Here is a 56,315-nt window from a genome sequence, read left to right as displayed (position 1 = left end):
CTGCATTTCAAGGCAGACTCTTAACCATTGGACCTCCAGGGAAGCCTGTCTTTTCTTTTTGCTGATTCAATTCTATTAAATAATATAGAGTACCCACTCTGTGCTTAGCATTACCTGAAAGTCAAAGATATGGTTGATTCTGAGATCTCTGGCTTGTGTCCTCTTAGAACCTCCACTGCCCCTTCAGGAAGTAGCAGAACCTATGGCTTTCTTTCAATTTGGCTGTGCTGGGTCTTAGCTACAGTCTGCAGGATCTTTAGTTGTGGCATGAGAACTGAGTTGCAGGATCTAGTTCCCTACCAGTGATCGAACTTGGGCTCCTTGCATTGGGAACTCAAACTCTTGGCCACTGGACCTCTAGGAAGTTCCTCGTACGGTTATTTAGAAACCAGTCTGCGTACAGCCTATCTTCTTACGGGCCTGGCTCACAAGCATACCTATCTACTGTTTAAGTCTGTTTCTCTGGAGAAACGAAGCCCAAAGCCTGACTTCCCCTGCTCTATTCCCCAGGTCCTAGGGTGGGAGCAAATCCACAGGGCCTGGCACACAGCAGCCTCCAGGGCAAATGTTCCTAGTGGTGGTGGTGGTGGTTTAGGGGCTCAGTCGTGTCCGACTCTTTTTGAATTCATGGACTGTAGCCCACGAGGCTCTCCTCTGTCCATGAGATTTTCCAGCTAAGAATACTGGAGAGGGTTGGCATTTCCTTCTCCAGGGATCTTGCTGCCCCAGGGATTGAACCCAGGTCCCCTGCATTGTAGGCAGATTCTTTACCACTGAGCCACCAGGGAAACCCACAATGTTCCCATATGGGATACAAACATCATTTACGTGAGGAAAGTCAACCAAATCCAGCTGGGACCTCAGGTGCCAGAACTGCTGTGGAGATTCTCCTCCATGTCCCCATGCTGCTGGGCAGTGCCCCTCAGAGGCAGGCAGGGCTGCTCATGCCGTCTGCTCCAGCCAGTGGGTAACAAAGGTGGCCAGGTGGGGCTATCGGTGACCCCAGACGCCTGCCTTCTTATTGTGTCATCCTTGTTCCCCTGCTGATGGCAAATGAACGGCCAGATAAGAGGGGGCCACCCTCTACCAGGCTCCCTGACCCCGGCTGGCTGCGCCCGCTCACACAAACGATGCTCATTTGGAACCATTACGTGCCATGGCACTTTGTTATGCAGCAAAAACTAACTGGATCTTGACTTAAGCAGCCAATCATAAGAAACATGGGCACCATCCGAAGAATTCGAAATGGACTGGATCCTGGATGACACTGTTGTTGTGCTTTAGTCGCTCAGTCGCGTCCGCCTCTTTTGTGACCTCATGGACTGTGGCCCACCAGGCTCCTCTGTCCACGGGACTTTCCAAGCAACAATACAGGAGTGGGTTGCCATTTCCTTCTCCAGGGGATCTTCCCGACCCAGGGGTGGATGACACTGGGACTGTTAACTCTGAGGTGTAACTATGGCATGGTGTCCTTATTAGGTTGCATGCTGATCTATGGGAGCAATGTCATACTTGAGGTTTGCTGTAAAATACCGTCAAAATTGCTGAGAGGCAGGAAGGGGGCTCCGACACTGGCATTTCCTCCACTCCTGTGGGTTCTGGATCCTCCAGACGTGGATGCTCCCATCACGCCCTCCACTCAGGGCTGGAAGACGGGAGCTCGGCCCCCAGCAGGATCCATGAAGGAGAGCTGGGAGCAGCTGAAGGCCCCACTGTAGACCAGACCATTGAGAGGATGGAGGAGCCTCTGGAGGGCATGCAGGGAAGTTCAGAGGCACAGGTGGAAACCAGAGCTCCAGGAGGCAAGAATCGTCTTGTGGATCCAAGTCCGCTCTTACTGGCACGCACCACACATCCGACGTGTTTCCACAGAATCTATGTGAATACAGGTACGCTTCACTTTACACAAGATTTCCAAGGTTAACTGGCTTGAAAACGGGATTTCTAAGAGGCGCCTCCTACTGCCGCACACTGTGAGTGGGCAAAGTGGAGGTCCCCAGGCACCAGTGCCCACCTGCGGGCCAGGACTCCAGAACATCTTTTTGCTTAGCTGGGAAGCTCTCCCCCAATTGTGACAGGAGACCCTTCAGCTCTGACAGAATTCGAGAGCCACAGCTTCTGTCTTACCATCCGAGACCCCTTATGAAAACAGGCACGACTTGCAGGTTTCCTCACTGCCCCCTTCCTCTCTCAGGGCTCCGCCCAGGCCGTGAACTTCAAGTCCATGGTCTCGTTCCCCAAAATCATGGTTGACCGAGGTCATGCCATAGGTGTGAAGGCACACAGGTAGCTTGGCACACCTGCAAAATGTAGCCTTTCCCAGCACCCATGCTCCTAGGGTCGGGGCGGGCCTCTCCGTTGCCCAAGGTCCACACGAAATTTCCTGTGTGCCATGATGTGAGGACACATCAGGGCTTTACTAGATTTGTCAGATAAAGGTGAATGTGTGCACAGTATGTGCCTTAAGACAGATATAGAACTTGATACATCACACGATTCTGGGGAATGACTGAGGGAATATAAACTTTTGCCTGTGTCAGGTGGCATACAGGATCTTAGTTCCCTGACCACGGATTGAACCCATGCTCCTTGCAGAAGAACTGCCGAGTCCTAACCACCGGACAGGAAATTCCTGAGAATATAAATTTTAAGTCTTGAACTGTCAACCTGAGACAGGCTAATGTCTGGATCAAAGCCCACTCCAGCTCCAACCAGCCAGGATTTGCTCAGGGAAATTTTTAAAACTCCCATGCCCACTACTGCCCTAACCAATGGAACCAGGAGCACTGGGGGAGGGGCCCAGAGGACCTGAGAAACAGAGAACAGACCATGAGGTGGAGGGAAGCATGTTCCAGCATGGTGGGAGCCCGCCCTGTACCCCAGCCTTGATGGTTGGGCGAGCTGAAGAGAGCAGACATGCTCCCCTGCAAAGTCAAGGAAAACAGGACCATCAGGCTACTGGCCTGCTTGCTTTCAGCCTTTCTGAAGAATGACTTACCTCCTTGAAGGTGACTGCCATGGGCTCCCCTCTTTCCACTGTCTGGCCGCCCGAGACTTCAGGTCATGATGGAACCCCAACTCAAGCTGCTGGGCGACTGAGTGGTGATGGGCTGGACAGAGGTCCTCGGGAGCAGGGGGGATACTCCAGGGAGACTCTAATTTGTTATGGCACAAGGCTGCTTCTAGATATCTTGAGCTGCTCTGAATAAATCACTCCTCACTGAGAAAATTTATGCCCCTTCAGCACAGAAGAGGCCTGGAGGCTGGGAGACTCAGACAGTTCACGATCTATCCTATGGACAGCGTCTCCAGTGTGGGGACCGGGGCTCCTATGGCCACAGTGTGGAGCACACCACACAGCTACCAAAATCCCGAAGACAGCCTTTTCTAGATTCAGTTAAGATCTGCAAGTAACATGGAACTGGAACACTGACGTTTACAGACAGCAGTAACAATGAACCACGGGGTAAGGCACTGGGAAAGTATTAACCATTATTTACAAACGAATGAGTGCCAGGAAAATAAACGAAAGAAACAGCTTTTTGCCCTTAGGATGAAGAAGAATAAAATAACCACCAAGAGGCATGGAGTTTTGAAAAGTATATAACAGATTTCTTCTTTTATTTACAATCAAGTTCTGTTGGGCAACATAATTAAATAAATAAAAGATGTGCCCTGGCCTGTGAACTTCAACTCCTCTCAACGCGAGTCCTCTGGACAGCAAATGAGGGAGGCGAGGGCAGGGGAAATGGGGTGCATGAATCACCCGCCCTCGCCCTGCCCTAGCACTCGCCCCCAACAACTGCCTGGAGAACAAGTATGGAAGGAAAAAAAATAAAGTGCAAATGAGTAAGTGACAAAAAATAATGGTGTTTCAGCCGCTCAAGAAACTAAATTTTTACAAACAACTAAGATGGTAAAGATACATGTTTTTTTTGTTTTTTTTTTAAACTGCACAGGCCAGTTTTTCCCTGGCCTTGTCACACGTCCTGAAATCTAAAGATGGCATTCCCACGCTTCCTGGAATGGGCTTCCTGCACTAAAGCACCGAGGGGGTATTGCACATAGGCCTGGCAAAGGGGCATGACCCGGAACTGCTGGCTCGGGGATAATACACCCGAGGCCTCTGATCCCACCTGCCAGCCACCCTCACCCCAGCGTGGCAGGAAGAAGGTGGTGGGCCGGCGGCCGGCAAGTTCCAGGTGATTCGGGAAATCAGTCTTTGCTGACTGACAGCACACCCACTCTTCTGGAAAAAGTGTTTTGCGCTTCCTCTGCTACCGCTGCCCCCAGTTTTTTTTTTTTTTTAATGAAACAGATTTATTTCTTAGTCAAGAAATAAATATGTAGAACTGTTGGCGGCAGGGCTGGGGAGAGGCAGTTTTGAAGGACAGTTGCTTTCCAAGAACACTTCGGGAGAGCTAGGGAATTCCAACAGCGATCAGATGAGACCAGAGTAAGAGCCTCTAATACAGACACAGAGCAGCAGGGAGGACCCCAGGCCCACGTCTCCTCAGAGACCAGGGCAGCCCCCACGGGCTACCTGAGGGTGGGGGGGAGCGGGGGGTTCCTGTTCAGGTTTCTGTTGATCTGATGATTAAAGCAGGCTCCCTGGGAAAACGACCCAAGGTTACAGGACATGCATCAGGCCAGGACGGACCCTGGAGGACGGGAGAACGCACGGGGGAGAACCAAGGCCCCGGCGCGGGGGCGCCTTTGGCACTGCCGCCCAGGAGGAGCGCGGGCGCCCGCGCCCCGCACTGAGGTATGCGAGCCGGGCGCCAGTAGTGTTGTTTCCCCCTCGAATCAGGGCAGGACCCTGAGCCCCTGGCTGAGGGACCGCAGTGTCAGCGTCTGCAGTGTTAGCTCTCTCAGGCTGGGAGGGGCCTCAGCCGCGACCCTCAGGAACCCTGACTGCAGGCAGGCCTCAGGGCCCCGGCTCAAGCTCTTCTCGGGAGGTCAAAGCCACACACAACACGCCACCTGCCAGGACAGAGCTGTGGGGCCCGCCTGCTCCTCCAGCTCCAGATCACTCTCTCCCGACGAGGGGCTGTCAATACTCCGACCACAGCACGGCCTTACTTCCTTTGTCCACAGTGACCACGTGGGAGCCGGCGGGGGACCAGGCCACCGCGTTGATGGACGAGCTTCGAAGGGAGAGGTGGGGACACGGGTGAGACCTCAGTGAGCCGAGCGCCAGGCTCCCTCCAAGGCTCTCTCACCAGCAGGGAGTCAGTCAGGCCTGTCCCAGCACCCGGTTTAACGCCAGTGTGGCCCCCCACGCACAGGCAGGCGCTCACAGAGCAGAAGAACTAGGAGGAAGCCCACCATGATTGTAGGAGGCAGTTTAGGAAGAAAGGGAGCCAGGCCTCATCACGTTTGCCCTCAGGGAGTAGCTCTGAGTGAATTAAGAGCGACACCGCAGCCTCTGAGGAGCACCTCAGGGTGCCTGGCATGGGGCGGGCAGTGAGCGGTGGCCCCGAGCCTGCCTTCTCAGCAGCAGCTGAGCTTGTGGGGACAGGACGAAGCTGAGAGAGAAAGGCGCCTGGGGGAAAGTATGCAAAAACCAGTGGTCACAAGCAGTCAACTTCCTGAGGAAAGGGACTAGAAGGGAGACAGGGCCGCAGAGAGGGAGGAGAGCAGTGAAGGGGCGGGAGGAAGCAGGGGCGCACACACGATCCAAGAGGCAGAACGCGGCCTCCAAGCCTTTTTCCAGTGGCCGCCCTAACTGGAACGTCCTGGAACATAAATGAGCAGGACCCAGCAGTCTGCGGTCCGGTGAGAACGGCCCCAGCTTCTCTGCACTGACCTCACCCACAGCAGAGCACCCGAGCGGACATGGCCCTCGTGGGGTCGACCCGGGCCCATGCCTGGGAGAGCACCGGCCCCTGGGATGGAGCCACAGGCCTGCTCAGTGCCTCAGAGGGGCTGCTGTCTCACCTGTGATGCTTTGAGAGGACCTTCTCCACTTTCCCAGACAGCACGTTCCAGATGTACAGCGAGCCCTCGGCCGCGCCCGCTGCTACGTAACTGCCGTCAGGGCTGGAGGACACACAAGAGAAAACGGCATCCGTCACCCACTCTCAAGTCAGCGTCCTCAACGCGGACCTCTCCCCAGGAAGTCAAGGTTTGCTCTTCGCTTACGAGTCAAACTCATGACCACGTCTGAGTACCCAGGAACCCCGAGATGCTATTCACAGCCATTTTGGCTGAAACTGCTAGACCGTTATCTGGCCTCACCAGCTACTGAGAAATGGTGCCACCGCAGTACTTCTGGGGGGCACAAGTCCCCAGTCATCTCGAGCACACAGGAGGTCAAAGGCAACCCCAAGTGGTGAAGGGTTTCCCTCAGCTGGTGGACTGCCTGGTCACACGGTTCAGTGAAAGCAGAAAAGGAACGACGTGTGGACTGTGGAGGACCTTCTCCACAGTACCGGCCCTGACCCTGGCAGTGTGTCTGTGAGAACGGCCACACTCAGACGGGAGAACAGAAAAGGGAGGGAGCCATTCCGCTGTGCTCCAGGAGACTCCCCACCCTTCCCGAAAAGCTCTCAGAGCCCTACGGTAACGATTAGACAGAGGTGAACAAACCAGTCCATTACCGCAGCTTCCAGGACGGCACACATTCTCAGTCACAGAAGGGACGCTTTAGAAAGAGGGAGTGACAGCAACGTCCAGGACTGACCTTGCAGGTTTGCTCCCGGACACTTGCTCGCGTGGACACACTGTACAGATTCAGCTCATTTCCCAGTGGGAGGAGGCCCCTGCTCTAACCTGAGATGAGCGGTGCTGGGGTGGGCAGGCTGGGGCAGGAGGCGCGCCTCCCCACTAACCTGAACACAGCTCTCGTCCAGTCGGAGCCGCACTTGAAGCCTGGCGCGCTGAAACAGACGACGACACTGTTGCCCCGGAGTCCACGCCACTCAGGGCGTGAGCACAGGCAGGCCTCTGGAAACCCAACCAGAGTGTCTTCAGTTACCTGAACGTCTGTCTGACAGCATTTATTCGTAGGTCTATAATTTTCAGCAGGTCATCTCGAGAGCAGCTGAGGAGTTCAGTTCTTTCTGGATTTAAGTCCAGGGCAGTGATCTTTCCCAAGAGCTCCATCTCTCGGACAATACTCTCTGATCTACAAAAAAGATGGAAGATCTGAGAAAATGTAACAGAAAGGTCAGAACTTCCCCATTCCAAGCAGAGTGGCATGCCATAGAGCAGGAAGGGTAGTCAATTCAACGAGAATGCACTACTCTTCAAGGACAGCGGAAGCACTCCAAACCTCACACAAACAACCTCAGCCTCGGCTTTTATTATTTTGCCATCAACAGATTCTATTAAGTAGTTGTGAGTATCAGAACTCTGAAACTGGTAAGAATTAATTTCCTTGCTCATTTCTGAAATACAGTAATTGCCAATCAGAGCTTCTGATCAGTATGAACTAAGCAGGGCTACTGTTTAATTTGTATTACTTCAATTTTATCATTTCAGCTTATCCAAAGAGATGTAAATCTGCTTTAGTGGGTCTGGGCTGCCTTCAATGGACAAGTGTGGACTCTCCCGGGAATCCTGCCGTACAAAGTTCAACTCCCAGGCCTTCCAACCCATCCTGGCAACTCTAGACACGGAGCCTGGACACCTGGCCACCTCTTCTTCTTCCTTTTCTTCTCCCAGTTCTCCTCTGGGCCGCGGTCCATGCCAGGTCTGTGAACAGCAATCCTGGACTGGGCCCGGCTGGTGATACAGCCAAAGGAGCTACAAACCCTTCTGTGGTCATTCTGTTGTAAACTTTCAATGAAAAGATTTCCTATCCCAAACCATAACGAAGTTAAGAGAGTTTACTTTATTGCTGCTGCTCCACCTCCTAGGACTCGGGGCCTTCATCTGTTAAATTAGGGAATGGACCAGGAGCCTTTTAACATCCAGTTTAGCTCTATAATTCCATACTTCAGTTCAACTGTCAGCCAACCAGTACACCTGAAACTAATCACCAGTTACCCACTTCTAACCAACCCAGTCTCATCCTGACTAGACACCTCCCCTTTTACTCCCCACACCTGGCCCATCACCGAGACCTCAGCTTTCTTTCCATTTCCAGCCACTCAGCCCTCCTGACAGCTCCCTGGGTGCTGCCCTTCTGTCGTTTCACACACCAGCTCTGATAAATCCACTCTCATGTCTTCAAAGTCCTCCTGTGAGGATGTCTCAATTTCTCTCCCATCCAACTTCTCAAAAATTCCGTTTTCCCAAATACTCTATTAGAAGCTGCCAATTAATGTCCTTTTCTGAATATGTTCACTGCATCCTCTCCCTAAATCTGTCATTTATTCTCCACATCTAGCCTGTAAGGAGCTCCTTCCGAACTCTCCCAGGAACCGACTCCAGCTCCACATCGCCCTCTACTGCCCTGAGTTCAGCTCCTCAAGACTTCAGTGACGTCCCTGCTCCTCAGACACCCTCTAAAACTGCCAATGTAATCTACCAGACTCTCGCAAAGGAATCTCTGGCTAAACACCCGACAGCTTATAAGATCAAGTCATTCATCAATGGTGTCCAAAGCCTGCGGCAATCCGATCCTACCCACCCTGTCAGTCTCGTCTGCCCTCGCCTGACTTGCTGCCAGCTGCCCTCTGGGGCTCTTCTCTAGACTCATCTTGAGAGACAGTCTTTAACGTCCTTGGACAGCGGTGCCCAGCCCCGCTTCAGCACACCCTGCAGACTTGTATGTCAGTCTCCCCAGTTACACTTGAATCTACCTGACAACCTAGTTGTTTACCTGTTTACCTAGCAGCCAGCAAAGTGACTAGTGAGGACACGACGGTAACGTTCTACTTCAGGGTAAAGACTATCCAACAGGGAAGATAATGTCAACTGCAGCCCGTCTCTGCCATTTCCAGGGCAGAAGCACAACCCACACAAGAGACACCATCACAGTTCTGCCCTCTCATCTGCCTCCCCACCAGGCTCGTGGGTGTTTTACCGGATGTCCCAGAAACGAATTTTCTTGTCAAAATGCCCGCTCATCACACACTGCTCTGTGCAGACAATGTCATTGCAGCTGGATCCCGCAAATACCGTCTTTATGCCTGAAAGAAAACCGAACACGAGCAATCAAGCAGAGACCCCTCCATGGCTGCGCACAGAGCACCGCTGCCCTCTCACCCTTACTTAAGTCATCGGAACCGTTTATTTAAACGAAGCTTCAAACTTGAAAAACAGTCCCTACATCATCACCACCCGACATGAGACCAGACTCGAAATTCAAAGTGTATCACACTAGATAGATGCAGGCTTTAATGCAGAAACAAACGGCTCCGCGGTTAGTATCAAATCATTCACAGACACAGAGACTGAATTTCCTCACAGACTTTGCTGCGTAGATCCCAGAGTTTGAGGGTCCGGTCGTGACTTCCAGAAACGATGCGCGCGTTGTCCAGCAGGAACTTGGCAGACAGCACTTTGCCACTGTGTCCTGTGAGCGTGTGCTAGGAGACAGAACACAGCCAGGGTGAGCCTCTGGGCGCAGCACTGGGAGTCAGGGGCCAACTGCCCGGGAGCCAGTGCCTCCAAACACCCTGAGGTTCAGTCAGGAGAACTGAGACAAAAGGACAAGCGGCTCAGGGAAACACCCAGAAAGCCTGTTTCTGGGTACTTCCCACGGATGAGGTATCAAGAAGAAGAGGATAAATCTCCCATCATAAATAAAAGTTTAAAAAAAAAAAAAGGTAATAGAAAAATAAAAAATCCAACACCACTAGAACAAATTTCACATGACCACATCCTCAGAATAAGGGAAGAGCAGGCAGAGCACCCAAACAGACATTTTTCCAAAAAAACACACACAGATGGCCAACAGATACATGAGAAATGTAAGCTGGTGTAGCCACTAAGAAACTGTACGAAAAAGCCCTCCAAAAATTAAAAAAAATGGAAACCCCATATGACCCACCAATTCTATTTCTGGGTACTTTTTTCAAAGAAAACAAAACCACTAATTTGAAAAGATACATGCACCCCTATTTTCACTGCAGCATTAATCACAACAGTTAAGATATGGAAGCAAGTTAAGTGCTCAATGGCAGACAAATGAATAAAGACACGGTAAATATATACAATGGAGTAACGAGTCATAAAAAAAGAATGAAATTTTGCCATCTGTGACAACATGGAGGAACCTAGATGGCATTATGCTAAGTGAAATGAGTCAGACAGAGATGAATACCTTACAATTTTACTTACATGTGGGATCTAAAAACCAAATTTAACACCATACCAAAGAGAAACAGACTCAGATATAGAGAACATACTGATGGTTGTGGGGGGAGTGGGGGGTATGAGAAAAAAAGATCAGCGAGATTAAGAAGTACAAACTCCCAGTTACAAAAGGATCCACAGGGATGGGATGTGCAGCCTGGGAGTACAGTTAATAATACCGCAATGACTCCGCTGACAGGTGACAGCTGGATGTACGGTGATGACCGTTTGCAATGTATAGGGATAATGAACTGCCATTTTGTGCATCTGGGACTAAGTGTGGTAGGTCAATTTGGAAAAAAAGGACGCATAAAAAAAGTATAATGAAGTACTCAGTAAAGGCTCTATTAAAGACAGCATACAGAATGCAAATAAAAACAGGATACCTGCTTTTAGTCTTATCAGCCAACAAAATGGAAAAGAACAATGCATACACAAATGATATCTATTTAATATTACTAGATTTATGCTGCCTCTTTCATCTTGTGTGTTACAGAAAAATAACGTTTGTCTTCTCCTAAGCATTAAAAAAAAATACATGTAGAAACTTCCTGAATCTGCATCCTCTATCAAGGCTAATTACACAACTTAAAAAAGGGGGGAGGGAATAAGCACCTTCTTGAAATAAGCTCTATTACAGATACCTGTCTGTACTATTCTCGCCATTTTCTGGAGGTCTGAATTATAAAAAGTCAGTTTCCTATTTAAAGTCAGACCAGGAAGGATCACTGGAGGCATAATTTATAAAAGGAAACATAGGACTCTTTAAATAAACAATTTAGACTTCCAGGAGTTTTTCAATCAGAGGTCTCAGCTTGAAACGTCAGACCACAGCCAGAGAGTCCAGTATTCCCAACAATCACATCTTTCTGTGACCAGCTGTGGGGTGCCAGCCATGGCACCTCCCCTGAGTGGCCAAGGAACGCAGCACTGAGTCGTAACTGAGGGTCGCTGCCCTCTACCCATCACTGCACTACTGGAGCCCAAGGGGAGAGCTGGCTGGGGGTGGCAGGGATGCCAGGAAAAGATTTGGGGAGTCAGCCCCTTTCCTATTTCTCAGCATGGATCAACATATTTACGTGTGGAAACCTCGGAGGCTCAGAAGGCATTCAGGTATTCACCAGTGTTTTTTTATAATTTTTTTTTTTTAAGGGGCTTTTTTTTTGATGAAGGATTTTAGTTCCCCAACCAGGAACTGAACCTGGGCCCTCAGCAGTGACTGGTTCGCCAGGGAATACCATCCTCACCACCCCAAAAAGCAGCTTCTGAAAGACCCTAATATACTTACTATAACTGCTACCTTCCTGGGTTTCACTCCAAATCCCTGAGCTAAGATCTCAAAGTTGAGAGTTAACATTTTAGAAACCAACCTTCCCTCTCTGCCCAGTAGAACAACTGCACACTATCACAGGAACAGAAAACACAGGGTGGCATGTGCTTCCCCTTTTAGAAAGGGAAGTCTGCCCAGACTCCACGACTCCTTCCTCTCACATTTAAACCTCTCTGAAGCTGGAATAGCATCCTACAGTCGCGGCCAGCCAGGTGGCAGCCATGCTGAGGCTGTGTGACAACTCCCTACTGATCCTTCTGAAAAGATCAAGAAAGCTCTAGCAACAAAGCTTATGTTAAATACAGTACATTTAACCTGCTCTACTGAGCAATGCTCAGTAGATGTCATCTAATCTGCACAAACCCTGGGGAGAGACCAAAAACTCGTGCAGGTACTTCTCACGCTATGTAAGCTGTTAGTAAAAAACTATTTCACCAAAAATTTAAAATCACTTTTCACACACACAGGGAGGAAAAGACACTGCTCGTTAAGTGGGCAATGCCAATGCATTCATTGTGCTGACCCTGCTGTCGCTTCAGTCGTGTTCGACTGTGCGACCCCATAGACGGCAGCCCACCAGGCTCCCCCATCCCTGGGATTCTCCAGGCAAGAACACGGAGTGGGTTGCCATTTCCTTCTCCAATGCATGAAAGTGAAAAGTGAAAGTGAAGTCGCTCAGTCGTGTCCGACCCTCAGTGATCCCAGGGACTGCAGCCTACCAGGCTCCTCCATCCATGGGATTTTCCAGGCAAGAGTACTGGAGTGGGGTGCCATTGCCTTCTCTGTGTGCTGACCCTAACTGCATGTTAATATGGAAATATCCCTACATATTTATCCACTACATTTTTGTTTGTTTCTGTACATTTTTTTTCCTCCATTGGAGTATAACTGCTTTACAATGTTGTTTTAGTTTTGTAACCCACTGCATTCAAAATCGCATAGCCTGGGAATCCACTTTTAACTTCACAGCACAAGCAATTTTCCATGTGACAGCTGAAAATACATGGTTTGCGGGTCCCGCTGTTTGGCCAGAATACCCTGGGTCTCTAAGTCTATAAAAGACTAATCTCTTCCTCGTGCTGCTTAGAAGGGTGACCCGTGCACACGGCACACAGTTGACCCTCTAGAGTTTTTGTAATGTAATTAATATAGGCAAACAGTCTGTAATAGGTAAACGGTCCTCAAGTAAAGAGATTATAATCTAATTGAAACTTCCTTGGCCAGCAGACACTTAGATCCCTTTAAAAGTTTCACAATCAGAAATGATACTGCAATGAACATCTGTGAATATAAGGCTTCCTTGTGACTTATTTCCTAGCTTTTCACATGTGTTACTTCTAAAAACTCTGGATTTCTGTTTATCTTGTTCTTGCCCAGTCAGATAAAACCTCAATGAAGCTAGCTAGTTCCATCTCCATGCTCTCAATGGTATGGAATGTAGCTCCTGCAAGGAGATCCAACCAGTCCATTCTAAAGGAAATCAGTCCTGAAATTCATTGGAAGGACTGATGTTGAAGCTGAAACTCCAATACTTTGGCCACCTGATGCAAAGAGCTGACTCAATTTGAAAAGACCTTGATGCTGGGAAAGATTGAAGCGGGAGGAGAAGGGGACGACAAGGATGAGAAGGTTGGATGTCATCACCGACTCAATGGACATGAGTCTGAGTAAACTCCAGGAGTTGGTGATGAACAGGGACGCCTGGCGTGCTGAAGTCCATGGGGTCACAAAGAGTCGGACACAACTAAGCGATGGAACTGCATGGAAGTGATTCACTTAAAAATTGATTTTTAAGTTAATTTAAGTGGATCAGATTTATTTCCAATTCTTTTACCCATTCAGTATTTTTGATACTTATTAGTATCTAACATTTAATTTCTGGAACTTCCCTGGTAGCACAGTGGATAAGAATCCACCTGCCAATGCAGGGGACGTAGGTTCAAGCCTTGGTCTGGGAAAGATTCCACATGCTGCAGAGCAACTAAGCCTGTGCGCCCCAACTACTGAGCCCCCACACCCTAGAGCCTGTGCTCCACAACAAGAGAATCCACCACAAAGAGAAGCCCACACACAAGGAAGCGTCTTTGCTCGCTGCAACTGGAGAAAGCTCGAGCAAAGATCCAGAACAGCCAAAAAAAAAAAAAAGTTTAACATTTAACTTCTAACACTACTTCAAGGTTTTATCTTCCTCTTTCAGAGCCAACACGGGCTCTGAAGTCAGAGCAGCCCAAGTCTCCCAGCAGAGCGCTCTCTGCCCTCGGGCTCTGCACGGGCCTGCCCCATGCTGCAGGGCCGCCCACCACGCAGGCAGTAACCGTCAACGGCAACCAAGATAGGTGACCTCAGAGAAACGCATACCTTGATGAGGAGGTTTCTGAAATAAAAACCATCATCTGAGAGTCAGTCCACACTGAGGCCCTTTACCCACATCAGCGTTAGAGAAGTCGACAGGGCAGCTTCTTCAACCCGGTTCCTCAGTTTTACACTAATCTTTTGAGTTTTTTTTTCTGGCTTTCCTGGGGGTTCAGATGGTAAAGCGTTTGCCTGCAATGCAGGAGACCCAGGTTCGATCCCTGGGTTGGGAAGATCCCCTGGAGTAGGAAATGGCAACCCTGTCCAGTATTCTTGCCTGGAGAATCCCCGTGGACGGAGGAGCCTGGTGGGCTACAGTCCATGGGGTCACAGAGTCGGACACAACTGAGCAACTTCACTTTAAGATTTTTTCGGCAGTTGCAAACACCCTGCCTTGAAAGGCGTCCTCTGCAAGGGACCCCTTCAGTGCCAGGCTGTTTCTAGGCCGCCTTTCCTGACGGGATTTAAAGCCAGCACTCGCCCAGCCTCCCTGGCCTTCTGGTCTCGCGCAACACCACCCCTCAGCATACGAGCTGAGGAGACACCAACCAGGGCTTGGATCTCATGTTTCAGAACACGGATGCCCATTCAAGCCCCCTAACATCCTCTGCAAACTAAAGAAGCCAGAGCCTCCTGGACAGGGAGCCTACTTACTTCCTGGGCCCTGGTAAGGGTTTCATGTGGTTTCTGCGGGCATAGGAACCTGCTAAAAAGGCCTCCTGACCTCCATCATACATTTACCAAGTGAGCGGGCACGGCTGTGAGCCCTCCCTGGCACCAGCCCCCAGCTCATCAGCACCCAGCTTGGGGCTCCAGCAGCTCCTCCAGCGAGACTTGCCCACCTCTGCAAACCAGCTCACTCTACCTCCAGGTCTCCTAATTTCAGACCCAAAAACTTACACCTACCTGTTCAGAACTCTTCTACCAGCTACAAATACCATCCTGCACCCAACTCTTTGCTTCACTCATCAAAGGGCCTAAACTGTAAGCAAGGCTGTGTGTCCCTTTGCACTCTTTAGACAGTTTTGCTGTATCTCAGTTGAAAATGATTCAGGCCAACGAAACACAGGAAATAGCACAGGCCTCATTCCCAAGTCTCATCTTTTCATCTGTTCACTGCGTGACCCCAGGCAATTCTGTGGGCTTAGCTGACCCTTGGTTTTCCCATCTACCTACCTCCCCTGGATTCCTGAGAATTAAAAGCAGTAACATACATAACATAATACAGCTAGTGGATGCAATCAAATTCCAGCAGAATTATTCAAATCCCTAAAGGATGATGCCATCAAGGTTTTGCACTCATTATGTTAGCAAATCTCGAAGACCCAGCAGTGGCCACAGGACTAGAGAAGGTCAATCCTCAACCCAATTCCCAAGAAGGGTAGTACCAAAGAATGTGCTAACCATTGGACAACCGCACTCACCTCCCATGCTATTAAGGTCATGCTAGTAAGTAAAATCTTGCATGCTAGGCTTCAGCCAGACGTCCAAGCTGGGTTCAGAAAAGGAACAGGAACTAGAGGTGAAATTGTCAACATTCACTGGGTTATACAGAAAGTAAGGAAATTTCAGAAAAGTATCTATCTGTTTCATTGACTACGCGAAAGCCTTTGACTGTGAAGATCATGACAAACTATAGAAAGCTCTCAGAGAGAAGGGAATACCAGACCATCTTACCTGTCTCCTGAGAAACCCGTAAGTAGGTCAAGAAGCAACTGTTAGAACCATGTATGGAACAACTGATCAGTTCAAGATCGAGAAAGGAGCACGATAGGGCTGTCTTGCTGTCACCCTGTTTGTTTAACCTATACGCTGAGCACATCATGAGAAATGCCAGGCTGGGTGAGTTACAAGCCGGAATCAAGACAGGCGGGAAAAACATCAACCTCAGATATGCAGATGATAGCACTCTAATGGCAGAAAGCAAAGAGGAACTAAAGAGCCTCTTGATCAGGGTGAAGGAGCTGGTTTAAGACTAAATATTAACAAAAATTAAGATCATCGCATCCAGTCCCATTACTGCATGACAAATAGAAGGGGAAAAGGTAGTGACAGATTTCCTCTTCTTAGGCTCCAAAACCACTGAGGACTGTGACTGCAGCCATGAAATTAGAAGACTGCCTCTTGGCAGGAAAGCGATGACAAACCTAGACAGTGTGCTGAAAGGCAGAGACGCTGCTCCGTCGATAAAGGTCTGTATCGTCAAGGCTACGGTCTTCCCAGTGGTCACGTACGGTTGTGAGAGCTGGACTGTAAAGAAGGCAGAGCACCAGAGAATTGATGCCTTCCAACTGTGGCGCTGGAGGAGACTCCTGCGAGTCCCTTGGACAGCAAGATCAAACCAGTCAATCTTACGGGAGATCAACCCTGAATATTCACTGGAAGGACTGATGCTGAAGCTGAAGCTCCGGTATTTTGGTCATCTGATGCATACAGGTGACTCACTGGAAAAGTCCCTGATGCTGGGAAAGACTGAGGGCAGAAGAAGGGGGCATCAGAGGATGAGATGGCTGGAGGGCATCACTGATCAAATGAACACGAACTTGGGCAAACTCTGGGAGGTGGTGACGGACAGGGAGGCCTGGCGTGCTGCAGCCCATGGGGTTGCAAAGAGTCGGACACGACTGGGCGACAGAACAATAGCAACAATGCACATAACACTTTTCACTACTGGGTCTAACACACAGAAGGTACCCAGGTAAATGCCCTCTCCTTTAGACAAATTAATGCCTGCAGAAGTAACCAACCCCACCATAAATTTCCACCAAGTAACTGGTGGTTACCTAGAGAAGGCATGCCCCAGGACTGACCGTGACACTACCAGAACAGGCTAGACCAGCTTTCCCGACTGAGGATGCAGGACCATCCGGCCTCAACTGGAAACGCATCCGAGCCTTTGAACAGACATGCACTGGGACCTCAGAGGCGCCTAGCCCCACCCACAGGCTTCCAGCAGCACCCCCTGACGCCCAGCCCTGCCCACAGGCGTCCAGCAGCAACCCCCGCCCCAACCCCCGGAGTCCAGCTCCACCCACAGGCGTCCAGCAATCCCCCGGCTGGTGTCCAGCCCCGCCCACAGGCGTCCGGCAGTACCCCCGCTGGCGCCCAGCCCTGCCCACAGGCGTCCAGCAGTCCACCCACCCCCGTTCCTCCAGGAACAGGGACAGGCCCTTTAGCTGCCATTAGACAGCCATCTCTGTCATCCTCACACCTCATGCTTTGCACACGGATCGTCTCTCAACTAAGAATCAGGAATTACAGCCCTATATGTGTGAGCTAGCACCTGTGCTATGCCATGCTTTAGTTGCTCGGTCACGTCCGACTCTTTACGACCCCGTGGACTATAGCCCACCAAGCTCTGCCCACGGGGATTCTCCAGGCAGGAATACCAGAGTGGGTTGCCGTGCCCTCCTCCAGGGGATCTTCCTAGCTAGCACCTAACACTGGCTCTTTTCCATACAGTTCCTTGAAGGAAATGGAAACACCGGGGTGACTGAGCAGTGGATTTCTAGCCATTCTTCTGGCTCCGTCCCTGCACCAGCCTCAGGCCATTGGAAACACCCCACAGACCACTGTTTCACAGCTCCCCACCTCCCTGTAGGCTATCTCTAGAAAGTTCATCTTCACATCATATGCTTTGCTTTTCATGTGAGTTGATGCACAGGTCTGTGTCAAGTTTTTTTGGAGGGATAAAATGCTTATCAGTGTCAAGCAAATCCTCCACCTCATCTTTCAGTAGCCTTTATTTAATAAGCTCACGCGAAGGTTGCTTCAAGCTTAAGGAGAAAAACCTGTCTTTAAATTAATGTATGTCTTCTAACTAGAACAACGGAGAAGGCAATGGCACCCCACTCCAGTACTCTTGCCTGGAAAATCCCATGGACGGAGGAGCCTGGTAGGCTGCAGTCCATGGGGTCGCTAGGAGTCAGACATGACTGAGCGACTTCACTTTCACTTTTCACTTTCATGCATTGGAGAAGGAAATGGCAACCCACTCCAGTGTTCTTGCCTGGAGAATCCCAGGGACAGGGGAGCCTGGTGGGCTGCCGTCTCTGGGGTCGCACAGAGTCGGACAGGACCGAAGCGACTTAGCAGCAACTAGAACAAAAGGGATATAACCATTAAATTTCTGTCTTTGTCTTAGAATCCAAGAGACTTCTTGGCGAGTGTGGGTTCAGACTGCAGATTTCTTCAACATCTGAACCCACAGTTCTTGATTTCCTGTACATCTGTCCTCCTGGCTTCATGTGAGGTGTTTTATCTCTATCATAACTGCACCCACAAAAACTTTTCCATAGCCTACTTTCCAGCTCTACTTTGTGAGGTGATTAAGTCTTGGGGTCCTTAAGAAACACAGCTTACATGCTGGTGCTAAAATAGCTGAAGTTAAGCTAAAACTGACACCTACCTAAAAACCTTAGTTCTTATGAACAGGAGTATCCAAAGTCTTTCATGGAAATGTGATGGCTTCCTATCACGAATATTTCAGAGCTGAATATTGGACAAAGAACGTGAAGTGGAAACATCAATTTCCCTAACGAGGAAAGGGCAAGGGGAATCAAGTCTGATGGTCAAGACAACACACAATTCTCCTAACGCATCACCCTGCCACTTCCTACATTTTGTGACTGATACGCACCCACAGGAAGCCTGGAGGCTGTAGTTTCTTTCTTAACTGGGTCTTACCCGTAACCGGTAGTCATCCACGGTCCAGATGCGGCTTGCAAAATCATTTGAAGCTGCTAAGAGGTAAGATCCCTACAGGAAAGAAGGGGAGAAGGAAAAACAGAGAACTTTAGTTCACATGATACAAATTTCCTCATACCAAACTCAAGAATGTTTAGATGACTAAAACTACATACCTGATCCGAATACCGTTATAACCAGAATTCTGTTAACTAATCAATCCCCGTTAACTTCAGGCCTCTTTCCTGAGCCTGCTCAACCTCGCCTGACAGCTGTAGACACTACACCTCCAGCTCAAAATGGAACTCATCCCCCTGTGCTCACTTCCACCCCACTTCGGTAAGATCAAGTACTCATTCTCTACACCCGCCCAAGTCCACAAGCCCAGAGGCGCCGACTCCCCAGCCTCACCGCCCCACTGTCCCCCAGCTGTAGACCCTCTCCTTTCCACCTGCACCGACTCGGCCCAAACCAGAGCCTTATCGAGTCTGGAGAGATGCTGACCAACCAGGTTACCAAGACCTGTCTCCCCTACCCATCTTCAACCTACTCATGATCAGCACTGAATTTTTAACCTATTGGCATCCTTCTCTAACATTACGATAGAAAACAGCAGAGAAACCAGGTAGGTTATTTTTAAATTTCAAGAACCAGATGTCAAAAATGGTTTCTAAGCACCTCTCAACTCACCATTTCCATGGGTATTAGGTACTTACAGCACTATCAAATTCAATGCTTGTAATCCCTGCATTACTGCCGGACAGGGAGCCCTTGAACTCACATTTGTCTGCATAAAAACAAAGATGCCAACGTACCAATTAAAACGAGGCACTTGAAACACAAGGAAAGCTAATTACATGGTCAAAAGCAACTTCCCCGCATCTTTACAGAATCCAGTAGCAGGACAAACAGCACAATGAAACCGGAATGTTCGGCTGACCAGTCCCCAAAGCAACGAACGCACAAGAGGGTGCGGAGCCCAGCATTTTCCGGTTGGCTCTTACACTGCTCTTTTTAAGAAATTTAGTGTCATCAATTCCCTTTATAAAAGTGCAGGGATTTAAAAACAGGTCAACTGACGTAGAGTTTATTTAGCTATTTAATTTACATAAACACACCTCTGTCAATTTAACTATCACTTTCATGGAAGCTGACCATTAAAATTTCAGAACCCAAGTACGAAAAACAGTTTTACTTGTAGTTATATAAACTGGCTAGTCATTAGATTTCCAGTAAAACTAGTTTGGAGTTTCTGGAATGTATCTGTCCACTCTACCTATGTGAAGCTAAGGTTCCGGTGAGCCAATCGCCTGCCAGTGCTCTCCTGAAGCCCACCTCACCCCCAGGCCCAGCCACTCATCTCTGGACTCGGCTTTCAGACTCTGGCCACCCTGAGGGCAACTTTACAGATCAAAGGGTAAATCTCAATGATGCTGTGATTAAATTCCTTCTTTAAAGGGTATCTTAAGGATAACCTAGATAGAGAAGCTAGGGAAATAGTTAGGGAACCATTCAAATCAAATTCATAAGACAGGAGCACAGAATAGTATACATTTCAATGGACAGCCTTTTCTTTCAGGACTTCTGAATGCTAATAAAAATGACATAAATGTGGATTTGGAGCTGTCAAATACATTTATGGCCAGCACTATTAAGCTGGTGAGTAAATCCCTGAATTAATTTGCAAAATATAGCACATTTAATGCCTTTTCCTGGATCCTAGCTTTCATTAGATTTTCACGAGTCTAAAAGAGGTCAACACCTACTAATTAAAGACTTTATTTAGATTAGATCTTTACAGACAAAAATACTCCTGCAAATTCTAAAAAATATTTCTGTGGCTCATGCCTAAAACATTGCTCTGTCTGGCAGGTGACAAAGAGCCAAAACCTCAGGAATGATCACTAAGTGCCAGTCTACACAAGAGACGGGAGTCGAAAGACCAAAGGTCGTCTTATTTCATGAAAGGCCTTTTGGACTCGGTCTCTTCCAAGATTCAGTAAATATTAGCAAAGAGGGAGAAAATTATACACCAAGTAAGCCATCTGTGGAAGAAAGGTCCTATAATTAGTTAGAACATGACTGATATTTGTTCCTGAAAACTATAAAAAAAAATGCTGCCAGATGCTCTATGTTATTTCTGTAGATTTAGTAGAAACTCTCATTTTACTAACACAGTTTATGCTCCGGCACAAATTATGTCAGTATTAATTCTGATTAGTGTTCACTTCCTCTTTGACAGCAAAAAGGTAGTACTTCTACTAGTGCCTGGTATCTCTAATTTTCTTATAGGTATTTTTACTGACCAAGGAGTAAAATAAAAGTATTTCTAGAGCTCTTTGTATTTATTTGCAAGGTATAATTGAAATAGACTATCTGTGGAGATACTTTTTTTTAATCACTAAATCTCTGTTCTTATCATTTAATTGTTAAGTTTCAGCAATTCACCCAAGCTCAGGTCCTAGTTCACCACTCTGTCCACGTAAATCACCCACACAAATCAAGAAGTGTCTGAGTTTCCATCTCTCAAACAGGGGTGATGCCCAGCTGCCTAACACCACAGGGCTATGGCGCGGCTCAGAGGAAACGAAGCAGACACAGGCGGGACAGTGCTGCCTCTGCTGGACCGCGAGCACATGTGTGCCCCACTACGGAAGCCTGGCAACATGCTCCCTACAGAGCCCTGCAGCCTGTTCTCTGACCGTGTCTTGTTAAAAGTACATGTATATTGAACTGAGTATCAAAATGTGGAGAGTGGGCTATGCCTCAGTTCAGACATCTGCGAGAGGGTTCACTAACTCCCCTCTCCTGTTTCAATGCCATCCCATTTGAGTACTATGAGGTCATTCCTAAAATAAAACGTAATCAAAGACATTCAGTTTTGATCTTAGAAGAATGAGTCTCCCAGGTAGGAAGGTGTCCAATATGCTACTGCAGAAGAGTAGAGGGCAATTACCGATAGCTCCAAAAAGAATGAAGTGGCTGGGCCAAAGTGGAAATGACACTCAGTTCTGGATGGGTCTGGTGGTGAAAGTAAAGTCCGACGTTCTAAAGAACATTATTGCATAGGAACCTGGAATGTCACATCAATGAATCAAGGTGAATTGGAAGTGGTCAAGCAGGGGATGGCAGAGTGAACATCAACATTCTTATGAATCAGTGAACTAAAATGGATGGGAATGGGTGAATTTAATTCAGATGACCATTATATCTACTACTGTGGGCAAGAATCTGTTAGAAGAAATGCAATAGCCCGATAGTCAACAAGAGTCCGAAATGCAGTACTTAGGTGCAATCTCAAAAACGACAGAATGAACTCAGTTCATTTCCAAGGCAAACCATTCAGTATCACAGTAATCCAAGTCTATCTCCCAACTGTAATGCCAAAGAACCTGAAGTTGAACGGTTCAACAAAGACCTCCAAGACCTTCTAGAACTAACACCAAAAAGAGATGTTCTTTTCATCATAGGGGACTAGGATGCAAAGAAGGAAGTCAAGAGGATACCTGGAGTAACAGGCAAGATGACACTGGAGTATAAAATGAAGCAGGACAAAAGCTAACAGAGCTTTGCCAAGAGAACACACTGGTCATAGCAAACACCCTCTTCCAACAACACAAGAGAAGACTCTACACGTGGACATCACCAGATGGTCAATACTGAAATCAGAATGATTATATTCTTTGCAGCCAAAGATAGAGAATCTCTATACAGTCAGCAAAAACAAGACCGGGAGCTGACTGTGGCTCAGATCATGAACTCCTCATTGCAAAACTCAGGCTTATACTGAAGAAAGTAGGGAAAACCACTAGGTTGTTCAGATATGACCTAAATCAAATTCCTTATGAATTTACAGTGGAGGTGATGAACAGATTCAAAGGATTAGATCTGCTAGACAGAGTGCCTGAAGAACTATGGACGGAGGTTTGTAACACTCTGCAGGAGGCAGTGACCAAAATCATCTCAAAAAGAAATGCAAGAAGGCACAGTGATTGTCTGAGGAGGCCTTACAAATAGCTGAGAAAAGAGAAGCAAAAGGCAAGGGAGAAAAGCAAAGATATATCCAAATGAATCCAAAGTTCCAGAGAATAGCAAGGAGACATAAGGCCTTCTTAAGTAAACATTGCAAAGAAATAAAGGAAAACCACAGAATGAGAAAAAGAGATCTTTTCAAGAAAACTAGAGACATAAAGAGAACATTTTGTGCGAGGATGGGCACAATAAAGGACAGAAACAGTAACGACCTAACAGAAGCAGAAGAGATTAAGAAGAGGTGGCAAGAATACAAAAAAGGTCTTAATGACCAAACCCATGATGGTGCGGTCACTTACCTAGAGCCAGACAGCCTGGACTGTGAAGTCAAGTGGGCCTTAGGAAGCATCACTACAAACAAAGCTAGCGGAGGTGATGGAATTCCAACTGAGCTATTTCAAATCCTAAAAGATGATGCTACTAAAGTGCTGCACTCAATGTGTCAGGAAATGTGGAAAATTCAGCAGTGGCCGCAGGATTGGAAAAGGTCAGTTTTCATTCCAATCCCAAAGGACAATGCCAAAGACTGTTCAAACTACCAGACATTTGCATTCATCTCACATGTTAACAAGGTAATGCTCAAAATCCTTCAAACTAGGTTTTAGCCGTATGTGAACCGAGAATTTCCAGATGTACAAGCTGGATTTAGAAAAGGCAGAGGAACCAGAGATCAAATTGACAACATTCACTGGATCCTAGAGAAAGCAAAGGAATTCCAGAAAACATCTACTTCTGCTTCATTGACTATGTGAAAGCCTTTGTGTGGATCACAAAAAACTGGAAAATTCTAAAGAGAGGGGAATACCAGACCACTAAAGACCTCTAAAGAGATGGGAATACTTATGTGCCTCCTGAGAAATCTTTATGCAGGCCAAGAAGCAATAGTTAGAACCAGACATGGAACAACTGACTGGTTCAAAACTGGGAAAGGAGTAATACAAGGCTGTATATTGTCACTTTGCTTATTTAACTTCTATGCAGAGTAAGTACATCATGCAAAATGCTGGGCTGGATGAATCACAAGCTGAAATCAAGATTGCCAGGACAAATATAAACAACCGCAGATATGCAGATGATACCACTCTAATGGCAGAAGGTGAAGAGGAACAAGAGCCTCTTGATGAGGGTGAAAGAAGAGAGTGAAAACCTGGCTTAAAAATCAACATTCAGAAAACTAAGATCATGGCATCCAGTCCCATCACTTCATGGCAAACAGAAGGGGGGAAAAGTGGAAACAGTGACAGATTTTATTTTCTTGGGTTCCAAAATCACTGTGGATGGCGACTGCAGTCATGAAATTAAAAGACACTTGCTACTTGGAAGGAAAACTATGACAAACCTAGACAGCACATTAAAAAGCAGAGACATCACTTTGCTGACAAAGGTCTGTCTGCTCTAAACTATGGTTTTTCCAGTAGTCATGTATGGATGTGAGAGCTGGATGAGAAAGAAGGCTGAATACTGAAGAATTGATGCTTTTGAATTATGGTGCTGGAAAAGACTCCTGAGAGTCCCTGGGACAGCAAGGAGACCAAACCAGTCCATCCTAAAGGAAATTTACCCTGAATATTCACTGGGAGGACTGATGCTGAAGCTTTAATACTTTGGCCACTTGATGCAAAGAGCCTGCTCATTTGGAAAAGTCCCTGATGAAGGCTGGAGAAGGAAATGGCAATCCACTCCAGTTTTCGTGCCTGGAGAATCCCATTGACAGAGGAGCCTGGCAGACTACAGTCCATGGGGTCGCACGAGCTGGACATGACTTAGCGACTAAACCACCACCAATGATGGAGGCAAAAGGAGAAAGGGCGGCAGAGGATGAGATGGTTGGATGGCATCACCAACTCCAGCAAACGTGAATTTGAGCAAAATCTGGGAGACAGTGAAGGACAGAGGGGCCTGGTGTGCTGCAATCCATGGGGTCGCAATGAGTCGGACATGACTTAGCCACTGAACAACAACAACAGCAAGATGATACACCCTTCTTTTAAATTAATTAATGGTTGTGCTGGGTCTCCGTTGCAGTGCTCAGGCTTTCTCTAGTTGTCGAGCGCGGGCTCGAGGGTGAGCAGGCTTCAGTGGCTGCAGCGCACAGGCTTTGCTGCTCCTCGGCCTGTGGGATCTTCCTGGACCAAGGATCGAACCTATGTCCCCTGCACTGGCCAGATCTTTAACCACTGGACAACCAGGGAAGTCCCATACTCGTCTCTTTAGTCTCAAGCTTAGATACAATGTCATTTTTTTTCCTAGGTGATGGCCATTGGCATTATTAAATACACAACTTGATATGTAATTTTATTACTAATTTTTATGTGCAACTTTACTAGTCCATGACTAAGACTTTTTTATTTCAAATCTAAAACCTGCCCTTCTTAGAAGATGCTCTCATTGGTATACACTTGAGAAAACACAAACGCTAAAGTATCTGGAATTTAGAGCATTCTCTGGTCACTACTTGGAAACCCAGAACAAACACAGACTTGACTGTGTCAGCTGTAAAGGGTAACTGAGAGCAACAATGCTTTGGTCAGATGATTCCTGACACAAAATACTGCACGTTTCAAGAAGATGAACAGTTCAGACTGCCAACCAGACAACCCCAACATGCTTCTTTCTGTTTCTCACTCTGGCGGGACCTCACCTCCAAACACTTCCCAGAGCTTCACCCTCCGATCCATGCCTCCTGTGGCCAGGAGCCGGGAACCTGGGCTGAACTGCACAGCGTTGACCTCCCCATCATGCGCGTCCTGCAAAACAACAAACGCCCAGTTTCAAACTGGGTTAACTGTCACTCCCAAGAACGGGGCTAATACAGATGGGGACGCTTAACCACACGTTAAACACTGCTCATTAAAGTCACACTCTTGGGTTCCTAGCCCAGAGTCTCCAAAGATTCTATTATCATTAAACTCTTACAGTTCTTTTTCCATTTATTTAAATACTGTGCAAACTTCTTAAAAAGCATTCAAATCCTATAGAGACTAACTGCCTAAAGTTTGTCTTTGAGTTAATTTTATTTCTTCTAAGAATAAAGTAATGTTAATCTATACTATGATCTTCACAGCTTAAAAGTAAGTCTGTGATTAACTGCCTCTCTTCTGGTCCAGACTGCATTAATAACACACATGAAAATGTGTATCAAATTAGTGAAAACAATGCTTTTCTTTTTAAAAAAGCCTTTCCTTTTGGTTGTCCCAGTGAGAGCACGCCCTAACAGGGAGCGTCCTGACAAGAGCAGGCGCCGGTCCTGCCACAGGCAGCGTCAGAGGGGCTCCGGAGCTCACGCTGGGGACAACAGGGCACCAATGAGCACAGTCGGCAGCAGGGGCCTCTGCCAAGTTTCGTAACTTCCTGAAGCCTTAGTTTGCTCATCTATACAATAAAGACTTCTGCAGCTCCTGTAAGCTCAGACCGCATCTGACCACGACCAGGCCTTCAATAAAAGTAACAGGTGTTATTTTGGGAGAACTTAATAATTTTCATAGAGAAATGTCTTGAGACTGGCATCCACACTGGACACGTCTAGAAAGATGGCATCTGTGTTCAAGCTAAGAAGGGAAACCAGACAGGAAGCTCCCCAGCCTAGAACGGGGTGAGAGAATGGTGGACACCACTATCATCTCCTCTCTGAAAAGACTATGGATTTCAAAGTATCCACGAGTAAAACCACGATGAGATTGGCTGTAAATTGCTCCAGCCAAAGTCTGTGTATGTGTGTGGTCATAAGATTGGCTAATGTGACTAACTGAAGCTGTCCAACAGCAGTTTTTAACCCCTATCTCTGCTTATATTTGAAAATTTTCATAATAACAAGGCCGGGGGAGGGGAAGGCTTCAACACATAGATTATAAATATTAAATCACGAAACAGGTCAATCACTTGCCTAAAAAGGTCACTTTAGGAACACAAAATCTCATCTTCGCCTTTGCTTGGGACTGAAAAAGGTACCTCAACTGCTGAGAGAGTGACTCGTAAAGCTGACTGGAATATAAACAGCACTTATGATTGCTCTGCATTCTCACCATCCTCTCGAGTCCCAGTGCTGAAAAGCCATCTGACAGGCAGTCCAACTTTCCACCTCCACATGACTCCGTTCTCTTTCCAGTGCTCCCTTTCACTGGGAGGTCTCAGATTGAAAACTTGAGATCATGCACCATCACACCCGCGGCTGCCGCTCATCAAGCCCGTGTAGCTGGTTTTGTTGGATACTGGTGTTGTGCACTGCCGACTCTTCAGAAACACACAGTGACAGAATCCCGTGTTGTCAGCTGCGCCATTACCCCATACACATGGCTTAAATGTGATGGGAGGGAAAAATGGGCTGCTGGGAGCTGAGGGCAGGGCAGGGACTGTGATCTCACGTGCAATCAGACCTTTTACCAATCATCACTGACCTCCGAGGGGCCTGGCCCCTTAAGAGAAGCACAGGAGCACTGGGAAGGGGCTGTAATAGTTCCCCATCTACCTCCTCCTCCACAGCAGGACTCTCTTTACAATGACCAAGGTGGCCACTCAGTCAGCCAGTTCACTGGACAGAAGTAACTATTAAAAGTTCCCCTTTGTGCCTGAAACTGAAAGCCCCCGCCATGTAAACTCCATCCCATTTTAACAGCAAGTCTTTCTCTCCCCAAAAGCTGGCTCTCCCTGTGCAATCCAAGCATTAGCCCAACTAACTGGGCTCTGCTGTCCCCACTGACCCCCCGACCCCCTCTGCTAGCCCTGAGTCAGGGACTGTTTCCCTGGGTAGGTCTCATGCCTGCTCAATCACACCAGCCGGGACCTGGATCAGCCTTGAGTTCTAGGACCCAGCTTCCGACACCAGCGTCTGCTGTGGCATCACAGCAGCTTCGCCCAGGCCTGTGTCCTGCTTCCAACCAGGTGCTCCTGAGGGTCAGAAGTCATATGGACGTGCGCATAAGTAAGCCAAGAGCTGCCCAACCGACCTTCCAGAACAGATCGCTGACTAAAAACTCTGCACTGGAGCCAACCGGTGACAAGAAATGACAGTTATTCTCTCAAGTTTCACTATCCCAAGTTAGTGCTCCCCTGTCCCATCCCTCCCATCCTTTCTCTCAGCCAGTCCCATATATCACAGAGAGTGGCTGGAAATCAATTCTGGTCTCTGAAGATGAGAAAAATTACTGCATTTTACTTATTTTAACAAAGCAATCTTGCTTTGCTTATCAAAATATTATCAATCGCTTCTATCAGAGAGCCAACGGGTGTAAAAGTTCCATGTAAATGAAATAGGAACAGAAAGCTTAGCTGCAGCAGGAGAAAGGATCCTTCAATGGTCAGGCTGTTTCCGCGAGAATCTGGATGAGGCTTGGGGATAATAAACCACACTTACAAAGACAGACACTGCAGTCGTCGGCACTCGCACTTCTTTACCAGCACCGGGATGAGGATCCACGTTATCCTGGGGAACTGGAAAGGAAGAGACAGAGCGCCTCCTAAGAAGTAACATAAAGGACAATATTAGGACTGTGTGGGCTCACTGTCCGCCCACCTCTCAGCAGGGACTCAAAGACGCCTTTTATCAGTAGCTTCTTTTCCCTTCAAGACCCTCCAAACCACAGAACGAGCCCCCCGAGTCGGAAGCCCCCTGACACCGTGACAACTGGAAAGACAGCACTTACCTTCGCTCTCCTCCTCGCTAACTCACGGACTCCAAAACACAACACTGAAAAGCAAGCCTGAACAACCGCTGCCCCCATCAAATAAACCGCTAGACACATCCTCAGCTTAAAGTGACCACGAGCTCCGAGGGGGCTCGTGGGTATTTTCACAAAACTATTTCAACATGATTCCTATGCCTGGTTACCATCATCCTCGGGGTACGCTTGTGGTCAGGGTGGAGCTGAACACATGCCAAAAGGAAGAGCGGCCAGAGCTTGAGTTAACTGTACAAAGAGCTCAACCTATCTGCCCCGCTCAGAGGGCGGACGGGGTGCCTAGGCGCATGCAAAGCATCCTGGTTATTGGCACACGGACGCGTGATGGCTGGGCAGTGAAGCGGTGATGAACGTGGTTATCAGCAACCCACACTCGCATGCTGGGCTAGGACAGGATAATGTTTTCACCTGGCAGCATCAGAAGAGTGATGTCCCAAAAGGGGAGACTCGGACAGACTAAAGGGTAAGGCCAGAGGTCAGCACGCAGCGGGATTAAGAGAGAGGAAGTTGAGGGAAAAAAGGAAGAAGCTAAATGAAAAGCTGAAATTAAGGCATCTGCATATACTCTGCACTGAGATTCTGGTGCACGTTTAAAAAACACTAACAAATCATATACATGTACTTAGGTATATTTATACACACATATATATACACACAAGGAAAGGTGAAGGTTTTCTAACCTACCCAAAGATATTAGTGATAGAATCCAGAAGGCCTCCAGCAGGCTGCGAGAGTCGCTTACTAAAGAGGAGGGGAGGATAGGTTTAAACCTTAGAAACATTCTGCCCAAACAATCAATCAAAAACAGTCCACGAAAGTTCGTTCCTGGGGGTATGTTTCCCACCGAGTGCCCGAACTCCAGCAGAGAAAACCCTCCAGGGACTGAACCACCAGAAAACAGAGGGAAGATAAAAGGGAACACTCAGCCTTGAAATCTCAAAAAGAGTAAGATTCCCTAGCCTTAAATTAACTTCCCCAGAAATGATGCTTTGGACAATAAACTAACTGACCTAACAACTTCTAGTATGGTTAAGGACAAACCCCATCCTTTTGGTCCTGCTTTGGCAAATTAAAAAAAAAATCCTGGAGCCCTGATAAGAATTAAACAGTGTGCTCTAAACAATCACCCAGCCTAACAAGGTCCCTCTTTCAGGAAGTCGCTACCACTTCTTTCTGCTTCTCTTCACGGCTGGAGGCACCACTGAGGGATGGCTCCCTCCTAGTTAAGGAGGGGCAACTGGAGAAAGATGGGGACGCTCTGGAGCCCATACCCTCCATGGTCGAGTGAGAGGGGCTGCACGCTCAGCCAGGGGCCCCGCACTGCTCTCTGGTCCTGCCCACGGCGGCTGCCAGGGTGCCCCCCATTCCTGGCACAACCTGTCTACTTACGTGGCCGCTCTGCTGATGGCTCGCACGGGAGAGGTCTCCTCAGGGTGCTCAGAGGTTTCATCCACGAGGACTTCAATATCATCATCCCTGGAAAGAAGGGCGAGAGGCCGAGTCTTTGCTTCTGCTGAACAGAAGCTCTGTGATGGGCCTGCTCTGCTAAGGCCAACAGGCAACACCACTTCCTAATCACACACGGCCCAGGAGTCTTGGCTGGGACAGAGCCGGTTTCAGCTTCTCTGAAGAAAAAGAACTTCCATCAGAGCAACATGAAAAGAAACAATCTAAGTCGGATCCAGAACTCCAGCTGAAAATAACCTGAGAAGGGAGCTTTGGATCTCTTCAGGTCTAAAGACAGCTCCCCCCCCAAAAAAAAAAGACAGCTCCCATTTGAAAAGCACTGAAATAATGGCTTATTAAGTCCCTAACCACATAACCAGGAGCAAGGAAGATTTTCCTTTTCAGAAGTCTCCTGCACGCCAACCACCGGACTGTGGCACTCAGCAAGAAACAGTTCCCAGGAGGCGGGCTCAGCAACACATGGAGGACAGCGAGGGGCAGCTGCGGTGCGCAGGAGAACGCCAGGATGAGGGGAGCGTCCAGGGCAGTAAGCACATGGACTGCTGAAGGGCAGGGAGACCAACAGGCGCGTAAACAACCCGGCGCTAAGTACCACTTAAGAACGGAAGACAGGAAAGCGGAGTCTAAATGCAGTTCATCTTTGACTCTGGCTGTTTGATGCTTATGTTTAAGTACTTGGTGTTTCTGACATTTGGTGAGTTCATCACATTACATGCAAAATAAGTCACAAAAATGTGCTCCTGGGGTCTCCCCTGGTGGGCCAGTGGCTAAAACTCTGTGCTCCCAACATAGGGGGCCTGGGTTCAATCCCTGGTCAGGGAACTTGATCTCACGTGCCGCAATTAAGAGTTTACATGCCTCAACTAAAGATCCCATAGGCCACAACAAAGGACAAAGATCTTGCATGCCGCAACCTGACATGGCCAAATAAATACTAAAAAAAAAAGAATGTGATCCTCTGCTGTTTATCCCACCAGATGCAAAGCCCCTCTGGAATTCCCCTTCCTCCCCATTTTCCTGGTTGGAGAAAAGGCAAGTAATTAGTTTGGTCTTAACGACCTCCTACCAAGTTGCAATCTTCATGGAGAAGTAAACTGATAAAAACTAATAACCCGAGACTTTATTACCAAATGTTTGGATTCACAGGAACTTGGAAGAGATTCTCCCATGATTAATTATCTGGATTATGTAAATATAATCTATACTTCAGTACCTGTTACCAAGCAAGTCAAACCAAGTTCAAGTAAATTTATTTTCCTTGGCTACTGATTCCAGGATCCCGTGTAACTGACCCCCATCTTGGCCAGGGCTGAGAGGAGAACAAAGGCGGGCCTGAAGACAGAGAACAGGCTGGGCTTTCTTCTCCTCTCACTGGTGGTTTGGGAGAGTCATCTGTGTTCACACAAGGGTAACAACAGAACAGCAGAGACAGCAAGAGTGATAAACATGAGCTGAGCCCAAGTAAATGGTTTAAGACAGAACTGAATAGTTGCAGGTACTTGAAACTGCGCAAAGACCGAGAACCATGAGAAAACACCAGCATCTGGTAACTTATCAACACCCTTCAAAGATGGAAGAAGCCCTACAATTAGGGAAGCATGGGAGAGTAAGAGCAGGACTTTACAGACACCCTGAGGTCTCCAGCCTGCCCCACCACTTGCTCTGTGTCTAGGGCAGGACATGTGACCTTTCTACACCTATTCACCTGTTCACACTGGCCAATAGCAGGCAAGACAAACAATGCTTTCATCAGCTGTTACTTTAAAGGAGAACCAAATCTCACTTCTAGATCAACTATTTATCTACTTTGCAGCTCTGGGCAAAAATACCTGACATTCACTTTCCCCATGTGGGAAAGCAGAAGATAGACACACACGCTACATCTAAAAGCAAAGGCTTGGTGTGAGATCTGCTGTAAGTCAAGACCTTTGGCCGATGACCCCTAGATGAAATGAAACCACTCCCCTCCCTTTATAAGGAAGCAACCAACATTTTAAAAGGATCATAACCATAATACTGTATTTCACAATCTATTTCAATGGCGGGAGAGGTGGGTGGGTGGGGGTGGTGGGCAGGGTGGGAAACAAATCCTGAACCAGAGCAAAAGGAATTTAGTCACCAAAATACCCACCACTCTCAAAACAAAGCCTAACATCTCAGGGAAGACCCTCCACCTGACTCCAGATTAGGAAAAACTCTATCTTGATTCAATTCCTTGTGTTCCAGGAGATCCCAGTTTTTACTCAGGCTTCAAAGGTTGCCCAAACTGCACATGAAGTCACAAACCAAGCAGAGAGCAGGAGACACAACCGGAGCCCAGCATCACACTGCAACGGCTCCAACTAGAGGTAGAAAGTGGGTCAGGATGTCAACAGGAAGACATTGAGGCTGTCGCTGGTTAAGGGTGAAGGAAGTCAGAACTCACCCTTCCTGGAAGCCAACAACTTCCTGGAAAGTAATGAGTGTTTTTTATTTTCTCTAAGTCTTTTACTTTTCTTTCTACAATCTATAAAATGGTTTCACAGAAACAAAACATTATAAAGCTACTTCAGAAGAGCAAACCAAATGACTAAGAGCACAGTTTTAATATGCACTTCTCTACTCACTGCTCAACTGGCAGAGGCTCCTTCGCTGCTTCTGCGAGCTCCTTCTGCAGCCGGGCTTGCCGCCTCCTATAAAAAAAAAAAAAAAAAAAAAAAGCCCACTATTTATGTCTACTTAAAGCAAACAAGGGGTTTGGCTCTCAAAAGACTCCTAGCTCTAATAATATATTTTAAGTGCATATTTTAAATACACTGAATATTCAAGTAACTACTACCCTGGGCAAACATACCCAGAGGCCCAAACCCACACTTGTAGCATCAGAAAGGACCCCATTATAATGGATTTCAAAGCCCTAGGAGGGATTATGTTATTAGAGAAAACAATGAACCAGCAGAGAAGCCTGTCCATCGGGACCCAGGGCCTCTCAGGACAGAAGCGTGCACCAGGTTCATCCAGGGTTAGTCATGACGGAGACTTAGTTTTCTGCAGTAAACAGTCTCACACTAACATATCAAGAGCATGGATAAATAAAAATGTAGGTATTCCTGGCATGGTTTTATTATTTTACAGGTTTTAACTCATTTAACACTTATAACAAGCTTTGAAGGTGAATACTACGATTCTCATTTTACAGACGCGGAAGCTGAGGTAGAGTGAGATTCTTCAGCTGTCAAAAATGTATGCAGCTTCAATTTACTAGGGCTGACACCCAAGTCTGGGCTGTGGCAGAAGTTTCACAGGGTCCGCAGTTGCTTCACTCTCTCCTGCCTCTCAGAACCATTTTTGGCCTTCCTTCCCAAGTCCTAAATTCAGGAGCTTCTTAGCCTATAAGTCTTGGTCTCCCTCGCTTTTCCACGGCGATTTCACTTCTATCTGTGGTTTTGCCTTTAAGGTGGGGGACCCCCCCCCCCAACCTACAACTCCAGCCCTGCTCCTGAGCTCAGGCCAAGAATTCTGCTGGAAATTTTTTTTCTAAAATGCTTCTACCATAGTGGGAACTTTCAAATAGGGCAAGGTCCTGCACGTGACACAGCAGAATTTGGGACAGAACAAAGTTGTAGCTTAACAAAATGCTTTACACTCTCAATCCCATGCCTGACCTGAAAGATGAAAAGTCAGTTTACAGGGTAAGTGACAAAAAACACAAAAATTAACAGATTTTTCGTAGGTGGAATTAAGAGGTGACCTCTAAACCATCTCTGAGGGAAAAGCAGAGCCTTGGCATGGGGTGTGTAACGCTCCCATAGAGGACAGGCAGCCACCCGGCAGGGGCGGGTACGGCACACAGCTCGAGGCACAGGGAGAAGACAACGGCCGCAGCCCGCTTTCATCAGAAAGGCCGACAGGAAACCTTCTCTGAGAGCTGACGGCTTCCCCAGGAGCGCCCCACACAGCGGCCACTGTGCCTGCAGGGACACCCAGACGAGCAGCTATTTCAAAAGAGCGCTCCACTGCAACCCAGGTAAACAGAAGCTGCTAGAAGGGGAAGGATACCTAATCTGGGAAACTGGTAGGAAGAGGGGTAGGGGAGAGGCTTCCGAGAAGGAGGAACTAGCTGTGTCAGGTGGTGAAAAGAACGCCCAGGCCCCACAGGCACAGCCAGAGGGTGATTCGCACAAGGGCACATTCCCAGGAGAACATTTCCTGGGACGCACCTGGGGCCGGTGTGCCACCCGCCTCACGCCCCGCTGTCACCAGAAAGCCCCGGCTGTTCTTGTCTGCGCGACGTTCCAGCACGCTCCCTCCGCGTAGCCGCAGGCCAGCTTCTCCGTCAGGCAGGTTCTCACCTGCAGCCTATCAATGTCCAGGGAAACCCCCACGTCCTCACCGCTCCCCAGCTGCCTAAGAGCTCCACATATAAGCCACACGGGGAAGCCCAAGAACACTGGAGTGGGTAGCCGTTCCCTTCTCCAGCAGATCTTCCCGACCCAGGAATCACACCGGGTTCTCCTGCATTGCAGGGGGATTCTTTCCCAGCTGAGCTACCAGGGAAGCCCTTATAAGCTACACAATTTAACTTAAACGTGAGACAGAAAGAATATGAAAAGGATAGCTCACTTTTTCTTAATGTTACCTTAAGTATGTCTGTTTTTAAATGACTTCATAAAATCCCACTGTACAAAAATATCAGTTTCTTTTCCTCCCAAGGTAGACAGCGCTTCTGACTTTTCACTTCTGTGAATAACAGATGATCACGGAATCGTATTTGTGAGCCACTTGGGATGAATGACTCACTTAGGATGAATTCCAGCAAGAGGAACACCTTGCAGGCACCCACCGTCTCCAGAGCCCTCCAGAGGGTTAGAAAAACAGCCCGCCCCCCATCAGAAACGTCCCACCTACCTTCCTCCCAACAACCCTTTTAACCAAATTCACGGAGCCCGTCCACTTCTTTTACGATCTATGCTTTACATCCATCTGTCTGAATGCTGACCTGTTTCTTAACAGGCTATACTAAGGACATGCATTTTACAGCTGCACACCCTCATTGGTTGTTTTACAGTGTCCTTCAATGTTAAGAAACCTATGGTTTTCATACGGTTCATTTTTTATTACCATTACCTTTCATGTTTATAAAGCCTTCCAATACTCCTATTTAGGAACTTTTCACAAAACAACAGAGTAACATTTCTTCCTTCTACCTTTTGCTTTCTGTTTTCACACAGATTTCAAAATCTTTCTGCACACAGTATTTGGTAGGACTAAGGCTCATCGTTATTAAGGTTCTTTCCTATTCCGTGTATTCGTTCTTTTAGATTTTACCTACGATAATCTTTTCAAATTCTGAACTACTGACGTGGGGATTTAAAATCAAATGTTCTAAATCTTTTAGACTCTTATTACTAGTGACGTTTGCCCACAGTCATTCCGTACACTGGCAAGATCAGAATTTTTGGTTGGATCAATTTTATAAAATGAGGGGGAGGATTTTAATCTTTTTCTAATTCTGGTTTAATTTATAATGTTCAAGAATTAGCTTTTCTTCTTGAAACATGGAAAGAATTCACTGGCAAATACAGAAATGTGCCAAAGCCCTTCAGGGAGGTAATCCTTGGCTCAGTTATAAAAGTGTTTTCATAAACGCAAGTCTCTTTTATACCCACGGCTGCCCCTTCTCCTTCTGTCGGTGTTCCCTGACGCCCCCTCCCCGTGGTTAGAGCTGCCAGGTGTGCCTTGCTTTGCTAGGTTCTACTGTACCAATGTTGAGACTCACTGACTGCGGGTTCATCTCCCACCTTGAGTCCTTTTCATTCTCCGCGTTTAGGCGGTTGGCCTCCTGGGCTTTCTCGGCCATCCACCGGGTGACCAGCTCCTGGTTCTCCTCGGAAGTTTTCCGCAGCTTCTCCTCGAGGGCAGTGAAAGTGATCTGCAGGGCGTCATATTCATCCTTCAGGGTCTGGTTGGCTCTTTCAAGGTCCTGAAGCTTAGTGCGTAGCTCCTGGCACTCGGTCTCCAGGTCAGAGATGGTCTGCAGGTATTCTGCAATTCTGAAAGCATGAGGAGAGGAGCGAAACCATAGAGCTGCGTGAGCCTGGGCCCTGCAGTGACCTCAGCCACCAGCACGGGCACCTCACCTGGCCGAGCCCAGCCCCCGTGGTTTAGGGACAATTCCATTAGCAGAGGCAACACCTCGGGCAAAGTTCACCAGACTCTGAACGACAAGCTAAGGCACCGTTCAGAGAAACAGGGTGGGAAGAAAGAGGGAGCTTCTGAGGCTGAACAATAGTGGTGATGGGAGCTTAGCAGGAGGCCAGGGATCCGTGCATTCCAACTGGTCTCGCCCTCACTGAGGCTGAGCAAGCTCCCCACCTTTTTCTCTAAGCCTCTGGAGAGCCCTCGCAGCAGACTTGGAGAACAGGCCCAGAGGAAACCCAGGCTCCCCTCCAGCTTGAAGGTCCCAGGTCTGGAGGCTCTGTTTATCTCGTCTGGCAGGCTTCTCCCAGATGAAGGATAACCTGCTCATAAGCGCGCCCCTGTTCCTGAGCCCCTTCTTGGTCCCGCGCCCACCACAGGAGATGCCGCCCCACAGGTGGCAGCGGCCGTGGGGAGAGCTGGGACTGCCTCGCGTTCGCTTCCCAGAGCCAAGCTTACATCTCAGGCGGGTGTGTGGGTGCAGGGATCCCGGAGGCCTGGGGGCACTGTGCTTGCCTTTTGCATCCCAGAGGGTAGAAAAGGAGCCCGTGCTACGAGTGCACAGAAATGAAGCTGGTGCTGCGTCCAGTGTGGGGGCTGTGGGCCCCACGCACAAGAGGGCGGCAGAACAGCAAGCGTGACCCCACGCCTGGTGCTGGAGGAGGCCTGGCTCTACTCACTTGGCTTCGTTCATCTGCATCTCCTTGTCCTTCTGCTGCATTTGGTTATTCAGGTCAATCACCAACTGGGCTAACTGGGGGGGTAAAGAACATGTTCATCATTAACAAAACAGTTTAGGACTTCAGTTGGAAATTAGTAATAGTGACTTATTTTAAAGGAAACAAAACAAAACAAAAACCAGGTGCCTGTGCCTGTGGGGTTGGGCCAAGGCAGGAAGAAGAAACGAGCTGGTGAAAGAGAGAAGGGCCGACGGGAAGGCTCACAAGCTCAGCATGCGCCTCCCGTTGCAGGCAGCCTGGGACAGACCCATGATGCTCCAGGTTGCCTGCCGGGCTCCCGCTGAGAGCGTCTGTCTACCTCTCCACCCCAGCTGCCTTTCCGGATTCTTTAGCTGATGAAACCATCAATGCAGCTGAAGATCTTTATAACTTGCCATTAGACCACCATCCAGGGCAAACAAAGCCCAGAAGGTGCTTCATCCTAATGAATTTTTCTGAAACTGCACAGTTCACACTTCATGATGGTTATCAGTAAAATGTTCAGTCAACTGAGGAATAGGGTTCTTTCTACGTTTTCTCCGCTTGTCCCTTTCATGCCACCTGGGAGTTACCTCGAGGGTTGCTGATATTGGGGGGGGGGGGGGGAATCCTCACCTTTCCTGTTGTTTCATTCCCACAGATAAGAGCTGGCAATGCTGTATGCAACCTGGATGGCTGCAAATGCCCGTGGAAGTGCCTGTCCCCTGCCGCCCCCACCCGCAGGGAGAGATGAGAAGGGCTATCTTTCTTTACCTCCCCACGTTTCTTGTGCAGTTCAGTCAGCTCTTCTTGGTGTTTAATTCTCAGCTGGGCCATTTCTTGCAGCTGACTATCATTCCATGAACCATCATGTCCGGGACTAAATGCCCCAACCAGGAAGATGAGGAGAACATGCAAAAAAGAGGGGGGAAAAAAAGAAAAAAATCAGACCTTATTCCCCTTCCATCACAGTGGAATAGTAACTTTGGAATTTGAAGCCTGTACATGACAACACAGCCAATAAAACAGTTCAGTTCTCCAGGCCAGTGGAGTCATAAGTCACTACCAACCTGAAGTGGAAAGTGGGACCCATGAGACACAGGTAAAACCACCAGTCACAACCCAAACCACCAGCCGTGTCAGGAACAAAAGATGGCTTCTGGAATGACGTTCAGGTGAACAGGGAGGAGACAACACAGTTCCCTCAGTCAACAAGTGTGTGAGAGCCAGCTCTGAGCCGGGCCTGTTCTGGGAGTGGGCAGAAGGCAGGGACACGAAGCTCTGCCCACGTGACGCTGTGATTGGCCAAGAGCACAGACCACAAGGGAGAGGACGGACGGAGGCTGGTGGTCAGATGTGCTGTGAAGAAAAACTTAGCAGCGTAAATAAAGAAGGAACAGGACGAGAGGGCTCCTGCTCCACGTGGAGTAACTAAGGCAGCCCAAGAGGTGACGCCAGACTGGAGACGCGACAGCAGTGAAGAACTAGCCGTGCGGGCCGGGGGACGGGGCCGTGTGAGCGAGGGAACAGCAAGGGGCGCAGAGGCTGGAAGCGGGCTTCTCAGGGTAAGTGTGCCTGCACCCCCAGGGCAGGGGTGCAGGGGGTCAGAGAGGAGCAGGGAGGCCACGCAGAGTCTCCCAGAACGCCGAGGGCTGTGGCTTTTCCTCTGCATGACCAGAAGCCAGTGAGGGTGTTGAGCAGAGGAATGACTTACGTTTCAAAGGCTCGCTATAGCGGCTGGGTGCAGAGCAGACTGCAGGGGGGCAAGGGCAGAAACAGGGAGATCAGTTAGCAAGTTATTTTACAGTCTGGACTCGAGGAAGTGCAGATCAGGACAGGGCAGCGGCAGGGGACATGGTGAGACGAGGTCAGATCCGAGCTAGATCCACTGCGGAGAGAGACTGCAGGACGTGCCTCTGAACTGGACGTGGGGAACAACAGAAAGACAGGAGTCGGGGATGACTTCAAGGCTTTTGGCCTGAGAGGCTGATCAAAGGCAGATGTCACCACCTCAGGAGGAAGGGCTGTGGGAGGAGGTGGGGGGGCGGTGGCAGCTGAAGAATGAGGTCACCTTGGACATCCATGAGGGCACACCGAGTAGAAACGGCACATTTATTAGAGCCTGACTTCAAGTAAAGAGGTCCAAGCTGGAGGCTGACACAGAGACGCTGTCAGCAAACAAATTCATCTGAAGCCATGGACTGAGTTCAGGCCACCTTGAGAGTCGACGGAGTTCGGGAGAGTCTGCAGGTGTGTGCAGACTACCTCAGAACCAGAAGTAGGTGATCAGACTGTGGGTGGGTGATTCAGGAAATGGGTCTCGGCTGGAGCTACAGATGAAGACCATCAGACTGTAGTGAGCAGCTGAAACCACCGCCCAGGGGAAAGACGGCTGGCAACCTAGGGTACCACCACCTGAAGGGTGGATGGGGGGACCATCTCCTCCCAGTGACTAGTAAGAGATAAAGAGGGAAAGGGGAGCAGAGTGATGCTCCCTCCGTCTCTAGAAGTGTTTTTACACAGGTGCTAAGATACCCTAATTCTGTGTTCTCTGAGCAACAGTGCTTCCTCAATCTTGGCCCAAGAGGTCAAAGTCTGGAGACTAGAAAATGGCACATGCCTTATCAGAAACCACCCTAAATGAGGCAATAAAAGCAACAGGCCTGGGTAACTGACTCTGTGTGAGAATTAGGAAGATAAGAAATAACTGCTATCAAATTCTCATTGTAATGCAAAGCAAAGCAAAACATCAAACTAGTCCCTTCTTCCAAGAAGCTGGCATTGTAGAGAAAAGATCCCTGAGACAAAGACAAGGACCCAGGGCGCTCATTCCTCTGCTTAAAGCCTTTTCACTGCTTCCAATTTTACTCACCAAAAAAGTCAAACTTCTCATAAAAGCCCAGTGCTCCACTAGGCAGAGAAAAAGAAATCATCCAGACAGCAGGTTTTAAGAGAGGCTTGGGCCTCATCCCAGATGGACTCACCAGGTCCTAGAAAAGGGCTGATAACCTGCGCTGATGGTCTGTGTCTCCAACACGCTCTTGGGACCTTCGGGTGGCTCACAAGGACTGAGCAGCCACTGAGACAGTCGTTCCTAAATGTTAGAGGCCGCCAGAATCACCTAAAAGGTTTCCTGAAACAAGACTATTGGGCCCCATCCTGAGAGCTTCTGAAACAGGAGGTCTGGGGTGAGGCCCAACATTCCACATTTCTAACAAATTTCTGAGGCTGCAGTCCAGGTAGCATACTTAAAAAACGGTTGGAGTCAACTACACCCCAGGCCAAGAGTTTCACTTTAATCTCTTCTGTTAGCAAAGGGATTAAAACACTGACGAGGGGAGCCAGATAATTGATGAGAGGAAGGTTTTTAAGCACAGTGTGTTTTAGAATTAACTAGAATGGGACGGGCAGGGCAGGACTTAAGGACAGCTGGGAAAACATAGAACGCAACCAATCAGACCCCGTCTCTGGGAACACCCGCCAGCACACACCTCTTTGAGTTGGTTTCCCCACGCGGCTCAGGTCCTTGAGAACAAGGACTCTGGCTTGTTCATCTTCATAGCCCAGCGCCTGGCCCACACTGCAGTCACAACCTGTCTCAGTGACGAGACCCCCGCCACAGTCCCGGAACGGAAGCACAGGTAAGCAAGGAAGGGGGCGGCACACAAGTGCAAACCAAGGGACAGACGCAGAGGATGCTGTGGGCAAAGAATCAACCGGCCCGGTGACTGCAGAGGGGGAGCGTCGGGACACTGAGGAAAAGAAACCATAGCTGACTTGTGGAAAATAAGGATAGGAATGAGGCAGTTAGGAGGAGGCCTGGTTAGGAACACAAGTTTGCAGGAAAGCAAGGACCTCCATTTACATTACCACCCCAGTGCTGTGCTTCATCGCTCAGTCGTGTCTGACTCTTTTGCAACCCCATGGACTGTAGCCCACCAGGCTCCTCTGTCCATGGGATTTCCCAGACAAGAATACTGGAGTGGGTAGCCTATCTCTTCTCCATGGGAACATCCTGACCCAGGAATCAAACCAGGGTCTCCTGCACTGCAGATTCCTTACCAGCTGAGCTATCCGGAAAGCCCAACCACCCCAGTGATACTCAGTTAAAAGAATGTTGTATATTTATTTATAGTAGTTTTCCAAGCAAATGAATTTGGCTGATAGATAAAAGATGCAGGACTATAGTCACCAAGAGTCTTGTTGTTCAGCCGCTCAGTCGTGTCCGACTCTTTTCGATCCCAAGGACTGCAGCACACCAGGCTTCCCTACTGTTCACTATCTCCCGGAGCTTGTTCAAACTCATGTTCACTGAGTCAGTGATGCCACCCAACCATCTCATCCTCTGCCACCCCCTTTTCCTCCTGCCTTCAATTTTCCCCAGCATCAGGGTCTTTTCCAATGAGTTGGCTCTTTGCATCAAGTATTGGGGCCTGAATATTCATTTGAAGGACTGATGGCTGAAGCACCATTACCTTGGCCACCAAGAGTCTAACCAAATAGAAATAAAATGTTTCAGGATTTCAGTTGACTGAATTTAGATGAAAAAAGGTCACATGGCGTCTCTACACCTAAATTGACCAGAACACGGCAACTACTATTTTAAATACTGAGAAGGCCTCCCAGGGCCACAGCTTAGGCACGATCTCCTGAATTGTTCTTAGGCAGAAATGGAGCTGAGGCTGGGCCATCTGTCCCTCTCTCCACTCCAGTCCTTCCGGAGACCATCTCACCAGATGAGGAAACATGGATGGCAGGTAATGAGCAGATATGGTGACCGGAATAAATGAAATAAGCTACCCCAAGCATTTCTGTTTTTCTTCTAAAACCCCAAGTTACCATCAACTTTGCTTTTACAATGGGAAAATGTAACTGACATACCAAAAAACATGTAGATTTTAGAGCAAGAATGGTATGGTTACCATGTAAGTTGTATGCATGCATAGTCATATCTGACCCTTTGCAACCCTTTGGACTATAGCCTGCCAAGCTACTCTGTGCACGGCACTGTTTAGGCAAGAAGTGGGTGTCATTTCTTCCTCCAGGGGATCTTCCCAACCCAGGGATTGAACCTGCATCTCCTACACTGCAGTTGGATTCTTCACCCACTGAGCTATTGAACAAACATGATGAACAAATGGAAAAGGAGGACAGTAAGACTCTAGAATGATTCCATTTAAGCTACTTAGGAGCCTCAGAAAGAGAGTGAATGACCCAAGTAAACATACCAAACTCCCTAACATGAACATACACTCACACATTTAATGAAGCAATACTTACCCTTCCTATTAAAATGCAGATTTCCCCCTAGTCTTTCTTTAAAAAAACAAAAAACAAAGCTTTTTGAAACTCACTAGTGTGACCACATACTAAAATATGCTGCAACACACTGAACTAAAAAAGATTAAACAGACCTGGACCGCTTATGTTTACAGGCCTTTCAATCCTGTACCAGCAAGATCTATGTAAATCTGTTCAAGAGTACTTATACCTTATTATTTAGAAAAAGTGAGGCTTCGTAGGCTAAAGGAGCAGCTGGCCTGGCCGCTCGTCTGAAGCAGTTTCTCAAGCTCACATCGTACTGATGATGAGCCTTCTAGGTGGGGAAACACCTACATGCCTTCAAAAAAAAAAGAAAGATTTCAGCTATGTGGCTTCAGAAGCTTCGATTTGAAAGGAACTGACAAAAACTAAAAACTGTAAACTGAAAGTTGCTCAGTTGTGTCTGACTCTGCGAGCGCATGGACTATATAGTCCATGGAATTCTCCAGGCCAGGATACTGGAGTGGGAAGCCTTTCCCTTCTCCAGGGAAATCTTTCCAACCCAGGGATGGAACCCAGGTCCCCGCACTGCAGGCGGATTTTCTACCAGCTGAGTGACAAGGGAGGCCCAAACAAAACTGGAGTACAAACACAGTACTTGGTTTGCTTCGAAATTAGAGAAGTGACAATTGAACTGAGACAAATTTCAATTAAAAGGGGGACATAAATAACAGAGGACAGTTTCCAAATACCTTATCTCATGCCTGTTTGGTACGTCATGCTTTTCGGCTTGTAGCTTATGGGCCAGCACTGAATGAAGATCTGACTTTTCCAGCAACTTGTTATCTATCAAAGAAAAAAAAGTTAATATAACCTATGTACACTTAATTACTACTTAATGTCTTATAGAGATCTGGACCCAAAAAAAAAATAATCAGAAGATGACGGGGCTGGTTTCACTTTTAAGAGGAATCACAGTCCTAGGTACACTGCACTTTGCCACCAACTGCAGCAGTCGCCCAAACTCCAGAACATACGCTCCTTAGATGCTTCCTGGCCTAAGCACAGGCAGCCAGACAAAGGAATTGAAAACTCCCCCCAAAAACTTTCCCCTCTCCATTCTTTCTACCCCCACAGCTTCCTATCTGGGGAAGAAGAAACAAACAACACACCAAAACACAACGGGAAAATGAAGTGCTATGTACCACTAAGTGCAAGAGGAAGACTCTGCCTTAAAGTCAGGTCAGGGCACTAGGAACACAGACACAAACCAGAGCCCCTGACCACAGGAGCTAAAACACACACGGGTGGGGAATGTGCAGGTCAAGAATAAAAAGGAAGAGAAAAAGTGAGTTTTTACTCATTTTCTCAGATGGTTTCACAGGTGAAGCAGACAGACAGTCCAGGCAGGTCTAGAGCTGCCTAGCAGGTGGCTAGAAATAAAGTCACTCCAACACATGAGAGGGCAGGATGAGAAAATTCAGACCTCTTCTTACTGGCAATGGTGAAACAACACAGTTTAAAAACAAGTAGTAACTGGAAGGACTGATGTTGAAGCTCCAATCCTTTGGCCACCTGATGCGAAGAGCCAACTCATTGGAAAAGACCCTGATGCTGGCAAAAATTGACGGCAAAAGGAGAAGGGAGCAGCAGAGGATGAGATAGTTGGACAGCATCGCCGACTCAACGGACCTGAACTTGAGCAAACTCCAGGAGATAGTGAAGGACGGGGAAATCTGGTGTGCTGTAGTCCGTGGGTGGCAAAGAGTCGGACATGACTTAGCGACTCAACAAGTGACATTAACAGACAGTAATCAGTAAGAAGTCAAAGGTTATCCTGAGGTTCCCTGCTTGACCAACTAGGTGCAAGATCCTAACACGCTGAAGAATACAGGAGCAGAGAGTTCAAAAAAGGGAGTTCTCGAACCATAATAAATGTGACAGGGAGCACAATAAAGGAAACCAAAAGTCAAGTCAGGGCTAGAAATGACGTGCACGCAGGGGCCAGTGAGATCAGAAGTGGAAGGGGGTGCACTAAGCAGAACAAGAAAGTGACGCTGGGAAACTTACAGAAAACCCACATGTGATGTGGGCTTTCACTAATCCCACACATCTGAGATGACAGGTCCTTCATGACAAAAATGCCATAGGATTCATGCCAGTGACCGCTCCTGGTCAAGAAGAGCTTGTCTTTCCTCTTAAAGAGTTGAGCCCCACTTTTTTGATCTCTGAAGACGGAAAGCCTGGGTAGAAACAGAAACACTGTCTTCATCGATATTAATTTAATAAACTACCTCAGAAAAGGGGAAGGGATTCTAACCTTGAATGTTCCCCTGTGTCAAAGGGCCCTGATAAAGATCTTCAAAAATATTACAGAGGGATGCCTGGTGATATTGGGTCTTTCAAAGGACAGGAGGTATTCAAAAGGGATCCTTCCTAAAAGCTCCTCTCACTCAAGAGCAGGATGGAGAGGGAGGGGAGGCCTCCTGCAGTCCCCACGGCCTCTTCTCATCTTCCTCTTCAGGCCCAGAGGCAGGACTGACAGCAAACTCTGCCCCCCTCTTTGAGAAGCGGGGCAATGAAGAGTGGGACCGTTTCACAGTCAACCCCTGCCTAAACCAGAGATCTGCACAGGCCAGGGTAGCCGCGTCCTGCTGCTCCTCACCCTGGTCTCCTCTCCAACCGCTCCCCCGCCCGGGCTTGTACTCCTCACTAGGCTGTTTTAAGACATGGTCCCTCTTAAAACAGGACTGACCTGTCTTTCTGACTAGCCTTCGACATCCTCCACCCTCCTTCAAGATGTCCATTTTCAAAGTGCAGAAAAACATTCAATTGTGTCAATGCGATGACAAGCAAGCACCTTCCATTTATAGGCAATTAAGTAGATGGCTTCCAAAGCACTTGTATGCCCAGCACTGCATTTATGAAGCAGGCAAGGCAAGCTTCACCCCGATTTTATAGACGCAGGTAAGTGAGGCTGGTAAGGGGACTGTGGTCAGACCGCCAACCCGATTTGACTTTTAGTGTGTTATCAGCTTTTAAAGAATAAGCATGTGATGAAATACCTGGTGACTAGAATCTATGTAACCCGTGAGGAGTCACATTTGAATAAGGAGTTTCCTGTGCTTCTGGCTTTCTGAACTGGGCTACCAGTCTCTTAAGAGTGTAAGGAATTAGCGCAACAGCGGCACACCCATCATCTCCCTTTTCTTCCACTTTAGTTAAGAGGATGAGCTCAGCTAGGACCATTTCTTGGGGAAACATGTGAGAAAAGCAAAAAATGCAAAAAAGTTAGGAGCCATCAAGTCTGGGTCCTAATCCAGACCCTATCTACTCTGCCGTGCTACCCGGAGCCCAGAAAAACTACCTAACCTCTCTCGGTCTCAGATTCCTCATTTGTATAAAGGGCAACAGGACCTGTTTCAGGGAATTTTCAGAAAGAAAGTGAAACAATACGTGCCAAATACTGCAGCACTCAAGCTTGTCTATACATCAGAATTACTTGGGGAGCAGCAAGAAATACTGACCCCTGTGTCCCAGCCCATTCCTGTGGTTTAGTTGGTCTGGGGTATGGCCAGGACTTTCTAATTTTTTAAAAGAGCCCCATCTAATTCTAACCTGCAGGTATGTGTAGAAACCACAAATTTAGCATGATCAGAATTCAGTGAAGGACATTAACTACTATTACACTGAACCTCATCATCAACAGAATTTGAGACCTAAAGGCACACTTCAAGGGGTAGACCTGGAACCAGAGGTTCCAAGAGTGCCCGTTTCTTCCCCCAAATGTGTCATCAGTTAGGGTAAAATGGGGGGCAAGGTAAGGAAATGCTCATTAGAAGGCATCTAAGGGCACAACCAGTCCATCCTAAAGAAAATCAGTCCTAAATATTCATTGGATGCTGAAGCTGAAACTCCAACACTTTGGCCACCTGATGCGAAGAACTGACTCACTGGAAAAGACCCTGATGCTGGGAAAAGACTGAAGGCAGGAGGAGAAGGAGAAGACAGAGGATGAGATGGTTGGATGGCATCGCTGACTCAATGGACATGAGTTTGAGCAAGCTCCAGGAGATGATGATGGACAGGGAAGCCTAGCCTGCTGCAGTCCATGGGATCACAAAGAGTCGGACGTGACTGAGCGACTGAACTGAACTGAAGGGCACAAATATTTGTGTACTCAAATTGCTGCGGCGGCGGTGGGTGTGGGCCACCTTTTTCATATCCAAGTTTTCAGTAACAGTAAAGCCTACTATATCCCGACTAAAAAGTGAATTAAGACTCAAGATGTGTCACAAAGAACACCAAGGCGGAGTGTAAGGACAGGTCTTAAGAAATGAAAGGCAAACATTTCGTGATACTCAGAGCACTATGCTAATGCTTCAAGTGAGTGCCCGCTTCGTAACACGATGCCCGAAATAGCCCGTTTCTGGAAGCTGTCTATTTAATTACACAAGTATTGTGTGCGGAGCACCTGGGATTTACACATACAAACGTGCACGGCGCCTGCCCATGAAGAAAATCCAAGGCTTGCAGGGAAACCGTCCACAGTCACACCCAAGGATAAACGGAAAAGGGGAAAAGATACAAAAAGGCATGGGGCCGTGCCAGGCGTTGGGAACCCGGGGCGGCATCGAGGCGCGCGAGAGGCGCCGGGGCTCGGCCTGGGGTTCCTGCTGGCGGCCCCGCGTGCCTCGGCGGGGTCCGCCCGCCCGCCCCCGGGGCCCGCCCGCCCTCCGGGCCCGTCCGCCGCTCACACTGCAGGATGATCTCCTCGAACGCCTGCCTCTGCAGCCGGTCCCGGCGCCTCAGCTCCTCCGAGATGTGGCGCTTCCAACGCGGGAAGACGGCAGCGCGGAGGCCCGACGACATGTCGCGTGCTGCCCCGGCGCCTCAGTGCCGCTGATCCGAGCGCAGACTGGCGGCCGCGGCCCGCACCATGAGGGAACCAGCGGGCGCGGGAAGGCCAGCGGCCCCTGCGATCAGCTCCACGCAGAGGCCGCCCCCGAAGCCGTCCAGGACGGACTTCCGGCTCCTGACGGAAATGGCTTTGAACCGAGCCGGAAAGCCCGCCTTCTCATCAGACGTCTCGCGCCACGCGCACGCCGGCGTCCGGCGCCGACTTGAGGCGCTGGCTGATGACATCATCTCTATACCGGAAGTGCCTGTGGCCGAGATGTGGCCGCTGGGAGGCGTGCGGGCCGCGTTGGAGGCTTGGTCCGCGGGTTGGGGAAGGAAACAAAGGGCGGCTTCCGCCCACTTGCTGTCCCCTTTGCTTGCTTTTCCGTGTTTTATACTTTCTTTCCTAGCCTACCTCTGTTTTCTTCAGTTTACTGAGCAGAAGTAAACCCCCCACATGGTAACTGTGTGATCAAGGATAAGTGACAACCTTCCTAAGCCTCAGCTTCTTAGTCTGTAAAATTGCTCGCGCTCTAAATCGCTTCTGTTGTGTTACAGTCTCTGCGACCCTATGGACTATGGCCCGCCAGGCTCCTCTGTCCATGGGATTCTCCAGGCAAGAATACTGGAGTGGGTTGCCATTTTCTCCTCCAAGGCATCTTCTCAACCCAGGGATCAAACCTGCATCTCTTATATCTGCTGCATTGGCAGGCGGGTTCTTTACCACTAGCGCCACGTGGGAAGCCCAGGTGAAATGGGGACGGCCCCTAAATGGGGAAGGAATGATACCTACCGCCCAGGATTGCCGTGAGGGTTAAAAGTAGTACCTATATAATGCAATTCACACTGTGCCTGTGCATGGTAAGCTTAACTTTACCTAGATACTCCTTTTCTTTCTAAGTCTTAATCAAGTTTGGTTGCTTTAGCAAGAGCACCGCATTAGTCTTGGAAAAGACTGTTTTTTTTTTTTTTAATGAAGAAATGGATTGCAAAGAACAGGTAAAGAAAATGTAATCGTTAGAAGCCTAGAAATTGTCTACTACCTAAAAGTAAATGGGTCGTTAGAAAGTATTTTAAGGGTGGGGATACAAACAGGATTTTGAAAGAAAAAAAAAAAAGTTTGCTGGTAGAGAAAAATGGGAGATGGAAGTCTCAGGAGAATACGGTATGTGTCAACTAAGTAGAATGGAAAACCTAGTCTGTAGTAGAATCACTTGAGCTCCATCTGTCTTTAACAAGTCAGTGAATTTATTGCCTGGAACTGGACGAAGTAGGAGGCAGAGGAGAGGAAAGGTATGTCAGAAACTGCCTTCTCTTTCTCTATCTAAAGTTCAGAGGACGATCCTTCACAAGCAGATAAGAAAGCCTTTGATCTCCTGTGGACCTCAGGAGTAGGGCGGTTAAGCTTCTAGAGCCACAAAGATATTTCGTTGGCAGCCAGTACTGAGTGGGAAAAACCCATGGGGATCAGAAATAGCAGGGACTTCCTAACACTGAAGCAAATGAAGAAGCAGGTTCTGAAAGTCACCAAAAATGCCTCTACGTGTAATAGTGGTACCAATCTCAGAAGAGCCTAGCCTCAGCTCTAGACAGCTGAGTATGCTGATTTCCACCCACCCCCCCCCCCACTGCCCCCCCCAACACACAAGATTGTGATTAAAACACGTTAATGAATTGTCAGGAACAGCAATTCCCCTTACAGGAATGTATCCAACAGATACTTGGACAAATGACCACAGAGGAAGCCATCAGCATTGTTAATAAGAATGGAAAGTTGGGCGGGGTGGGGGGGGGCGGTGGTGGTGGAAACCTGTATTTCCACCAGAAAGAAAGAAAGAAAAGTGAAGTTGCTCAGTTGTGTCCAACTCTTTGCAACCCCATGGGCTGTAGCCTACCACGCTCCTCCATCCATGGGATTTTCCAGGCAGGAGTACTGGAGTGGGTTGCCATTTCCTTCTCCAGGAAATCTTCCCAACCCAGGGATCAAACCCTGGTCTCCCGCATTGTAGGCAGACGCTTTACCACCTGAGCCACCAGGGGAGTCCTAATTTCCACCAATGAAAGTAAAATTACTGTATATTTATTGTTCAAAAACAGTTTATAATAAAAGCATTAATAAGTTCCCTACATACAAACCGTCACATTTTGAACTTTCAAAGATGGGAATGTGTGTTCTATCAACGTCAGGCATGAGTGATGTTGCAGCTTGCCCTCCATCTCCTGTTGCTGGTGATCCTTCAGTTCTACCATCTTCCCTCCTCCAGTCAGTAACTCTTCTTGCCTGGTCACTCGATGCCAGCCCCTGTATGCCAGCTGTTGTACTGTAATACCGTACTTTTTATGTTACTGTAAGATTAAAAATATTTTCTTTATTTTTGTGTTTGTTAAGTACTATTCGTGTGAAATGTATTATAAGGCTATTATGGTACAGTACTACATAGCTGATAGTGTTATTATAACTTTGTTGGACTTACGACCAAATTGGACTCACAAACCCACTCTTGGAATGGAACTTGTTTGTACACAGGTGACTTAACGGTATATGATGTAAATCGAATTGATGTAAATGTCCCTGGTCCTCATAGGGAACGTTTGTTGAATGAATGGAGAATATAATGATTAAGTTAAGGTTATAAAGCTCTGCAGGTCTGCCCTCTCCCTAACCAGCCAGCTGTGTCTAGTGCGCACTGCAGCCTCAGTGGTGGCGCCTCCTCTGTTCTGCTCCCTCTCGCTGCACCCCCGTTGGGTTTACTGAGCCTCTCTTGGGCAAACTCTTCCCTTCTGGCTTCTCTGAGTTGATTCCTATTGAGTTAATTCTCAGCTCAGTAGTCTCTTCCTCACAACCTTCAAATAACTGACCTTCACATTAGGTCAGATCTCCCCATGACACGTGTGCCTCTCCATTCCAGCACTTAACACAATTGCAGCTTTACATGTATTTTATCATTCATTACTTGGTTAAGGCGTGTCTCCCCACCCCACAAGACTGTAACCTCCATGGCAAGAGCTGCGTCTGTCTTTGTTCATCATTTAATCTCCAGTAAGAGTATGAAGCCTTTCTCTTTTTTTCCCACCTTGGCCTTGTGGCATGGCTTGTGGCATCTTAACTCCCCCACCAAGGATCAAACTGGGACCCTTGGCAATGAAAACACAGAGTCTTAAAAGTTGGACTGCCAGGGAATTCCCTTGAAGCCTTTCATAGATTAAGTGCTCAGTAAATGTTGTTTAAACAATGAGTGGAATATAAAAAAAATATCGGGGCAGTAGCATGGCTGGTGGTGTTTTGTTGTATGTATTTTCTATATTTTATATGCATTTCCTAATTGTTGTGCATTATGCGTGTACGTAGGGGCGGCAGAGGATGAGATGGTTGGATGGCATCACTGACTTAATGGACATGAGCTTGAGCAAACTCCGGAAGATAGTGAAGGACAGGGAAGCCTGTTCTTTGCATGGGGTTGCAAAGAGTTGGACATGACTTATTGACTGAACAACATACATGTACTAAATACGCAAGAAAAAGTTATAGGAACAAACATTGAGGTTGTTCAGTCACCAAGTCATGTCCAACTCTTTGCGGCCCCATGGAGTGCAGCATGCCAGGCTTCCCTGTCCTTCACTATCTCCCGGAGTTGGCTCAAGCTCATGTTCATTGAGTCGACGATGCCATCCAACTATCTCATCTTCTGTCACCCCCTTCCCCTGTCGCCCTCAATCTTTCCCAGCATCAGAGTCTTTCCTAGCATCAGAAATGACCATAGATTTATTGATAAAATCATTTCTTCAGCTCTGTGGGAGATAACTAATAAGCAGGAACACTTCTACAATATTAAGGGCCTTGCACTCTTCTGAAAATTTCATGTATTGTAATTCTTTTAACCCTCTCAACAATCATGCTCAGTAAGGTTGTTATTGACTACTGTTAGCATCTTTAGCCTCATTTACATCTGAAGAATCTGAGACATGCAGGAGTTGAGTCACTGATCTGGGCACACCTGGGTTCAAATGCAAGCAGTTTGACCTTAGCCTCTGTGCCGGAACTACTGCACTCCACTGTGCAATCTCTGAGTCAGCTGACATTGCAGTTTGGCTCTAGAATACTTAAAACCAAGAATAATTTGAAATGATTTGAAATCAGGGCCCAAGAGGGAGGGTATCCTGGCAAGGAGCAGGTGTGTTCCCAGGACCCTGAGGGGAATGGCTGGAGGGGGATGAGTAATAGGAAGGCTGGGGGAAGTGGCTTGTCTGAATATTCCAGAAACAAATTATGGATCTTAAGAGTGGTTTGTGTTGTTGTTTTCCTGGTAAATAGTGATTGTCTTAAGGATTCAGCATGCTTTTTTGGAGAGCAGCAATGGCACCCCACTCCAGTACTCTTGCCTGGAAAATCCCATGGACGGAGGAGCCTAGTTGGCTGCAGTCCATGGGGTCGCTAAGAGTCGGACTCGACTGAGCAACTTCACTTTCACTTTTCACTTTCATGCATTGGAGAAATGGCAACCCATTCCAGCGTTCTTGCCTGGAGAATCCCAGGGACGGGGGAGCCTGGTGGGCTGCCGTCTGTGGCGTCGCACAGAGTCCGGCACGACTGAAGCAACTTAGCAGTAGCAGCAGCAGCATCTATGAAATGGATTCTGACGGTCTGGAATGGATGTACAATAAACGTGAAATGATGCTCTGCTTCTGAGGAACTCAAGTCCAACCTTCTGAGGATGGGCCTATTGACTCCAGTCTTTTCCCTTTGGGTCCTCTTGCCTTCCTTTAACTTTCAATCAGCAAGTGGTCAAACAGTCAGGTCCTAATGTGGGTCAGGCTCACGGTTAGTTCTGCCTGGAAACAAAGACAGTCCAGGCTTGGATCCTGACCTCAAGGAGCTCACTATGCAAGAAGGAGAATCTGAATGTGATTATTTATAAATATAAGGACTTACAAAGTAAAAAAGAGCCAGCCGGAAGGCAGTGCCCAGGGGTTTTGATTCTCTTCTGTTCTTTTTTTCTCTTTTATTCTTTTTTAAAAATACAATTTCCTGGTTTAAGAAAAATATGGCTCTTGATCTTTATTCTCTATTTCCACTCCTTTTTAGCTCTTCTCAAAAGTAGATCACTTAAAGTGAAAGTAAGCCAAGTAATGGAGAAGGAAATGGCACCCCACTCCAGGATTCCTGCCTGGAGAATCCCATGGACAGAGGAGCCTGGCAGGCTACTGTCCATGGGATCGCAAAGAGTCAGACACAGCTGAAGCAACTTAGCACTCTCGCACACAAGATAAGTTAACCATGTTCCTGTGTTAACTGTTTATTGTAGCCTAGTAAACCTAGTGATTGCTAGAGTGAACCAAGGATAGCCAAGAATCCAACTGACATGGGTTTTCAGACATGCTGATGATTCCTCCAAATGTCACTTTTTGGATGATAATGATGTTCCCTTTCAGGCATGTGTCGCTCAACATTTTTACCCCTTGGCTTTTTCTCGTTTCCCTTTTCTTAGTGTTATTGTGTTTGCATACATACAAGTAAGTACTACAGGACATTTTCATTATAAAGACTCTCCGTGCCCGTGGACTAAACCCCATGCCGTTCTCCTCATCCACTCCATATATATGTATATTGACATGTAGATTTCATATTTTAAAAATGACTATCTGACATGGGTGTTATCTGACATGGGGTATACCCCAATGCAAGCATTATAGTAAAGTTTAACTTTTTAAGAGAAAGTCCTTGTTATCCCTTCTATAAATTAACAGCCAAGTGTCTGGAATGGTGGCTGGAGGATTCAAGATGGCACATCTAACCAGCTGGGACAACAGCTAGAGAGGGTGTGTGTCTCTGGGAATTTTCCCCCTTGATTTGCCTCTTTACTCTTTGAAGACATGATAAAATTTCTCCCAGACACTACTGCCCTCTCCCACTGGATTGAACCTGGGTCTCCGGTGTTGCAAACAGATGCTGTACCATCTGAGCCACCTGGGAAGCCCAATATAAATAATACCAACTTGAGTATTGTTTGCAAAATTAGGTAAATAATACCTAATTGAGTGATATTTCATGCCAGGCACTTTGTTGTACGTGGATTAGCTTACTGGATGCTCACAACACTACCATGTAGGTACTGTCAGTATTTCCTCTTATGGGTAAGGGAATTGACACGCAGAGCTCAAGTAGCTTGTCTGATGTCACATCGTAAGAGGCAGAGCTTGGATTCAGTGGAGGAAGCTCTCTGCCAGAACCCAGCCGTTTAACCATCCATGTCTGTGCTGTGTTGTCAGGGAGTCCGGGTTCCGGCTGGGGTTTTTCAGGATGAGAGAGAGAATCAGTGAGAATGCTTAAGATCACAGGCAACAGACATGCAATTCGCACTCCTTTAAGGGAAAGTATGGGTGTAGCATCAGGCTGGCAGGAGGATGTGGCTGGACTGGAACCCGGATGCAGATTCTGCCTCTTTGCCTCTGTCTCCCTGTCAATTGCTGCATCCTTTGTCTTGTGGTCCAGCTCTTTTTGTTTCCCTGGTGGTGGGGTAATGGCTCCTCCAGCATCTCCACAATACAAGCAAGCAGTAGACCAAGTTGGCATCTCCGAGTCCCAGGTCTAAATTCCTGGGAGGAGAGGCTGCTGGACTTGCCTGTGTCCAACGATCCATGTGGCAAAGAGGCAGGGTCAGTCTTCCCTCCGATGGCGGGGAAGGGACATTTTCCAGGAGAAGGGAAGTATAGGACACAACTGTTCAGGCTGCCCAGCTCCACACCCCCATTCTTTTATTAACAATCCACCCTCCTGGCTACGGGCATCCCAGGGGGCTCAGTGCTGAAAGAATCCATCTGCCAATGCAGGAGATGCAGTTTCGATGCCTGGGTCGGGAAGATCCCCTGAAGGAAGAAATGGCAACCCACTCCAGTGTTCTTGCCTGTGTTAGGTAGTTAGAATAGGAAAAAGGAGTCCAGAATGGCGGTGGCTAAAAGACAAAGAAGGGGAAAGCCCGTGAAAATAGAACAAGGGAAGATCTGAGGACCGGAGTGAAGACCTCAGGTAGAACAAACAGCACTCCTGGCTAGACCAATTTCCACAGGGCAGGCCCAGGGGGAGAAAAAACATATAAAAAGAGGAGCCAAAGGGCCAGGGCTCACCCTTGCTCTCTCTCTTTTGCTCTCTCTCTCTCTTCTCTTCACATCCTTTGGGTCAGCATGCCCTCATGCTTTGAGGGTGTATTTTCCTTTATTTTCTAAATAAAACTGAGCTGTAACACGGAGCTGTAACACTGATCTGTCCCAGAGCTGTGAACGTCTGTCCAAGGGCTTTAACGTTGGTCTGTCGCTTCAAATTTTTGTTGTGACAAGACAGAACCGAGGAAATTACATATTTCCTTGACACCTGGAAAATCCCGTGGACGGAGAAGCCTGGCGGGCTACAGTCCATGGGGCCACAAAGAGTCAGACACGACCAAGCATGCACGCACGCTCCTGGCTATAGTCCTGTTTTCCCCCTGACCTTTCATGCAACAAACTGGTCCCAGGGGTAAGCACAGGAATCCTTGCCTGTCACTGTCCTCCACAGGAAGTTTTAAACTGGATCTGGGAGAGAGATCCTTTTTCTCCTTTGGTTAGGAAGTGAGGCTATGCTTGGGGACCTGCTAGTGGCCATGTCCCCTCCCAGATCTCATGGAAAGGTTAGCCTGAAAAAAATGGAGCAAGCACACGGGGGGAAGAGGAGACGAGAAACCAAGAACCTGATGGCTTTAGAGTCCTGGGTTCCACCATTCCTGAGGGCAGCCCAGCCCCATCTTCCCAGTCTGGCTACCTGAGCTGGTATGTCCCCATGTTTCACTAAGGCTTCTTTACTCTGGGCTTTGATTTTCTCTTGCCACCCAAGAATCCTGATTAATTCAGCAGGCAAGCTCAAGCCTATCCCCTCTCCAGCAGATCTACCCGACCCAGGAATCAAACCGGGGTCTCCTGCATGGCAGGCGGATTCTTTACCAGCTGAGCTACCAGGGAAGCCTCAAGGAAACACTAGGACTGGGAAACAGAATGGTAGTGCCCCCACAGGTGGGTTTTCCACTTTAAAATCTTGACAAAAGTAGGAAGGTCAACCCACTCTTCTTACCATGCATGTTTTGTATTTACCATCAACCCATTTCCAAATTTCTTGGGAAAAGTTTCTGGATCTGAGGTCTCATGAACTTCCAAGTGAAACTCTGTTCTGAATAATAGTGTCTGCTGATGAGAGAAAATTTCAATAACCTCAAAGTGATTCCTAGTCAGCCTGGAGATATTAGCAAACACTATTGCCATGTGTTAGAGCTGTGTTGCCACTTCCCTCTCAACAGAAAGTGAAGGCACGCCATCTCCACGACTCAGGATATTCATAGTTCTGCAGAGTGTCTAGGCACCACTGCGTCCTCACACAGTAGTACCACATAGAAAGCACCCAGCCTCGGAATAGGTGTTTGATTAAACAACAAACTATGGCATCACTGACTCGATGGACGTGAGTCTGAGTGAACTCCGGGAGTTGGTGATGGACAAGGAGGCCTGGCGTGCTGCGATTCGTGGAGTCCCAGAGTCGGACACGACTGAGCGACTGGACTGAACTGAACTGAACTGAAATAAATATTGCCTATCAGGAGATGGGGTTCTTTGTCAAGAAAACAAGTTGACATTTTGTCTTTTAAAAGGCCAACAACTGAGGCAGCAATGTGTTGAACTCTCTCTACAGATCTGGATGCCCGGACACTTCACCTTCCGGAGCATGCATGAGTGTGCTCAGTCGCTTCAGTCATGTCTGACTCTCTGCAACCCTATTTTGTAGCCCACCAGGCACCTTTGCATGGGATTCTCCAGGCAGGAATGCTGGGGTGGGCTGCCATGCCTTCCTCCAGGGCATCTTCCTCGCCCGGGGATGGAGCCTGCATCTTTGGCGTCTCCTGCACTGGCGGGTGTGCTCTTTACCACTAGCGCCACCTGGGGAGTCGCACCCCAGTTAGGGGTGTGTGTGTGTGTGTGTGTGTGTGTGTGTGTTTCCAACAAAATTAGTCCCTTTTGTTTAAAAAAATTACAAATAAGTGTGCAAAATTAAATTTCATGATTCAGTTCAGTTCAGTCGCTCAGTCGTGTCCGACTCCTTTCGACCCCATGAATCGCAGCACGCCAGGCCTCCCTGTCCATCACCAACTCCCGGAGTTCACTCAGACTCAAGTCCATCGAGTCAGTGATGCCGTCCAGCCATCTCATCCTCTGTCGTCCCCTTCTCCTCCCGCCTGCAATCCCTCCCAGCATCAGTGTCTTGCAAAATTAAATTTCATGATTAAACACACATGAAGTAAAACGCATACCTCACATTGGAGCCCATAGACAATGTTAGTTGATTCCATGACAGTAAAACAAGTGGCAAAACCGAGAACTTGCTGCTGCGGATATCAATGTTTGTAACCTGAAATAAAACATAAAATTAAGCTTAAAGGGGGTTTAAGAAAATTAAATACATGCCTCAGGAAA

General features: G+C 47.9%; 1 protein-coding gene and 2 non-coding genes across 5 annotated transcripts; all 3 read right to left on the bottom strand.

Annotated features, from left to right (window-relative positions):
* Nucleotides 1-3,611: 3,611 nt before the first annotated feature.
* On the bottom strand, nucleotides 3,612-46,944 carry ATG16L1 (autophagy related 16 like 1). 3 transcript variants are annotated; one of them, XM_055586492.1, is made up of 19 exons: nucleotides 46,685-46,944; nucleotides 42,680-42,773; nucleotides 37,440-37,545; nucleotides 36,648-36,721; nucleotides 35,571-35,822; nucleotides 32,397-32,462; nucleotides 29,713-29,799; nucleotides 29,008-29,064; nucleotides 28,732-28,779; nucleotides 27,999-28,101; nucleotides 25,290-25,395; nucleotides 19,333-19,403; nucleotides 18,617-18,688; nucleotides 9,359-9,479; nucleotides 8,975-9,080; nucleotides 6,980-7,129; nucleotides 6,834-6,881; nucleotides 5,941-6,042; nucleotides 3,612-5,147 (listed from the first exon to the last, which is right to left on the bottom strand). In XM_055586492.1, exons 1-19 carry the CDS (start codon nucleotides 46,797-46,799, stop codon nucleotides 5,054-5,056), a joined length of 1,872 nt encoding a protein of 623 aa, XP_055442467.1. In that variant the 5' UTR covers nucleotides 46,800-46,944; the 3' UTR covers nucleotides 3,612-5,053. The 3 variants fall into 3 exon arrangements, with proteins under 3 accessions (XP_055442467.1, XP_055442468.1, XP_055442470.1); XM_055586493.1 differs by lacking the exon at nucleotides 28,732-28,779; XM_055586495.1 differs by lacking the exons at nucleotides 28,732-28,779; nucleotides 29,008-29,064.
* LOC129656703 (small Cajal body-specific RNA 6) lies at nucleotides 11,055-11,316 on the bottom strand. The gene has a single exon (XR_008716493.1). It is a non-coding gene; the product is annotated as a small Cajal body-specific RNA 6 (non-coding RNA).
* On the bottom strand, nucleotides 26,772-27,043 carry LOC129656702 (small Cajal body-specific RNA 6). Its single transcript, XR_008716492.1, has one exon. It is a non-coding gene; the product is annotated as a small Cajal body-specific RNA 6 (non-coding RNA).
* Nucleotides 46,945-56,315: the final 9,371 nt, after the last annotated feature.

The sequence above is a fragment of the Bubalus kerabau genome, chromosome 6 (assembly GCF_029407905.1).
Source record: "Bubalus kerabau isolate K-KA32 ecotype Philippines breed swamp buffalo chromosome 6, PCC_UOA_SB_1v2, whole genome shotgun sequence".
Taxonomy (NCBI): domain Eukaryota; kingdom Metazoa; phylum Chordata; class Mammalia; order Artiodactyla; family Bovidae; genus Bubalus; species Bubalus kerabau.
Note: the sequence above shows the minus strand (reverse complement) of the source record. Positions and strands in the feature narration are given on the sequence as shown.

What these genes read in the sequence shown, in the direction of transcription:
- ATG16L1 (XM_055586492.1), bottom strand. Translation starts at nt 46,799, where the DNA reads ATGTCGTCGGGCCTCCGCGCTGCCGTCTTCCCGCGTTGGAAGCGCCAC. An exon ending in CGAGGAGATCATCCTGCAGT is followed by an intron (nt 42,774 to 46,684) that starts GTGAGCGGCGGA and finishes TTTCTTTGATAG; the next exon opens with ATAACAAGTTGCTGGAAAAG. An exon ending in GCTGTCAGACAGACGTTCAG is followed by an intron (nt 6,882 to 6,979) that starts GTAACTGAAGAC and finishes CGTCTGTTTCAG; the next exon opens with CGCGCCAGGCTTCAAGTGCG.